The sequence below is a fragment of the Dryobates pubescens genome, chromosome 5 (genome assembly GCF_014839835.1).
Source record: "Dryobates pubescens isolate bDryPub1 chromosome 5, bDryPub1.pri, whole genome shotgun sequence".
NCBI lineage: Eukaryota > Metazoa > Chordata > Aves > Piciformes > Picidae > Dryobates > Dryobates pubescens.
The window spans coordinates 18,577,071-18,649,159 of NC_071616.1; the positions used below are offsets into that span (position 1 = coordinate 18,577,071).

At 40.7% G+C, this 72,089-nt stretch overlaps 1 protein-coding gene across 2 annotated transcripts; it reads left to right on the plus strand.

Annotated features, from left to right (window-relative positions):
- Nucleotides 1-2,542: 2,542 nt before the first annotated feature.
- Nucleotides 2,543-32,212, plus strand: PPM1A (protein phosphatase, Mg2+/Mn2+ dependent 1A). Of its 2 annotated transcripts, none has more exons than XM_054161719.1 (6): nucleotides 2,543-2,852; nucleotides 16,902-17,753; nucleotides 19,475-19,592; nucleotides 24,461-24,569; nucleotides 27,133-27,190; nucleotides 29,571-32,212. In XM_054161719.1, the coding sequence occupies exons 2-6, from the start codon at nucleotides 16,920-16,922 to the stop codon at nucleotides 29,598-29,600; spliced, it is 1,149 nt and encodes a 382-aa protein (XP_054017694.1). In that variant the 5' UTR covers nucleotides 2,543-2,852; nucleotides 16,902-16,919; the 3' UTR covers nucleotides 29,601-32,212. The 2 variants fall into 2 exon arrangements, with proteins under 2 accessions (XP_054017694.1, XP_054017695.1); XM_054161720.1 differs by lacking the exon at nucleotides 2,543-2,852 and adding an exon at nucleotides 16,161-16,465.
- Nucleotides 32,213-72,089: the final 39,877 nt, after the last annotated feature.

A 72,089-nucleotide genomic window follows, 5' to 3' on the forward strand; every position in this document is an offset into this window, starting at 1 on the left:
TGTTGTCAATAAAACAGGCCAGGCAAAACCAGTAAACTAAAGAAAAGTTACACTTTAAGAAAATACTGTGGTAATTTGACTCCATCCAATTTCCCAAGGAAAACATATAAATAGAAAATGACAGCAGCAAACTCTCTGCTGTCATTACATTCCTGCAGCTTAAAACTAGGGCATCACAGAAAAAAGCTGGGCCACGCTATCATTCACTTTTATTTTTTAAAAACTACACACATACAAACACAGCAATATGTAACAGAATCTAAGTAAAATTCACAGTTGTATTCAGCGTTAGATTTATTCCAGTGGAAAGGAGGGTGAAAATTAAAACTCAAGTGTACGTGTTAAAGAAGCATGGCCCGTGCCTGCAAGCACAATCCTGTATAACCACTATCTTGTCAGCACATTGTAGAAGTTTGGGGAAAAGAAGATTTTTTTCAAAGGTGTTTGTTTGTTTGTTTTAAAATCTGAACTGAATAAAAATTTTAGCCAATTGTCCTAGGGTGCAAAGAGGAAATTAAAAATCGTATTGATGAAGAAATTACTCCATGACCATCCGAAATCTTTCTTTCACTGTGTTCTGCTTCCTCACATCATTATTTTCCGAGCATTTTGTATTTAAATCTCTCTAAAGATTTGCTTCCACTAAGAAATTTCTCTCCATTTAACTACAAAGTCTGAAAGTTAACACACCGTTGAGCACTACTGAGCAGCGTTCAGTATCATGCTAACAAACGCGATTAGAGTGAATACAGACAGATCAAGTCAGAACTGACCATTCATCCACAGTCAGCAATGGAAACTGGAGATTTTGTAATCACTCTGAAATGCAGTCAGTTTATCACAGGAAAGCCCTTCAACGGGGAGGGTTTTATTGAATTTGTTACAGCTCTTTAAGCTATCTCCGGGTAAGACTTTGCTGGTCTTCTAGGTCTTATCTCTGCAACTGCCTTCAATTAACTGCCCCAGTCGCCGGCACACTCAGGGTGAAGCTGCTTGTTACCTACAAAAGCTAGGGCAACATAACCAGCAATTTGAGGACTTTCCGAGCTCTCACTTCAGGGAAACCTTACCATACGACAGCTTGTTCTGATCCCTGTTAAATGATGGAAACTATCTAAAGCAGACAACCACCCCGATTCTCTACGTATCCACTTCACCTTTCTCCAGCCCTCTTCAACATCTGTCCCCCTGTAGTCAATTGCTTCTTCAAAACTACTGTCCATCCCTAATCCTCCCCGTAAAAGCACTCCTGCACGCATCCAGCGGCGATTTAACCCTGGTTTGCTGAAATTAGCCGCACGCAGCCTTCACCCCTGTCCTACCTCTGCCTCCGAGCATCTTCTCCTCCAGCCCCGCCACATTCACCTCCCCCCTTACACAGAGTAAGAGGTTTGCCTCATACCTTGCCCTCTAAATTTGTTCCCTGCAGACTGGTGGAGGAGGAGAGTTGCTCCCTGAACATAGTCCCGTCATTTTAGTCAACAGGCCAGACTTCATCAAAGGGTATCTGAAAATCATTATGCATTCATTACTGGTAATCCGCTGCTGATTTTGCCAGCACTTGTGCTTTCAGCGGTGAAACCTGCGGGGCTCCGATTTAGGCGTGTAAGAGGATACCCCAGAGCGTCCTGCGGCTCTGGAGACGCGACACGAGCAGGGTAGCTTTTCCTCAGCTCATTCCCGCCGAGGGGCAAAAGCCGCTGCTACCCGCACTCGCCACCGCCGCCTCCCCCTCCTCATGTCGCTGCGGCTGATCCCGCTAGGGTCTCGGCTTGGGCCTCGCTGCTCTCTCTCTCTCAGCCTCAAGCGAGCAGAGAGCATGAGATGCTGCTGCCGTCACGGGACCGCCACCGAGATCGGCACAGGGACCCGTAACAGGCACCTCCAGCAGCAGACTCAGCCGCTCCCCTGAGGGAAAAGGGGCCGTACCGCTGACGCCTTCGCCCACCACCCCATCCGACTCGTGCCTCTCCCACGCGCCCCGCGCATGCTCGTTACGGCCGGGCCAGGGGACGGAGGGTGATGTAATACCGCTAACGGCCTCGCGCCGGGTGTCCTCCTGCCCTCCCCCCTCCTCGCTCTCTTCATCGCCTCTGCAGCTCTCCCAGTCCCAACATCCGGGTATCCCGCCCAGCTACGCCAGAGCCGGGTTTTTTCTCTGAAAAGCGGCTCCTGGTCGCGTTTCGGTGCTGTTTACTTTAATTTTTTTTCCTAAATATAACTTGGGCTTGGTTTCTGTTTTGTTGGCTTTGTTAATTCTTCTTTCAACAGCGGGGAAGAAGGGTGGCCGGCCGCTGCGCACCGACCACAGGAAAATGCCGGGGCGCGCCCGCGCGCGTACTCGCTCCCGCCTCTTTCCCCCCTCCCCCAGCTGCGCGCCTGCGCAGAAAGGCGGAGGAGGAGGAGGCGGCGCAGTGCGTGTGTGTGAGGGGCGGGGGAGGGGGGACTGACGGCGCTCCGCGGAGCTGCGCGAGTGGGCGCGTAGCTCGGGCAGGCGGGCGGGAGGAGACCGGGGAGGGGGGGGGGTGGGGGGGGCGGCGGCGGTAGCGGCGGCCGAGGCCGAGCAGCGGCGGCGGCCAGCGAGGAGCGGAGGCGAAATGAGCGCTGGGCTCCCCCTCGGCAGAGAGCCGCTCTCGACAGCCGCCGCCTGTGAATGAACTGAGGCGAGGCCGCCAGCCGGGTGTCCCCCTCCTCCTCCTTCTCCCCCTCCTTCCCCCTTCTCCCCCCGGCCCGCCCGCTGCCGGCCCCACTGCGGACGTCCCCGCCTGCCCCCGGCCTCCCTGCCCCCACGCACCTTCGGGAGCGCGGCCCTGCCCGCCACAACCGGCGCCGTCCGCCGCGGCCGGGGGGGGGTAAGTGGTGCTGCGCAGTGCGGGGGCCTCTGGCGGGCTGGGGTGAGGGGGTGGCGGCGGGGCCGAGCTACGCCGGGGCGCTGAAGGGCCGCGGCCGCCGCCTCAGCCCTAGGGCCTGTAAACACGCGGGGGTGGCCTGCGCGGGGGCTGCTCTCCCCCTTGGCTCTGCGGGATGGGAGAGGGGAGGGCTTGTGGCGTGGGAGGAAGAGGGGGTCGTTCCTGCTGTAGCCAGTGTAAGGAACGAGCCGCCATCCCCGGCGGCAGCAGCTGGTACCGGGTCGGGGCGGCGGGAGGGAGGAAAATGGGAAGGGGGGCGGCGCGGGCTTGGCTGCTTTGGGGTGGTGATGCCAGGGCCTCTCCCCCACCAGCCCCGAGGCTGACGGTGGCCTGGGCTTGGGGCATGGCTACGCAGTTTCTGCATTGCAGACGCCTTCGCGAAAGGGTAGGGGGTTGCACGGCAGCCCCTTGAAGCTGGGCAAGGGGAATGAAGAGGGTGAGCGAAGGGGTTTGGGCCTGGCTCAGGTAGCAGCTCCCGTCCCCCTCCCCCCAGCCCCCCGCCCCTTTCTTGGCCGATTCAGAGTTCATTTAATAATGGCTATAAACAGCCTCCTCTCCTATCGCCACCCAAACGCATAGGGCACGGCACTGGGGAAAAAAAGTATCTATTTATAAAGCACCCCGCCCTAGCGAGGGTCGGAGCATCAAGTACTCCCCAAATAGTGACATTATTATGCAGCGGGCGGTTTTCCCTTTGCCAACGCCTTTTAGGCGTTTAAAGTTTGAGAGCGATTTCGCTGCCTTTGAAAACAGTGTCGTAAGCAAAGGTTAGGCTGATGATCTGTAATCTGTCATAGAGTACTCCTCAAAAGTCGGTAGAAGAAAACGCTCTCCTCATTTAGAAAGTTGTCCAGTGATGGACTGGATAATTGGGCTTGCATGTTAAATGCCAGAGGTTCAGAGCATACGTCTAACTTGTCTTACGTCAGCTTGTATTGTAGCAGATAAGGTAGAGCTTCAAGATTGGCTGTAGGTTAATGGTTTCAGAAAAATTGATTTTGTAGACAGCTGATATGTTTGTATTTATGTGGTACAATCAAAATATTTCAGTGTTGCCGTGTATCACTAAATGTGCAAAACTGACGTTTAACTTGACAGCATACTTGAGAGGAACTTAATTTTTTTTAGTTGTGCCTTTTGTCAAATGAGAAAGTCCTGGTCATTCAGATGCCCTATGTGGTAGCCTTAATGTTTAAAGTCCTGTATGCATACAAGGGGTTTGCTGTTTTTTTTAAGCAGAAGGCAGATTTAGATCCTGAAAGGTTTGATGCTAGGTGATATGTTTTCCTTATATTGTGATTTTTACAGTCAGAGTAAGTAGAATCATTTTATAAAGTATAAATTCTAAACCTTGTAATTCTAGGAAATGTCTTTCCAAATACGAACCCATGTAACACTTTCCTGAGGTGTACATACGCTGTTTCAGTGGTTTGGTGGCTGAAACAGATCTGTGAAGCACTACTGAAATTAAAGCAAGACAGCTGCTGTTGCTCAGGACCCTTTGTGAATTGCCAAACGACCAAGGAATTGTGCAAGTTCTACCCGCATTTCTTCTCTGATAGCTTCCCTTCTGTTACTATTCATAGTTTCTCTATGAATAACATCAGAGACAGTGGATGGAAGGGAAAACTGGAGTTGAGGAAGTTTTACATTTTACCTATCCAATCAAAGTAGCAGTTAAAGGAAAGGTGTTGAAGAACAGCAGTTTTGGTAGGTATACCAGCACTTTTTCCCTGGGGTAGGGACAGCTGCTACTAAATTTTTCCCCTCTGGACCTTTCTGGGTCTACCTTTTGTATAAAAGACTGGGCTGAGACCAAAAGTCTTGCTGATGCATCATACCAGTTATTAATGTTTTCCTTAGAGACAGATATCTGATAAAACCTGGAAAATGTACCTTGTACTGGAGAGAGCTAGTCTGTACTCTCCTGTTTTTCTGGCATAACCATGTTTTTCTCATATGGCGACACAGCCTAGCTCTGGTTTATAGATTTAGTCCTTTGGTTGGTGGTTGTCTGGTAAACCTTTCTCCCCTTGAGGTACAGAAGAAAGCTATACCTGTTTTCCAAGTATTTACTTAACTGTCTGTAGGTGAGCTTGAGATACTTTCGTTGAAACAGAGGAGAGATGGAAATGCCAAATGACTGGTGAAGCTTGCAGGTCTAAACAAGCATGGCTTATTTAGTGCAGTTTGAATTAAAGCAAAACACAATTATTTTTTTTTTCTATAAAATCAAGCTAGTTACTTCTTATCTGGAGTGCAGCTTATGCAGTGAAGTTGAGTCATTCTTGCTGAGATAGCATTTTAAGAACTGTCATTAAAATGCTTAGATGTTTAACTCTGGCACAAGATAATTTGTAAACTCATGTAACTGGTATGTTTTTGAATGCAGCTGTCAATAAGAGATTTTATTTACACTGTTCCTTTATAGTGGAATATAAAGCAGCTGCTTTCACAAGAAGACCTAAATATAAGTTAATTATCAAAAATGTATTTCTTACTGAAATACTGACATTACTGTTGACTTTTTTTTTAACATGTTCAGGTCTGTTCTGATGTAAAAATACTTTTTCCTTTTTTTTAATGTAATTGGCCTCACGAAACTGCATTGCAATCAAGTGATGGAATAACTTAGGTTGTGCTATTAAATAAGCAGGTTTTGGAACAGGAAATACTGTAAAATAATTGTATTAATTGTCTTTGCAAACTTGCAACTCATTTTAAAGACTTGAATAGTAACAGTGTTTGAAGTCAATAGTGGATTAGCATAGCTAAACTTGAGATAATACTTATTCTTGTAATTTTTGCTCTTCTCATAAATTCTACCTCACTTTTATGCTTTTTTGAAACATTGCTGTATCATCCATAGCTATTTTTAAACAATGAAGCCCAAAGTTTCATTTGTCCTTTTGAAAATTAAGATCTTTTTGGATGCTACTTTGTTGCTGGAGTCTTACTGATCTCTATGGTTTTAATCACAAGATCCAAATTTCAGTTAAAAATAGTAGGATAAGTGATGAACTTCTTTGAAATTTAGACATACTTAACTACAATACTCTTCATTGAATGGCAAATTGCATAGGATGAAGTCCATATAATCAATATGTAATCTGTTTTTAAAATACTGATGTTCTTAGGATATTTAGAAGATCCAGGGAATTGTGATTTTTATGGCATTATGTGCATTCTATTAGCCAGTGCATAAAAATCTTGTTTAAGAAGGATTTATGTATTCGAGCCATGGCGTGATGTGGATCACAGTAGAAAAGACATTATCTCATAGAATCATGCAATGGTTTTGTTTTGGAAGGGATCTTTAAAGGTCGCCTAGTCCAAGCATCTCCTTGTAACTTCTTTACGTTGCTCCTGCTGCTGTCTGTGAAAGAACAATTCAGGATTTATTAAGATTTAATATTGGTTTAGTAAATCATTTACACCTTAAGAAAGTATGCTTAGACCAAGGAAATTGTAATTGGCGCAGGAGAAGAAAAGCAAGTGTGATTTCATGGGAATGAGTAAATTGCTTCTTGTTCCTGGATAGGGATAGTATCCAGCTGAGTGTTACTGGTATTAAACCAATGTTGTTAAGGTCTGCTTTCCAATATTTCTATCTGCTATAGGGTCTGCTTTTCTCTTAATTCCGCTAATCTCTGTTCTGTGTTCAACCACATACTAAGTTACAATGGTCTGTGAATTCTCTTTATTTCTGCTTGTGAATAAATGGAATAAACCTTTATTTTTAATTGGGAAGTTCAGTTGTTGTTTTCACCTAGTGGTAAACAGTTGCTCAGGTGCTTTTTTGATAACTCTTATAAGGAGTAGTTTGGAATAAAAATTTCTTTCATCTACAGGTAGTTCCTATGAACTTCTGATGTTTAGAGTGTAAACTCTGTAGCATTACACTAGCAAAAGAGCATCCAAGAGTGATACGATAGAAAAAAGGAAAAAAAAAAAAACCACAAACAAAACAAAAGTGGCTAATCAGGTTTCAATATTGAAATGTAGAGAGATGCTAAGAGTTTACACATAGCAGAAAGAAGTACATTAGCTGCTCTACTGCTGACATCTTAGTTCTCAGTTCAGGTAAGAATATTAAAATGGGTTAAAAAGGCCTCTGAAGTCTTCTAAGATAATAATTTACAAACTCAAGCTCAAGTGTAACATGACTTGTATTTTGATAGCTGCAGTTTAAATAAAGCAAAGCACTTAAATGTGCTTACACTGATACGCCATATGCAACTGAATTATGTGGGACTACTCAGATGTATGATGTTGCTCTCATGCTTAAATAAGCCTTGCTGGATTGTAACCTAGAGGATGAAATAATGCTTTCATGTTTGGGTCTTAGATGTAACTTGAAGGATTTTCTGTACCTATGCGTGCAATTCATTTTAACTGCCAACTGCACTTTTGATCTGAAATTGGAATTGTAGTTTGTGTTCTTCTTGTCCATATGTCATAGCTATTGGTTGTATTATTTACTTAGTAAAGACCCTAATATGCAGTAGCCATGAGAACTGTGTAACCTGTGCCCAAGCTCTTCGTGTTTGGAGACGAGTTTAAGGAATTCTATGGCTATCTGCTAAGTAAAATCCAATCTTTGGAAAGAGATGTAGAATGCAGAAAAATGTGGGCAAGTGAGTATTAAACTGTGGAAGCATTTCATACAGGAAGAATGCATTTTTATCGGTAAATTTTCTGTTTCCCCCAGTCAATTATAGTAAGTGCAGACCCTTCTTAAAAATCTAGTACTGCTGCTCTCCATAAAGAACTATTCTGAGGCTGTAGAGTGAAGCCCTGGCAGTTAGAAAATGCTGGCATTAGCACTATTAATTTTTTGAAGAATAGATGAATTTAACAATGCCTTTGTTTGGTGACCAGAATATTTAGAGCTGCAGTGAAGTTTGTCTCAGGACAGCACCTTACTGCCTTGTTCATCACAGACAAATCTCTTGGGCAAATCTGATCTATTACTGATACTGATAGAAGTGAACTTGATAATCAGTGTGGCCCTCAGAGGAAAACCTTCTGTCCTGACAGTTGTTTATATAAAGACTAAAATAATAAGAGATTTCCCCTCCTTTTTTCGTTTTTAAAATATTTGCATGTAGTTTTAGGACAAAAAAAAAAATCTGCTTTATTGCCGCAGATTTGTCATCATTTCTCCTTGTTCTTTTAATGAGACAGGAATGCTGGGGATGTGAGGGCAAAACAGCTTTGTAAATAAAAGCTCTGTGTGTGTGCAAATGAACAAACTTCAGCTTTTCCTAAGCTTTGAGGATTTGACTTCCAGGTCTTAATGTGCTTCTGGCACAGTTTTGATGTCATTTCCTTGCAAGCAAAGCCAGGTTACAGATGTACACTTCAGAAACATTTCCTATTTTATTCCCGTTTTGTTGCCATGTGTAGTCATCGGGTTTTACGTCTCCTCTATACAACTTTTCCTATATCCTTACCAAAACAGTGTGGTTTTGCTGATGTTAGAACCCTACAAATATTTTAAAGTAAAATGAAAGATCTGGAATATTGGTTATGTATCTTGACTTGTATCACAGTATTGAATACTTGGCTAAACAGGAAGTCTTTGGCCTTCATACAAACATAATCTTCTAATTGCTGAGTGCATGCTTAATGGTTGTTTTTTCTCTGAGTAATTTATTTTTCTTCTGCTTCTGAGCACTGTCTGTATAAACTTTATTTTCACTTGGATTTTATTCTTACATATTGATAAATAAATTACTTGTAAGACAGGTCTGAAAGAGGTGGCTGATAGTATTGAAATTATGGAGATCTGAAGTTTGAAAGCTTTAAATGATGATTTTTAGGTGGGTGTTTTTTTTTTTTTTTTTTAGTACAAGAGTTACAAGTTGGGGATGATAGTGTGATAATTCCTGATAATTCCATGTGTTTAAATTTCTTTAAGCTGTATAGGACTGTATTAACTTAAGACTTTAACACGTTTGTGGTGTGGTTATCAGCGGAATGGTATGATGGAAGGGTGGTGCGATCCTCTAAGAATTCATACACATTACTGTAGATGACAATACCAAATTACTTGAACTGTAAAAAAGTGGCAGTTTCCTGAACTTCACCACGGATGTGAGAGGCAGTAAGTGTCTTTTTTCTTCTTTATTTCAGGAATGGTCTAATTGATATACTTTGTGTGCTGTTGTTTTTCACGTTACTGTTATTCAAGCCTCCCTTTGGTTTTGGAGTCTCAGTAAATAATACCATTGGGACTGTTTTACACACAGCATCTTTTTTCTAGTTTATCCTAACACTTCAACTCAAACATCAACAGACAAATTGTCGGTAGCCACTGCAGTGGCTTTCGAAGAACCTGAACGGGCCTGGTCAGTTTAAGTTGTTCTTATCTAAAGACTTTTTATCCAACATTTTCTTCTTTTTGACAGTCTCAAGATGGGCTAGGAAAGAAAATATTCCTCTTTGAATCTTGAACTTTTTTTTTCTTTATGGCAGATACTGTTTTGATAATACTGGCAGTGAGTGAAGATGCTGAGGCTTCAAGTTTTAAATGAGAGATCAAAAAAGAAAGAAATTTAAAGAACAGGGGATTGTAGCTATTACTTGAATCATTAAGTATGTTCCAATCTGTTCAATTCATGGACTTCAGTTGCCAGTTAGGCTCGTGACGTCTAGGAGTGGGGTAATAATTGAGTTACGATAGTAGATGACAATAGCAGGATGCTCTTGCTATCAGAAATACTGCAAAATATTACAGTGCCTTTTTATGACTTGATGTATTCTTTTCTTGTTATTTTGTTTGATTTTTGCCCATGTTTTGTTTCTGGTGAAACTGCATTGCTGTGTGTAGGTCTGCTGGAGTAGCTGCATTGCACTGTATACTCTTTCTGACATGAGCATTTTGGTTGGAATTCATATTCTCACTTCTTTGCCTTGCTCTTTCAAAAAATGACTCTTACTGTATCTCATTGATTGATAAAATGAAGCAAGGCCTTTCTCCCTTCTTCTGTCTGTATAGACTGCAACTTCCTTGGATATACAGTTTATTTTTACAGTGCTTGCTTCAGTGAGGCTTTGAATTTTGGCTTGAGTCTGCAGGAGTTTGTGTACTGTTAACAAAGCAATTGTCAACTCTCTGGGTCTGAAATGAGTGTCTTTTGTTTATCTTCCAACACTTCTAAGTAAGAAATCTTTGGAAAAAGAAGTATAACCAGAAAGGTGCTGAACTAAAAGCCAGCATGGGCATGTTTTCTGCTTATTAATGCTTTCAAACAAAGATCCTGCCTTTTTCATTCTCCTACTATTCAGACAGCAGTGTATGAATTTATGCAGTTACCTCATGGATTTTCATAGTACTTGTTAATGCCATTTTGGCTGTCTGCACAGGTTTTCATAGTGATTGGGCTGCTCATACTTTGACACTGGTGCCCATTGCTGGTTTCTTGTTTCTTATGCTTTCCCACATCTAATGTGTAGTACACATATTTAGAAAGAAGCAAGAGTTCTGTCTGGACCAATAAATAGTAGTTTAATTGTGTTCTGAGGGTGCCAGTCATGTTAGAATCCTCATGAGTGACAGGTACTTGTGGATGCAGGTTGCATCTCCTCTCAAAATCAGTGTAGTGATTTTTCTATTCACAGCAGTGGTTCTAGTGTTTGTGGAAAGAAGTTATTTTCTTCAAGAACAAACCATACAGCAAAATGAAAACGACTCTATAAAGAAATTTTGACATTACCTTACTGTCTTTCACATTCATGCAGGAACAATTTTTTAGAGAGATGAATGATCTTTCCCAATGTCCAGGGGCTGGCTTTGTCAAAAATCAGATTACATATATCTGCTTTGGAGAGAATTTGAACCTCAGCCAGTATGTATTTATATTGAGAGCAGCAGCTCCTAGTTTAATCTTGCAGCAGGTTTAGTTGTCTGCAGGAAAGGTAGATGGGAGCAGAAAAATGTGTTTTACCAAAAATGAAATGTGGTTGTTGGAAGGATGTTAGAAATTAATTTAGACTTCCAGAAGACTTTTGGAGGCTTTAGCCATCCTCCCCTAAATCCTTCCTACCCCATCAAATACACTCATGAAAAAGAACTTGACACAAGAAAACAAGCAGGATAAAATATTTTGCCTTTATAGTATGGAGGAGGTATTCAGAAAGGCTGTCAGCTCCCAGCATGAAGAAATAATTTTAAGCAGAATTAGTGTTTTAAAACCAAAACAACTTGCAGAACAACCTAGTAGTGCCTGTGGACCAGCTATCAAGAGGTCAGAGTTCATAGGCATCTGTATTAGAGATGCAGTGATTTCATGCTCTCTGCTGTGAAACAAAGTTGTTAATTGTAACCACTGCTGCGTGTTAGTTACAGGGAGAAAGGAACGGCAAGTGGGGAAACATTGAAACAATGCATTCTTGCACACACAGAGTCACCAACTTGTTTACCTTTGGCTTGTTTTGTCCTGTCTCTCCTTTGTGTCCCTGTATAGATGTTCTTCCCTCTTAGAGCTTTGGTATTTCTCTGTACTTTCTTTAATGTTTCAGCTGTCTGCCTTTTCTTGTTCCATTTGTCTGCCAGGTGAAATAGCTCCTCCATTTGTCTTAAACAAACAAACAAAAAATAATGTTGTTACAATCTTACCTGTGTGGACAGTTTCTTTTTTCCTTCTGTCAATCCTCTTACTGAAATGCAACACAGATGACAGTTGCATCTCCAAGAGCAAGTATTCTGGTGGCTAAATTGTGTATTAGTCCTGCTTCATTAAACTAGACCTATTTCTGTATTTCTTTTACTTTTTCATGGACAGTTTGCATCTAGCTAGCCACATATTGCTGTTTCTGAAAGTCCACTTTCAGAAACATCAGCTGTAGTTTTCAGTACTTAAATGCTGCTGAACCATGTCAGAACTCAGTTGTATAGCCTCCAGTAGCTTTTAAATGGTTTCACTGGCAAAAAGCTTTTTCGTTACTTCATTCAGCCTATGACTGTGGTGTAATTATGTGTCCTCATCTGCATGTTTTTATTTTAGTCATTCTTCTGATCCCTGGGATGATCTCTGACATGTAGTTAATGTTAAATGATTTGTCAGTTTTTCACACAGTAAGCACTAACTTCTGATAATATTGCCACATTTGCACAATTAGATGCTGACTGGTTACTGCTTCCAGTCTGTTTAAAGCAATGGAAAAGTTCCACAAACCAGGCTCAAGCTGAAGTAATCAAATGCCTTTATTCAGTAACAGTCTGTGTAATTTGGTGGCTTGCTCTGTGTCCTGTAGTTCAAGTAAGGGTTGCAGTCTTTATGGTGCTTGTTACAACACACAGGGCATAATGTCATTTGGAGAATTGTTCTGGGGAAGTGGAGTACGAGGGATATTTCTCAGCTTAGTTCAAACAAGTGCCTGTGACTTCAGTGTGGTTCATATAAGCAGCTTATCCTAGTGGAAGGAGCACAACTTGGACATTGTTTAAAAAGGATTATCAAACTACATACTGTTAAAGTACAAGTTTCAGGTGGGGGTGGTTGGTTTTCTTGACAAGAAGATCAACTGCTTGTCTGAATTCCTTGGAAAAGTAAGTTCTTGTATTTTACAGGGGTGTACGGAGTTACAAGAACTGTCCTTTGTGAACAATTTAAGACTTGTCTTCACTTGAACCTTCAAGCAAATTAATTAGTACCTAGTAAAACAGTAGGATTTATCTTCATGTGTATCAGAAGGTGTTCTAGCTTTGCTGTCTGGATAGCACAGTTTGAGGGACAAATGAAGGGGCAAAGAGATTTCACACATTCCAGTGTTGTATCTGTGGTTGTCCGTGGTTCTCCATGGTCCAGTATACTAATTACCCTGCTTTTCTTTGCCCCTCTGTTCTCCAGTTGCGTTTATTTTCAAGGAGTTTAGCTACTGACTCTTTGGCATGCTCCATTCATTATTTCAGTTTTGTTTCTAATGCTGCAGTCCTTTGAATTTCAACACTCTTGTGTTTTATCCAAGATCTTTTTGCTTGTCTTGATTGTTTTGGTTTTTTTCCTCTGTAGATCCTGTACAGTGTCCTTGCTTTTCTGTCTGCAAACTGAAACTTTAGTTTTATGTGCGCTTGCTGTAGAGCCTGTCCTTCAGTTTGACCTCCATAAAATTAGTATTTCAGAAGTCACGGTTTAAATACACCCCAGAGATGCTTACTTGTGTCCCCTGCATATTTGAAACTAATGGAAGTCACTGAGACGGAGATGGTGAACCAAGAATCATCTTGGGTTAAAATTGAGTTTACTTAACTAATCATTGTGGCAGTTGCAATGTCAGATGATGTTTCAGAGTTACCATGTCTGAAGACAATGTTGCAATCCTAATCTTCTTACAGGGCACTGCTGCTATCAGACTGTTAAGAATAGTCCTTTAAGAAAAACATCAGTGAGTGGCGTACATTTGCCACTAGACTTCATGATGAAAGTTCGTTTTCTCTTAGTTTGGCTTGAATGGGAAGAATGTCTGTCTCCTTTAATATGTCTGTGCATTGTTCAAGCATCCTGAAAGTTGAGACTTCCAGAGTAGAGGACTGATGTGTTCTCCTGCTCTGAGACTGCAGTTTTCCAATATGACTGCAGAAATGTGTGGCAGGGTTAAGAAGGGCAAGGGGAATGTAGTAAAGTTATTTGGAGAATAAGGATCATAGGTTAAAGACTCCTGTTTTGGAAGATGAGAGCACACATGCAGACTGTTCTGGGTCGGACTTCTCTCTGTAGCATTATTACATAAAGTCATGCTGTAACTTGGGTGCCTGCACTGCTATAGGTTAATCTGATTTGTCTACAGAGTTATATGCTTAGCTAGAGGTGTCATTTCAACTTAATCAGGATGCTGCACAAACCACCTCATGAAAGAATGAAGAACATACTAGTGATTTAAGTAGACACTGATGTGTGAAAGATGTTTCCGTAGATATGGACTAAAAATGGGTCTAAAAGATATTTTAGTAGGAAGAAGGCATGGCTTTATTAATGTCAGCCTGTGTGTGTGTCTTTTCAAACTAAGACTTTTTTTAATAACTAAGGCTTTAAATTGTTGAGGTTTTAGCCACATGCAAGGAAGTGGGGGGGAGAAGTAGCAGGTAGGTTCTACTTCATAAGAATTCACAGACTGGTGATATTAGACTCAAATTTTTCTGAACGAGAATTGAAATCCTAGAAAAACTGAAGGCTTGGCATGTTTACCCTATCCACAAGTAATCTATGCTTTTGCTTCAGACACACAGGGGATTTTGAAAAGCTGGCTTGCTCTTCTGTGGGTTGAAATTGGTGTTCTTATGGAAGTATGGTTTAGCTGGAGCATTAGAAGGAAGGTAACAGCAGGCTGTAACTGCAGTTTCCAGAAAGCGAATACTTTATGCTGTGGGCTGTAAATAATTTCCTAAGTAGAAGTTACATGACCATGTTGTGGTTATCTTTCTGTCTGGTTGTATTCACATCTGTGGTGGGTAGTTAACATACCTGATGTGTCAGCATCTCACCTAAAGGGCTTAATTTAGACTAGCAACAGCTTTAAGGTTACCTTCTGGGAAGGGGCTTCAATGGGAAGTGGGCTTTTTTAAGTTTCAAAGTGTGCTGGCAGTTCTGTATGAGTTGCTAGAGCTGCACACGACCTGTCTATATATTTTTAAGTGTGGTTTACATGAGAAACTACTGAGAGACACAAACAGCTTACTAAGCACAGCTGTCTGGATATGGTATACCTGGTAATGTGAGAGATTAGAAGGAAAACTGCCTTTTTAATTCCAAATTTGACAGTGCCTTGTGGTCAGTTTAACCATATCCTGTTCTTAATGCTTTTCTGTTTTGGTTTGAACACAGTATTGATGTCAAAGACTTCACAAAAATTTGCCTGGGCAGTTTCTGCTTTCTGAGCTTTAAATTAAGGGGAAATAATTTAATATCTGCATTCTGTATCTATTTCTTCAACAGTAAGAATGTGTTAGGCATTAGTTTAAATTCCACTGCTATCATGGAATGAATAAAAAATCTGTAATTCCACAAAATACTTCCCCGTTTGATTTCACGTCAGTATCCTATAATTATTTTGATCACTCTGACTTCAGTAGAGTTGCATGTGAAGATAAAGTGTAAGTCGTATTTTTTTTTTCCTAGCAACTGCAGTAATGTGAACCTTGTGCATGTGCTTAGGATACAAGACCAGTGTACACTCTGTTTTGTTGGCTAGTTACCGTTTGTGTGGGCATCAATATTCTGTGTACACTTGAGAAGAGACAGAACTAAAGAGCAGGGGTTAGGGTGAGAGGAAGCAGAGGTGTACTGCTGCTGACATCTCTCCACACCCGAAGTATGTGTGTATTTTGGTTTTTGTTAACAACGCATGTGAGCTAAGGAGTGTATATCCATTCCCTGTGCCTCACATTTAAATCACTGTTGTGGTGAGATAAAACACAAACATTTCTTGACTGTTTATTCTAACACATATAAGTGTTTTAGAAAGGTCAATAGTGGCTGGAAGAGACAACATGGAAAGCTTTGTTGGATATATTGTGTCACCTACAGCTGGAGCTGTATTACAATAAAAACATGTTATCAAAAAGCTGTGTTATCACCTAGAAAACTGATCAAATGTATTCTACATAGAAGATAAAAACATTCTCAACCCTCTAGCATACATAGAAACTTTTCTGTCAGTGACGCTGCTTAGTTGGGGCCTCAGGTAAAATCTGTTCAGTCTCTTCTCACAATTTTTGTCCTGTCTTCAACACATAAAAGCTCATAGTCTTGTTCCGTTGCCTTGTATAACAGTGATTTGCACGCTCTTTGATGCTTCCCAGGGCAGAATTTGCAAGTATGTAGAATGTGTGACCTATTTTGTGTGTGTGGGTTGTTTGGGGCACTTTTACTACTCTTTTTTTTTTTTAAATAATGAGTGCACATATAAACTGATGTGGATTAGAAGGGTGGGTTAGATGGTTATGGCATGAGAGCCATGAAGATAAACCAGTCAGTTTATGCTGCCTAAAAATATAATTGTTTTACACTTAAGCATGAATATTTGCTGCATCACCTTCCAGTGATGGGAGGTAGAGGGAGGGGTAGGGTGTGCAGTGTATTGGTCTGGCTTGAATAAGGAAGCATGAATTTACAATATGTGTGATTTTATTTCCAAACAGATTTCTGTAGACTTGTCGGGGCAGTTGTCTTTCAGTGATGCATGAATACATTAAGGTTTGAAGTAAATCTGCAGCACAGACATCTGAGAAGCTTGCTGTGTAATTTAACTGAAAATCTAAGCATGAGCTTTCCCAAAATGGCTGAGCCAAACTAATGGCATGCTGCTGCCTAAAGGGACAGCTGCTCTGTTCCTTCTGAGGCCTGCTCCTAGTTACTCAGTGTTGCCTCTTCCTTTATACAGGCTCTGGTATCATCTTGATCATTCAGATCACTTTGTCTGTTAGAAACAAAAAACCAACCAAACAAAATCCCCCAAATTCCTTCTCCCAGAAAGAAAACCTAATCAATTCACTTTTGTTTACTCATCACCATTGGAAAAGCAGGGAGTGAGCAGGACTTCATGGCCACCAGGTAGGGATCTAGGGAATGCCACTGTCCTGGAAACACTGAGTTCTTTGATTGTCACAGTAGTCACAGGGAACCCAGCTATTCAGATATGTTCCAGTTAACAAGTCCTCTTTCAAACTAATTTCAGATGTATTTATACTAGAGGATTTTATCAGAACCATGAATGATAGTGGAATACAAGTTCTTCAACTAAAACAGCTGGAAATACTAAAAAAATAGGAGAAGTGCAGTTCAGCTTATAGCAGTGCCCTCATTTAAATTAGATGAAAGCAATGCGAATTTGACCAGAGACAAGACACAGAAAAATCAGCTTTATATCTGTGTCATCTTGTCATCTTAACATTACTTGAGCTATTATTCAGTAGCTTCCAGTAGCATGTTGAACAAGATGTATTTAAGAAATCTCTTAATAATTCTTTTTTTTTGTTGTTGTTTTTAGAACTGAAGGAAAGTCATCATGGGAGCATTTTTAGACAAGCCAAAGATGGAGAAGCATAATGCCCAGGGGCAAGGGAATGGGCTTCGTTATGGTCTGAGTAGCATGCAAGGTTGGCGAGTTGAAATGGAGGATGCACATACGGCTGTGATTGGTTTGCCAAATGGACTTGATGGATGGTCATTTTTTGCTGTATATGATGGGCACGCTGGATCACAGGTTGCCAAGTACTGCTGTGAGCATTTATTAGATCACATCACGAGCAACCAGGATTTTAAAGGGCCAGATGGGCCACCGTCTGTGGAAAGTGTAAAGAGCGGCATCAGAACAGGTTTTCTGCAAATTGATGAACACATGAGAGTCATCTCTGAGAAGAAACATGGTGCAGACAGAAGCGGGTCAACAGCTGTGGGTGTCATGATTTCTCCGCAGCATACATATTTCATCAACTGTGGAGACTCGAGAGGTTTACTTTGTAGAAACAGGAAGGTTCATTTCTTCACACAGGATCACAAACCAAGTAATCCACTGGAGAAGGAGCGTATACAGAATGCAGGTGGCTCTGTAATGATTCAGCGTGTGAATGGCTCTCTTGCTGTTTCAAGGGCACTTGGGGACTTCGATTACAAATGTGTCCATGGGAAAGGTCCTACAGAACAGCTAGTCTCACCTGAGCCTGAAGTTTATGAAATTGAGAGATCAGAAGAAGATGATCAGTTCATCATACTGGCTTGCGACGGTATTTGGGATGTTATGGGCAATGAAGAGCTGTGTGACTTTGTAAGATCCAGACTTGAAGTCACTGATGACCTTGAGAAAGTTTGCAATGAGATAGTTGACACCTGCTTGTACAAGGTAGCCAGACTTCAGAGAAGACGTTTACTGTGTTGCCACTATTATTAGAAATTTATGAACAAGTTAAGATTCCACTCTATAAGTACCCAATGGTTTGTGTTAATGTAACATTGACAGTAATTACCATGATTCCCACAGAAACAGTGGTAGAGGGGGAATGAACATAGGACAGAAGTATGGCTCTCTGAGTGGTTTTGGTTAATGAGGAGTTTAAAATCACATGAAGATATGCTGTGATCACTGGGAAGTTGATGGGAATTTATGAGCAAGCCAAGGACGATAGATGTCCTTTCCTGTTTGGCAACATACTTTACAAAACCTTAAGATTTAATCAGGCTAGAGACTATTGTTTACCTTACTATTCTTCCTCTGCTTATTTGGGTGTATATTAGTAACATTACTGTCATAATTACGTCAAAACCAATGCAGAATGAATGAACCGTAACTTCATATTTTGAAGTTTAATATTTCTTCTTGACTATATGAAGATCTGACTTGCTAAGTTTGTTTTCATTCTGGTTTAGTTTCTGTATTTCTTATTCAGTGTTGTGTGATACAGCTCTGAAACAAGCTCAAGCAGAAAAATGTGGGACTTTTGTTTAACAGATCTGTGTAATTTTGTCTACTTCTACTGTGTATATTAATAAGTTACAGGATGGTACAGAGATTGGAAGGAGTGGGTTTCATAGCTTGACAATTTTCCAAAGGTAAACTATAAGTCACAACGTAAAAAACCCCAACGTTGTTTTATATTGGAGAGGCAGGACAGAATCTCTGCTCTTACCACATGGCTAACAAAATCCTTTTTCCTTTTGGAAGAATGTAATTGCTTTCCAGCACTCTAGCAGATTGAGAAAACGTATTTTTGTTACCAAATTTTGGGGATCCTGAAAACAAATACTAGTAAAGAAACAGTGGCTTATGGATGCTGTAAGCTTTGTGGTAGCCAACTGTGAACACCTTCTCATACATCCATATACTCTTGTTTTAAACTCTGTCTTTGTGACGTCAGTGGATTTAATTTGTGTTAAGTGAAGCATATGGATGTACCTTCATAAGGGTATTGAAATTAAATTAGCCATCTAGTTTTTATGAGCAGAATGTGCTTGTATTTTAATGTACTCAAGAATTGGAGTTCAGTTTAGTTCAAAATGTTTCCATTTCAAAGGATGCTTTTGTGAAGGCTGGGCCTCTTCCATCTGCTCTTTTAACAGATCCTCTCACTTGTAATTTTTCTTGTTTTAAAATAAGTGGTGGTGGGGGAACCTAATAGCTGTGTCTGAATTCAGCACCTCCCTGCTTAGTGTTTGTAAGCAGTAATGTTTTTTTTGTACCCGTCTACTATTCAGCTCATTTCCCAAAATGATTGGATAATACTTAAAACAAGATAGAACACAACATTGTAATTAACATCACTCATTAGTTAATATCAGTTTTTAAAAGACAATGGGCTATCTGTAAGTGCCTCAGTGTAGTCTTCAGACCATAAAAGAGGAAAGAACATAGTGGCTTAAAAGATGTATTGAGTGAATGGGCAGACTTCTGGAGCTCTGTATGAGGGTGAGGGGAAATTATGATAAATGGTAATATTAATTCATGGCATTAGAATACAGTTTTATGACTTTGACTTGTGATTATTTTGTGTGTGTGTGTATGTAAGATTCTTTGTGTGTTTAGCCTGGCGTGTATGCATTCTCAAATAATTTTTTCTTTTCCACCAGGGAAGTCGAGACAACATGAGTGTGATACTGATCTGTTTTCCGAATGCACCAAAGGTATCACCAGAGGCGGTGAAAAGAGAGGCAGAGTTGGACAAGTACCTGGAAAGCAGAGTAGAAGGTGGATCATTTAAAAAAAAATAAGTAACTTTGTTTCTAAACAGACCCCTTGGCCCCTTCCCCTTACAACAACTAAACTCTTAACACATACAGGCTTTTTAATACACCTTCAAGTGCAATTGGCCATCTAGCGTACATCTCTGGAAAAAGGCACTCATAGAGTCCTGCTGTATGTCCTGAAAAAATTCTGCTGTGAAAGTGCCTGAAGATTATTCAGGATGGCAGGGAAATTATTTGTACTCAGTTGTCTTCATGAGTCCTTGACAGAGCTAACTTCTGACCAGTAAATCCTAGTTCCTGTTACACAGAGTTAAATTAAATAATCAGAATATCTTGCAAAGTGAAGGTGGCAATTTGAGTGTCATTTTTCCATATAGTTATCTACAAATTAGCCGTAATATTATCTTATTCAGTTACGGTAGGGTTACATCTTGATTGCTGTCATCTTTAAGGCATCTGCTAACATGTTCATTTATTTGAAACTACATCAGAAAACTGTCAAAGCTAATTTTTAAGCATTCATGATCAATAGTTGGGAGCTCATCTCACTGTGACAGGAACCTCAAAATTTTGCTTCTAATTTGTGTTTCCTACAAGGCAGTTTGGGTCATCTAACTAAAGATGATATTTGAAATCAATATGATTTACAAGATTTCTCATTAAAACTGGATTTATAGTGCCTTTTGGTATTTAAAAATGACCACAGATGGGAGTTTGTTTCTGGAACAGTAAGACATGCTGTATGCATTATTTGCGTAGGTTAAGTACATTTTTGAAGTGGACTGCTCTAAACCTGTATGTTACAAGTCTAGTTATGTGTACATACTCCCAAGAATCCTTAATAGCATACAGGGAGGTCTTTGCAACTATGGTATCAGGGATTAGTAACAGGAATATATTGTGCACTTTTCCCTCAAGTTGCATGAAGATAATGCACTGCAGCTTTAGAAAATGCAGAGAGAACTTGCCTATGTGGGAATTTGGGGTTCACACAAACTCAAGTGCAATTTTAAAGCACTCTGTAGGTGCTCCTTCAGGAAGTATCACTTGTTTCACAGGCCTCATTCAGAAGGCCTTGGCAATCTACATCTGTTCTGCCCCTGAACAAATGTCCAGACAGGCATTTATGTGTTCTTTCAATCTAACACTTGCCTAATAGGAGAAATTTGTACACAGTGAGCAATAGCGTGATCTTTTTGACAGCGTAGCAGGAATAGCCAAGTGCATGGCAGCGCTGCATGAGTTGAGTATCAGATGGCTTTCTCCTTTTCAAAGCAGTGAGTGGTTTTGCACCAGGCATTTGCAGAGCTTACTACGTATGCCCACTCACAGAACTGGTGAAGAAAAGGATGCTGTAAATTCACACGTTCACTTACAGCATGCTAACTCTCCTAATTTGGGCAAGTCTTACCCTCGTATCTTAGATATTTTGTCAGAGTTCAAACCCATGACCTAGAATAAGAAAATATGTTCAAGTTCAGGCTGCCTCTTCAGCTGGCCTCACTGTATCCCAGGGATGTTAGAATGAGGAAAGCTGACATTTCTGTAGAGACACTTCTTTTTGTAAACAAAGACTCTAAACACCGGAACTGCCTGTGATTATGGTACCTACAGTGAATTTGGCTACTGGTGCTTTGCATTGATACAAATGCAAAATTTCAGCCATGAGCAGTGTGATAGTTGTATAGGGGCAGAAGCATTCTATACATAGTTACAAAGCACTTTAATGGGATGATGTGTGAACAGCTTGAGGAAATACATTGTACTTCCCTTTAAGGGTCGTTGCTCTTGTAGAGTTGCCCTCAATATTTGTCTTATCATTGCACAAAGATACTATTTAAATAATATATAGTAAACACTATTAAACTCAGCAATGATTTTTATGAGCTGTGTGCAGTATCTGGCCTTTTAGATCTTACTCGTGAGGGAGGTTGAGAGGCTGAACTAAAAGCAGAATTTCAAGAACAGGAGTTAATTAACTGTTACACTTAATTCTTGTGCAGTTAAATTATTTTCTGGTGTAAATGGATAATTCAGTGTTGGCTAGGAAGGCAGGACTGCCACAGAATCTTAAAACTTGCAACACTACATTGGATAATCTTGATGTTATCCTAGGATACTTTAAAGAATGCCAGTGCTTAATTTAAGTCTAATCTTCATCTGAAGGAACTAGAAAATCTGAAGAGTGTTTTAGAGTAATCTTACTAATCTGTAATACCAATTCAAAGTTAAAATTCATTAAAATGGAAATTTGGTGAAAATGCATATTTTGTATTTTTATATACTTCAATACTCAGCATAGTCCAAGAAGTAATGTGATTTGATGCATACTAATGTGCATTTTTTTTTCTGGTTGTATTTTTACTCCCTCAACCCAGAATATATCTTTATACTGTTAAGAAGTAGTGGAAATTTTAAGACTGAATAGGGCTTACTACTGATCATCATCTTGAACACAGAGAGGCAATTCAGATTTTTAAACCCACAATGTTTTCTACTTACCATGATATCTAGGACTATCCTTTTACTAATTTTGATGTATTTGTGGTCTGGATTTGTAGCTGCAATAAAAGCAGAATCAGCAGCAAGTTTGGAGAAGCATATTTGTGCTGTTACTTGCAATAAATTAGTGTTACTCCTAAAATACCACATGAACTTCATGGTAGAAGTAATCATTTGTTCCAAAATGTATTATTTGCACTAATATGTGTAATTGTTGTGTTGGCTTTAAAAAGAAACTTGTCTAAGCCTTCTTTCTGTTCTTTTTTTTTAATCTAAAAACATTCCATAATAGGTAATCCTTGCGATATTTATATCTATAGAGAGATAAATGATTTTAAGTTAGCTGTTTGGTTTTTATATTTTCACAAAGTCAAAGCTCTGGCTTTTTCTTAAACTTTCTGTGGAATTCCTATTCAGAATACAAATGGGCAGATATGTTTTGAATCCTTTATTTTAGGATGGTTAAATACCTTTTCCCAGTACTCAATGCCATGAAAATGCATAGAAGGTTAAAAAGTAAAGGATGGGGGAGGGTTGTAAGATGTATTGAAAGAAGATAATTCAAATAAATTAAACAGCTAGCAGACCAACTCCATTTGTTGTCTTCAGTGTTCATTCAGTCTGTATTTATAGTTTTATCAAAATATAAATGTATTCATTTAGTGGAGACTGTATGTTACATGTACTGCAGTTACAGGTTGTGAAACTGTGTAGTATAGGTAAACTCTAAATTCCTTATTTTTGTACAGCAGAACTTTAGTACTAGCACAATGTAGAATATACTAGATGTTCAAAAATGCACAATAAAGGAACTTGGCAAACCAAATCTGAGATCTTTGCTTCTTATTCAGATTTAAGAGTGTTAGATTATTTAATAAATACTAGATGGTAACGTGAATTTTGGCTTTAGATTTTGAGGAAATGGCAAGTTTTTGAGGTGTCCATGGTGTGTGGTATCATATTCAAAATGTAGGATTTGAAGGCCTGAAGCTTTGTGTTGCAGAGTTTGATGCTGGTTGAGGACTAGTGTTTCCCCTGTACCTTGCAAATAATTTACACAGCCTGACTGCAAAATAGAGCTGGTGCCTTTCGTAAACACACATCACAAAAAGTAATTCACAATTGTGTTTGGGTTTTTTGGGGGTTTGCTTTAAACTAAAAAGGACTGAATACATGCTGGTTTTAATAGCTTATGATGTGCCTTATCTCACAAATTATAATATGCAAACTTGTTGTATGCTCTTCTGGAAGTAATGTTTAGGGCAAAAACTGTCTGATAGAGCTTTTTTCAAAAGTGATATTGATGAATTCCAACTGGTGTTCAAACTGTAAATGCTTTATTACATGAAGAATAGTCTGGGTACATATGTGCATGTATGTGCATATATATGCACGCATGTATGTCTTACTGTATGTGTGCTGCAGCATTTGTTTGAAGATCAACAGGCCCAGGTCTAAATAATTCATCTCTCTTATAATTTCTATGAACTCATCTTTACAGAGAAACTAATGAGATGCATTTTAAAAACATGCTTGTTCTTTAAATTTCCTAAAATTCCTGTTTAAAGAGCAACTCTTCAGAAGTGGTGTTGTCTGAAATCTCTTGAGTTCAAATAAAACTGTGTATTTATGACTTGGAAAAAACCTAACCCCCAAACCAGGCCTAAGACTAAAGTTAAGGAATTAATTTCTTAGCAAACGTGACTGTGGCTACAGTTACAGATCTTCTTCACCTGGAAACTGAAGCAGATCGGCTTTAAATAACTGCCCGATATTCACATATTACTTAAGTGAGCTGAGGATGGAACTGTCTGTTAGATGTGATGTCCCTGGCTTTTAATTTACATGTAATAGTTCTTAAAACATACATGTTACTGTAATGCTGGGAGGTACAAGTATTTGCTAATAGACATACAGCCACAAGAGTTATTTTTACTATGTCTACCCTTTTGTTTCTTGAAAATATGATGTGTTTTATGATGGCAATAATCTTTCATCTTCTGTTGCAGTGCTAAAGCTGACGTTAATATCTGCCTCATGCCCAGGGCATTTTGTTGGGAAGATATTACATCTTCTGTTATCTAATGTTTATCAGGAGATCCATTAAAGAATTTTTTTCTCACTTTCATTAGGTAGCTGTCTATTTTTAGAACCAGTGTGCATGCTAACAGCTAGCGGGATATCTGTCAAATCTGTTACAGGTTCTTTTTCTTACAGAAGCAAATTGCCATGTTAAATACGGTCTGTCATCTCTTTTTATAATGTATATTAACAGAAACTAAGCTGCCTTTTTATAAAACTGAGTGTTTCAATCTTTTTAAGTTAAATTTGGACTGCACTTACAAAAAAAGTACTTCTGATTCCCAGAGATCATAAAGAAGCAGGGTGAAGGAGTCCCAGACTTAGTCCACGTGATGCGTACGTTAGCAACTGAGAGCATCCCAAACCTCCCGCCGGGAGGTGAATTGGCAAGCAAGTGAGTTCATATCAGTGTGAATGTGGGTTTTTATTTAAATTGAAACTAAACTATAAGGCCACTCTTAAAAGTGGGGGGAGGGAAGAGGGATACAGGACGAAAGGTGATGATGTGTTCTGCAGTTTTATTACTCAGTTGTTGTGGTTGAAAAGGACCAAAAGGATTAAATGTCAAAGTGTAGTTTTGGGAAGGATTGAGGCTTTTTTAAGGGTGGCCTGAATATGTCTGGGGTTTTTTGGGGGGGGTGTTAATTGGGTTTTCTGGGTGGGAGGTTGCATACGAAGATGCAAAAATAATGTACTGACTTTAGTGCTTACTTGGATGTATAGTTCTGCACTTCAACAAATTAAATGCATATGATGTTTTGCTTGGCAGCTTTCTTTTCTCATCTGTAGCTAAAGCAATGTTGTTATTACTTAAAAGTTTGCTTTTGTATCTCTCTGCTTGTGACAAATCTGAAAACCAGGTAGAAGTCTTTGAAGAAAGAAAAGTGGAAAAGTTAAATTTGCGGCTTTATATAAGCTGGCTTTGTCCTTCAGTGTTGATGCTCTGTGGCTTTTCAAACTGATACTGAGCCTTTAAGGAGGCAATGTGCTTATCTTGTTTGCACGGCAACCCTTGTGCTTTTTTGGTTGAAAAGATTGTTCCTGAAGCTTTCCTGTGTTTAAAATGGATTGGGCACATATGGTACAGACTACATTTTTAGCCTTTGGAGTGTGGTATTTTTTTGCATCGTTACGCTAAAGCATGAAGACTCTAGCTATGTCATTGAGTAAATGGTAACAAACTGTAAAGATGATTTCTACAAAACAAAGTAGTTCTTTATGAATTGTTTGACTAGGAAAAGAGGAGCTAGCAATTTTCTATATAATAGCATCTATTTAGGATGTGTTGCTGTAGTTTGAAGTATCAGATGAGTCAGTTACTGAAATGAAATACATTATGAAATACAAACTGATTAAAAAACCCAAACAACCCAACCCTTTTTTTTTTCTCGGTCTCCTTTGGCTAGCAGTACCATCATGGTTGTGATGATTTGAGGAAATGAAGAGACTTCCTTGGGATTTTGTGACTTAGGGATGCTAGCTTGAGCTGGGTTTGATGAAAGTACGGATTTAATTGCATGTTAGCATAAATAGAAGTACCCCTACCAATTTAGAAGGAAAATAATGCCTTTCAAGAAACCTGCCTTCATTTGAAGACAAAGATACCTATTTCATGAAAGATAAGGGAAACTTCCCAGATCATGCATGCAATGTATTTAATTTGTAATTGGTTGTTTTTATTGCCTTAAATTCATCTGCCTCTTCCGTGCCCTATAACCATTCACTACAATGTTTATAGTGCTGCATGGTAGTTCCTGACTTTTCAGTACTAAGGGATGATTCTAGGCTGTCACCTGCTTTTTCCTCTAAGGCACTCCTTTGTGATTGCTCTGCATGCATTTGTGAGCAGTTAAAAGGTTGTTCTTTGAAGTTTGTTTTGTATCAAAGTTGTAGTCTGCTACTTCATTACACTTTGTTCTGCAGAAGGGAATCTGGAAGAAAATTGTTTTTAAAGGCCGATCTGTTAATTCCTCTATTTAATCCCCTCTTTCCTTCCTGCTTGTCCTCCAAAGTTTTTTCATTATGTGCTGGGTAAGACAAAGGCTTCCTCTTCCTTCAGCCTCACATTGAAGTTGTTGGGGGTTTTTTTTCAGTGTCAATTTTCAAGAAAACTTTTTTAACCTGGTGTAAAAAAAAAAAGAAATAAATTTAAAAATCATGTTGCTGCTTTAGGCTTTGTTTGCAATTTTTCTATTACTGTTTTATCAATGCATTCCCTACCAATATTTCTATCAATATGAGGAAAAACTGAGAATCCCAGGTACTGAAGTTAATTGCAAACTCTTAAATAGGCTAAGAAATTTTTTAAATTTTTTTTTTAAAGGGGGGAAACTGGCAAGGTGAATGAATTTTTAAATAGTTTTTACCAGAAAAAGTGCTTCTTAGTCAAAGGTATGGTATGTAGGAATGTGGTTTGCAGTTTACCTTTTCTCCAGGAGAAAATGGAAGGGAGTATTTGACATATTATTGTCAAAGAGTATTGCTTCTGAAATAATTTTTACATTTCAGACTAGTACAAATAAAAATGCACTTCAGAATGCCATTTTTGTGCATCCAGAAAATGACTGTGCTGTAATTGGTGAAGTATCCCTTCAGTGTTCATCAGACACACAAATGACCACAACATCCATTGTCCGTCAAGGTTTCTGTTGTCCATTTTCAGACCAAAGAGAGACTGCAACACCAAGCAGCATTGCAGCCTCATCTGAATGTCAGGTTGTCTGGTTTTGTGGTATTCACCCTTGTTTTTCTTGCAACTAAATATTTTAAAGGGTATGGTGTAGCAGTTCAATGTTTCATAACGCTTGGTGCTAACTTGCAGTAAACTTGATTCTGTAAATTTAAAACCGTTCACATTTGCTTTTAAAATTCAAGTTGTACGTATGGAATTTGACTTTATAAAAGACACAACCTTAAAATCTCATGGCTGGTTTTTGGTTTGGTTTTTTTTGCTCTAGGCGGAGTGTGATTGAAGCCGTTTATAACAGACTGAACCCTTACAGGAATGATGACACTGTAAGTATCCTCTCTTTTGTGTTATCTTTCCATCTATGCTAAGTATTTTACCTGTTTTGTAAAGAAACATATTGCTGGTTCTTGGTAAAAAACTCCTTTCCTCAAAGAAACAGCACCAAGAACCTGTTGTACTCTGGACTACGCTTTGTATTCACTTTATGCTGCCTTCTGTGGATCGTAGTCTTAAAACTCCACTATGGTTGATTTGTTTGTCCTTTGGAATTTCAGTGCCTGGGTTTCCAAATGTTTTTCTGCTAGGTGTTGCAAGGAGTTATCTATAGTCTTTTTTTCTCCTCTTATAGGAGACATTTTTTCCCCAGACACAAGAAGAAAAAGGCTATACTTGTAGTTAAACAGATAGGCAACTATAAGCTTTAAGGATATTTTAACTTTCAAAATGGACTGTGTGAGCACTTTTAAACATTCTTAAAGCAAGCATGCAGTTTAGATTCTTGTATGTCAGTCGTCAGTGACATGAATCCACTATCAGAGGAAAAAAACCCTAAACCTCTAAAATATGAACAGTGATTCAAATTGCTACATTACTGGAAACAGTGTTCTGTCCCAAAAGTACTTCATAAAGGAGTTAAATCAGTTTTTACCTATCAGTGAAAATTATGTATGTGCTTAGATGTGACACATGAAATGCATTCAGACAGGGAGAACTGTATGTTGTCTTTACAACTGGGTGCTGGTTTATTTGGTAGTACTCATTATATCTTTAAATTTCAAGAATAGTGGCTGAAAGAAGATGCTTTACCTTCAAAATACATTCTGTAGTGTGTTCCTATTCTACAAATGTACCATACACAACCTTCTTTGTTTTGTGATGATGTTGGCAACTTGGGTACAGCAATTTGCATACTGAATAGTTGGCATGCAGTTCCTGCATCTTTACTCACTACTGCTTTTATTTTTCATCCTTGCACTTGAAACAAATTCAGCCATTTTGGGCTTTGATAAAATTGTTCTCCTTTGCTGCTTCTGATCTTGAAACAAAAACTGGAGGTGGTACTTTTGCAAAGGGTAATTTTAGTGATTTTATTGTGTTGTTTTTTTTTTTACTACACCTCCGTGCCAACTGTTCTTTATGGTTTGTAATAAATTCTCTGTGCAAGTTTGAATGAAGGGTGCAGAACTTTAGTGCTAAGAAATTGTCATGCGTGGCATCGCTAGAGACTTAATTAGCCCCTTTTCACTCAAAGCAATCAGTAAGGCAATGCTTTTATACAAGAGTAATATTTCGACCTCTTGCAGTCATGGTAATGATAGGGAAGTGTAGCTGTGGAAGCACCAGCATGAATGTTGCTGATGCCCATTGTGGCCCTTAATTACTTATGGGAAGGTAGCAGGTAATGCTGAAACGGCCAAAGGTTGTTGTATGGAAGCAGTTTGCTCTCATGCCTGTGCTACTTGCTTAGCTGTTGCTTCTTCTACTGAGCTGTGGACCCACTTCTTGGTCATGGTGTTAACCTGCGTGCCCAGCTGATAAAGCAGTTCGGGAAGGCCGAATGTCGAACAATCTGAGCATGAGAAAAGGAAACAGACATGACACAGTGAAATAGATCAGAAACCACTGGAATTAAATGTTTGATTTGTACTAGGATTTTTTTATTTTTGTTTCTTTTAACTGATAGCAAGAACCAGCTAAACTTTCAGCAGCGTGGTAGTTCCACAAAATCCACTGTTGCCTGTGGGCTGAAGTGGACATTTTAGGTATACTCAGGTGTTGCTTGCCTGGTTCTAATGCCATGTAGTGTGGCCACACAGTTGTGATTTAGAGTACACTATGTCTCTGCTTCCAAATTTTTTCCTGCATACTTTTTTTTTTTTTTAAATTTTATCCTTGAGGTTTTATTACCATCCAAAGTTAGGGTTTCCTACAGTTGTCCAAACTACACTTTTCTAACCTTAAATTATAAGTGTTGAAATTCATCTGATTTATAATGGGTTGTCAGTTGATGACTGTATTTTCCTAAGCTGTGAGGGAGGGCCAAAAATAGAAAAGATGGTAGTGATGATAGTAACAAATGGCATGAGGCACATCCTGCTCTTCTAATGGGAGTGTATATGCCTTTTGTATTGCTTCTAACTGCTCTGGGAATGCTTCTGAATAATTCCCCTGGAATACTGTTTTGGGAATTGATCAGACTGTAACAAAACATTTGGTTGGGTTTTGAAATGTCTTGGGTACTAATGCTTCATTAATTAAGCATTTGTAGGTTTTTAGCTACTTTTCTTAAATGCTATTTATGAAAGGAGAGAGAAAACAGACTCCTAAAATGATTTAAGTCTCTACCCTTTTCAGTCTGGATTATCCAGAAACTGCTGTAACTGTGAGCTGTCCAGACTTTAAAGGGTTCCTTCTTTTTTCTTTAAGGATTCTGCCTCAACTGATGATATGTGGTAAAACTGCTCATCTAGCTGTGGAGTTCACGTTTCACCCTTCAAATGAGTGCAGCCCAACCTCAATGACCCTTCTTAACATCCATCCTGAACCTTAATTAAAGAAGGGAGTATGGTGTTGGTGAGAGTGACTACAGCAGTACGACGTCTAGCCCAGGAACTGATCTTTTTTGTAAAACAGACTTCTGTAAACGTGATTTCAAACCATAATTCATGTTGTAAATCAGACTCCAGCAATTTATGTTGTATGATTTTTGTTTTTGTAAAGTGCAATTGTCTTTGTACAAAATGCTCATATTTAATTATGAACTGCTTTAAATCACTATAAAGGTTAGAAGAAATGTTTGGCTTGTGTGATGCAACAATATATATCCCTTTAAATTCATGTTGTGGTTTTGGATTGCAAGGAGCAGCAGCCTAGCCAGCTAGGTGCTCAAGAGGTGCACAAACTGTAAAGATCATTTTTCTTTGTTTTATATGAAAGCTGAACTTGTGGGCGATTTACTAGAAATTAGTGTGTGAATTTGCTTGGCAATGGAAAAATAACTTGGGTAGTGCACATTCTTCAACAAACATGTATCATTTCCTTGGATGCACTCCTGCTCTCACATCAAGTTAGAGGGAGTTCTGATTTTTTACTTCAGTGGGAGTCATGCCCCATTAATAGTATCATGTTCATACATGTACCAACCTTGGGATTAGAATGCCTTGATTCTTTGCACCTCTTGTTGTTCTTTTCATTAACCCTTACCTGAAACTACTAATCACTGAGCATGAACAGGCAGCTTTCTACATACAGTAGGAGTCTGCAGCATTTTTTACAATCCTGATTGGCTGGGTCTGCTGCTGTTCCAAGTAAAATACTTTGAATTCCATTTTATCAATAAAGCTTGATTTAACAAACAAGAACTTTATCCATAAATGTGTAATTCCTTTTTTCCTGCCTTTGAAACTGTCAGTGCCATTGTAAAGGATATTTTACTTGTGGAAGACTATTTTTATTAATTGGTAGCCCATTTTTAAAATGGGAAGGATTTTGATTATTGCCCAAGACATAGCCATATGCTAGAGGGTGATGTGGGATTAATCTGTTACCCTATTTTTTACAAGTGTGGGTTTTTTCAGGCTTTTTGGTGGTTTTGTTTTTTCCTCCCCACTGAAGATGTGCATTGATTTGAATTTGCCTACTGTTTGATAAAAATACATTTGTCAAAGCCTGACAATCTTTAACATTTTCTGGTGTGTGTTTTTAATTGACCCACTTACTTAGAATGAGAGGCTAGTGGTTAAACAGTACTCGTGATTTGAGATATAGCATGTTGACAATATTTAACTGTTTGTTGTTTAAAATTCTAATTTAAAATTTTACAAGGTAATAAACTAATTTTAAGCTTAGCTTTCTCCCATTGAGCATATGGAAAATTAAGTTTGAGTCAGTCGTGTTTGCAAAACTGCTGTTTTGTGCACCTTGTATTGTCTTTTTGGTTGGGAATATTGTATTTAATATGTAGTTTACTCATTTAGTAGGCAGATTCCCCAAAAAGGAAAATCAGTACAACAAGTAGATTGTAACATTTACTGCAGTTAAACGGAATCAGAACTTGGTGTATAATTACTTTTTGATAGGAAAATGTAGTACAATGCATTTTGCTATATTTGTCTTTCCCTAACTTCGAAAATATACATATTTGTATATATAGCCTTAAAACTAATGCAGAGTTAGGGAACACTGAACAGTGGAAAAAGTAACTTATAGTGTCTTGGAACTAAGTATAGTATATACCAGCAAACTTTTCTTTTATCCCTCTTGTCGATGTGGGGTGCTTAAACGTAACTTCATTGTATTCAGTTTGTAATCTGTTCAAGCATGAATGAAGAAAACATAAGCACTATTTGTATTTATAAATTTATAGCAATTTTTGCTTAAAGAACCAGTTCCTTACCTGCCTATGAATAAATGCTTAAAATGTCTTAATTTTGTTGTAGAGTGCAAAACTATAATAATGTTAAGTTATAGCTTCACAGGCGCCTAATTAACAAGCATATTTAATATAAATACATGGCGTATTAGTGCAAAAACCTAAGACTAATTTAGGATTAGGCAGATAAAGTTCTGTCCTTTTTTTTCATAGAGACTCAAGTTTAGTTTTGGAAACTGCAAAACCTTGAACTGGACTGTGGAACCTTTGAGTTTTAAACTAACAATCGGAAGCAAAACTGTGGTGTGAAAAGCCATACTTCAAACCATAATCACTTAAACGGTCTCAGTTGAGAAATTATCTCTTTGAAGCCTCTTCTGGGGAGGTCTCCTAAAGGTTAGAAAGAAAATAATTCTCCTGGCGATGTAGCCAGGTTTGAGGGTAGGGGAAGAAAGGCCATTTCAGGCCTTTCTCTCTCCCGCCTACGTTCAGCGTTTTGGGGTCAGAGCACTGAATCTATTTGTATGCATACACTGCCATTTTAGATACAGATTTTGATTACAAAACACACAAATTAAGTATGTAAAGCATCCTAGAAAAAGAGGCAAGCTGTACTTTTCACTGCTCTGAAAAGGAAAAGGCACTTTTGCACCTTTGTGCATCTCCTTCTTGCACCAGAAACTTTTTTTTTTTTATTATTAAATGCTATAAACATTAGCACCTCAGGGGCAAGGCAGCAATTTTTTTAAATTTTTTTTTTTAGGTGTTGTTTGCTATTTATTTCCCTCTTGGAAAAAGATTCCTGTGTGACAAAAATGGAAATTGTGTGATGTTAAAAAGATGTATTTTTTAAATACATGTTAAAATAGGATGGTCCCAATTTGCTTGTTTTTAAAAGGCAATGACATTTGTAAAGCTACTTTGCTTCGTACGCTGTGCAACTTTGTTTTCCTTCTACGTTTGGCAGCTTCACTGGCTTCAGTTTCTGTGAGTTGTGTTACAGTCAGATTAAATGTTTTCACTGATCGTTCTGGAAGAATACCTGTACTGCTTTATAGACAACTGTTTCAACTAATTCTCACTAATTCAGCATTGAAATATAGTGTTCAAGACAGAGGCTTCTAAAATGTCTTTTGAAACCAATTTTGGATTAACCAAATGCAATTACATTAAGTCCTGGATTTGCAAGGCTTTGTGAAGCCATCATATTGATAGTCCCCATTTACACATGGTGGGGCAGAAATCTCCAGGTCCCATACAAGCTATGAAGCCAGGGCCTTTTAGCCGGCTGGCTATTACTTAGCCAGGAGGCAGCACTGCAAAGACCTTGATGTGTGGCCATCATTTGTTTTAATCTTCCAGTAGAAGTGAGAATCTGAGAGAGAAATTTCATCTGTTTGTGATTAAATGCTGCTGAATCGTTGAAATCCTAGGTTGTGTCATAGCAGCAAGGTGCCTGATGAATATTAAACAGCAGATGAGTAATGGTAGCACTTCCCCTGATCGTGCATGCAGGTGCCAAAGCTAATCATTTTAACATGTACTTATGACAAATTGACTTCAGCACCTATTAAATTGTTTGTTGCAGAGCTGCTACTGTCTTAGTGCTATACATTAAACTGAGCTGTTTTGCTCACACTCAAGTAGGTGATCCAACCAAAATTGGAGACCAGTTTTCACTTCAGTTGATTCCCTGAGAAGAATCCCATCTTAATTTGATACACTGGGATAGGGTAATTTAGTGATTTAGGAACGAAGGACATGGTTTCATGATTGACTGCTATTGGGACTCAGCTATTGCTATGAGTTTGTCATGGCTGCCCTTTTTGTGCCAGCACTCTTTTATGTGGCCATGCAATGGGACAAGGGAAAAAAAATCTGTGCTCATCAGCTGGGTAAATTGATAACCCAGCTATGGGATGCTGGCACAAGGGCAGGATACAGAGTGGGTAGGTGGGGAAAGAGCAAAGGAATGATTGCACCTCCCCTTCTGACACAGTTTGGGAAACCACACCCTAGGCACAGGTAAACAGTTGACCTGCATAGAGTATTGAAGCCTTTGCAAATCTTTCTTCACTTTTTACTGAAGACAAACATTCTGCTTACATAAACACTCTTTCTTAGAACTGGAATCAGGAGGCTTTGGTTTTGATGTCATCTTATGAGTTCCATGCTGACAAACTTCTGTTTGCTTTCTCTAAACATCTATAGCTCTGTCCTGTAGGATAGTCAGCATGGCTGCCACAATCAGGTTAGTGATACGGTTCTTGCAGCTTACCTTATTGCAGTGTACACCAGGATTTCATCACACTGAGAAGTTCACCCTTATTTCTACCTGCACCTTCTTGAATTGCTTTTATGCACAGATGATTTGGTATATTTAAATTTCTTGATGGTTGAACTTGTCTGTGTCTGAACCAGGCTAGCCTTTAGTAAAAGATTACCCTTCTGCTCATTTAGCAAATACAGTATTTTAATGCAAACCTGATGTACCTTGCAGAAGTTCAGAAAAATAAAACTCTGTAAAGCTGTAAAGCCATACCTGACATTTTTGTGTAGACAATGCAATTGTCAGTTCATGAGGTGTGACAATAACATCTAGATAACTAGGATAGTTCCTTGTTTGTACTGCTACATGTCTGAGATGAGCCTTTATATACCAATACAGTGAGTCTCCACTTGGCTGGATAGAGCTTTTGACTCTTCAAGTGGTAAAAAAAGAGGCTCTGCACATGAATTTCTAGGAGCATAAAATTCCTGCTATAAGCTCTAAAAATGGAACAACATTTTAAAGTAACAAACAGTCTGGGGTTTGACTGACCTTGTCTGTGAAATACCCATCAGATAATCCAGTCTTTTGCTGATGTTTTTCTGAGCTGTCTCTGCAGAGTGCTTGAACAATCTGCAGGTCTCTGCAGACCCAGGCTTGAGAAGCACTCTGGAGTCTTATTTTCCTTAATACCATTACTTTGTAAATGAGGTAGCAGTCACCTGGACGGTAGCATTTATTCACAGAAGTTCAGGAAGCTACAGGAGAACTTAAAGGTGATCTTTCCTCTCATGGACTGCTAAATACTTTCCAAATGGAAACAAAGAGCATACAATATGCTGGAGGATGTTTGCATTATTGCCTGCTGAAAACTTCTTTCCAGAAAAAATGACAAATGTTTTTCCTATTATTACATGAAAAAAAAAAAAGTGCCTGGGAAGTTAATCTCCTGGTTGTGCCAGAGTTGCTACCTATAGTGACCACAGTTCTGTGTGTTCCTTGCTTTATCTACATTTTTACCAAATGTTCCTTTTGAGTAGCAATAAACTAGATCTTACCACCACTGCATAGACACGCTTCTGAAGAAGTCTTTGCTTCTAAGCTAAGAGAACATGAGTATCGACTGTTTCAGGAAAGGGTTTGGGGGAAAGCTTGCTTTAAGTGCAGCAGCAGAACCAAAACTCTTAGCCTTTGCAACCACAAAATTTGGAGAAGTGGGCTTCACTTTGAAAATGCCTCTTACAGAATTTATGAAATAATTCTATTCTGAAACTGGAGAAACTTCAGTAGAGGGGGGATGAGAGGTCAGTTTCTAGACTATATATTGCTTTATGGCTAGCCAGATTCTTACACTTTTACTGATTCCCGCTCAAACGCTTTTTGAAGTATCACTAGATCTCTACTTTTTTTCCTGCCCACCACCCCCTCCCTCCACCCAAGGAAAGGAAGATAAAACCAATGGTCCTTGCTACTGTGTAACCAGCCATTTCTTTGCAAGGCTGAGAGCTGAGTCAGGCAGTAACATCTTCCTGTAAGAGCACTACATCTGCTCTTCTCAGCTCACTCAGTAACACCAAACCAAAGCTGAAATTCACTTTTGTTGGTGGGAGTGTGGCATTTTTACAGCCAAAGCAGGTGGAACTCTCTACATGTATTGTGAGTGAGACTCCAGACTTGAAGGAGGTGCCATTGTTGTTTCTTTTGAGAAATACCTTTGAGAAGGAAAATGGGAAAACTGAGACTGGTGGGCCATAAAGCATTACATACTTTAACTTCTGTCAATGCCTATAGACTAAGGTTCAGAGTTTAATTTCACTTGCATAACTGAATTCAACCCAGTCTGAGCAGTGGAAAGCCTGAGTAGCTGGTTTCATTTTCACTGCTGCAATTTCAGGCTGAAGTAGTCTTCATGCACAGACTATGGGAGGAAATGAAGACAGTCATAGGAAAATCAGGCACATACGTATCCTTACATTCTGCTGACTTTGATGGAATTTCATTCACAACATACAGTTGGCACATGTGTTGTTGGAACCTTAGCTGTCCCACTTCCCTTTGAATGAAAAATAAATGTAATCTTCATTCAATTTTTGTTTTGAAAAAAAAAGCTTTTCAAAGCCAAGGGGAAGAAGGTAGTAATGATAAAGCAAAATGTTAGATTAATTGGATAGCAATTTCATAATTCTTTAAACATGTCAGTCAGCATTTTTTTTCCCTTTCTTCTTCTAAAGCATCAGAAGGGCACAGTTTAAGAGGGTCAGCCTTTGATGTAGTGCTTTTAGCCATAAAGAACAAATAAAAAGGTGAAACCCAAAATGAGTTACCTACAAAGGATGGAAGAATAACGAGACTAAAAATCTAGGAATAAACGTGTTGAACTTGCATAGTGCAATTTCCATGTCCAGTGATGAACCTTCTGTGAGGATCTTTGTCACACTTTTTTTAGGGGAACTTCTTATTTTGCTGGGTGTTTGTTAGCAGACTGGTGAGTCTGCTGCAATGTGAAATTTCCAGGCTTAAATTAAGCTGGGCATTACACAAGAGAGACCCCAGTGCGTGAGATGCTGCAGTACCTGTTAGCACAGGTACAATTCTGTGGGTTAATGCCATGCAACTCTTTGATGCTGGAAGTTGAGATTTCCTAGCAAATGTTTGCCAATGGTGTGATTCACAGTGACCTTGAGTACCAAGAGTTAAGTTGTATTTATTAACTAGATCTAACTCTTTGGTGCCAGGAATCTAGTTTTTGGAGTAAGTGCTGAATTATGCTAATGTTCTTGGCAAATTGTGCCAGGGAGTTCGCTACCCAGACAACTAAATTACCAGTGATGAAGGGTTAATGAGAGGCAAAAGCCTAGATTCAAAAGCCTAGATTCTCCTAGCCAGGGAGTAATGGATATGTGCAACATGTGAGGTTTGATTTCCACAACTGACTGCTTTCTAATCTTTCAAAGCAGAGATTTTGGTTTCTAGTATCTGTCTTGTTACTAAGACCGTGTACAAACATGCTGAATTAGAGAGTTTTTACCTGTCTCCTCACAGAATTGACTCCACATCGTCTCATAAGAGTCTGGTTTGTAGTGACATGCTGTGCCTGTCTTTTTAGGAAATTCATGACCTCTTTATATCTATTTTGTGGAAAGTGTAACTTTTTTCATTGATGACTTGTATAAATGTGTGTTACGAATCGAGAGATTTAAGCTTGAAAAGCATGTTTGCAGATTACTCAGCTTCATTATGGAGTTTATAAATTTAACAGAGTAATATACCAGAGCATAACTATTTTCCTTAAGTAGAATGTATAACAATATATAATAAATTATTCTCCACGTAGTTCACCCGCTACTTACAGTTTTACACAATTCAAACTGTGTGTTTACAGAAAGTTCAATAAATGTCTATTTTGTACTATGTACAGATTCCTGGTCCCAAAGAAAATGTGTGAACTTAGTTTCTAACTTCACTTTAATTTTTGAGATGGTAATTATTTTCTCCCCGCCCCTGTCTCCCCCTGATGTTTTGTTTGGGGGCTTTTTGTGTTTGTTGGTTTTGCGGGGTGGGGGGGTTGGTCATTTGGTTTTGGTGGTGTGCTGGGTTTGGTTGGTTGGGGGTTTTATGGTTTAGAGTCAGTTGAAGAAACTGCATTATGCCTGTCGATGGTGGAGGCTTGCATTGGAGCAAATGGGAATTGGAACTATTTCTAATCTACACAAGTGATTCCACTAAATAAAACAGGCAATTGCATCGTGTGTGTGTGTATGAGTGGTTTGCTACAACCTGTTTTCAAAGCTTGTCAAATTGTCACTGATCTATGAACCTCTCTGGCCTCTGTCTGTTCTTCCATTCAGACTAGTTAAATTAAAATGGAAGATTGAGTGCTTCATTAATTTTTAGTCACAGTAATAAATAAAAAAAATCCCCCTTTTCACTGTTTTCCCCCTTGCATTTTGAGATTCCAAGATAAAGCAGCATGTGCTTGGCTCCAGCCACAGTGTTCCCTAGAGGCCACTTGCTCTGGAGTTTTCAAGAGAGCTCAGGATTGATGAGGATGCTAAACTTTGGGAAAACCAAGTCAACAGAAGCAAAATGTGTTTGTATCTTCTGCCCTGATACAGTACTGTGAAATACAGGATAGACTGTTGCTAAATTTCTGAGAATTTAAGGATGCTATAGGCTAAAATACCAGGGCCTTGTGTGTACAAGGGGTGATGTTTTCAAACTGAAAGAGGGAAGATTCCAACTAGATATAAGGAAGACATTTTGGACAGAAGGTGGTGAAACTCTGTCACAGATTGCCCAGAGAAGTAGTAGGTATATGACCCATCTCTGGAAATGTTCAAGGACAAGTTGGATGGGGCTGTGAACAATCTGCTCTAGTTAAGATGCCCCTGCTGACTGCAGGGGGCTGTACTACATGACCTTTAAAAGTTCCTTCCAACACAAAGTATTCTGTGATTCTATGAAATCTTTATGCTGGTTTTAGCCTCTATGAGTTGAAGGGAAAATGAGACCGTGTGCTATTGGTTCATGTTTACCTTCCCAGGAAATCTTTAGAGGTGGAGAGCTAGCAGGATTCTGTCATAAACTATACAAATTAAACCTGAGGAGGATAAAAGAGCTTAATTGTCACCTGTGACCTGGAGCAAAATTGTGTTTTCAAAAGGTTCAGCCCTATCCCTTTAAGGCTTAAAAACTGCAACTACTGAGTTGTCTGGCAAAATAAGGGAGTGAAAAATTTGAAGTTCACAATATGAGTGATTGGTAGCCTTAATTCACATTAATAGAGCAAACATGGGGCATGAAGTGTATCCCTTGGTTTTGTATCTTGAAGTTTATGAAAAGAATGTTTTAGCCTATCTAATTAGAAATTTACATTGTAGTATATTCTTTCTTGAAGGCAAAAAATAATATACCTCTGCTTAGCATTGTGTGTTAATTTAAATGTATGGAAGCTTTTAAATCTTGACATGTAATAATAAATTTGACTGTTGTTGGAGCTGCTCAGATAGAAATGTCAAGCTAATTTAAGATGCCCACTGTGACTGAATTTAATCAGACAGTATCTACATGGGCTAATTTAGAAGATGTGGAAGCCTGCAGCCCAGTTAAATCATTTAATTGATGTCAATTTTAGATTTCAGCATTTTTTAAAGTAATGTAGGAGTTTATTCTGATGTGCTATTCAGCAGGAATGAAGGTGAATTTGGCAAAGGGTAGCAAGAAGAATTGTTTACAGGTACTGACAGAAGTAGATCAGTTATCCCTTCGTACAGAGGAGAGGCTGCACGTTGAGAGCAGTAGGTGTGTGACTCTCATTTGTGAGTTTGCAGGACTAGAAGTTCATCTTCATACGTTTACTAAGCTGAGCTGTACTTACCAATTTTAGTGCAAAATTTCCAGTGTTTTTAGTGAAAGTGGGAGAGCTTAAAATGATCTGCAACCTTTCAATGTTCCTGTTTATGAGACACAACCGTAAGAAGGATTTTCTTTTTTCCATTAGCAGCTTTTTCTGGTGTTCATCTTCTACTTTAGGAAAATATTTGGTAGCCACATTTTTAATCCTTTTAAACAGGGTGGAAAACCTTTCTATGATCACTTAGACCTGTCTTTGATTAAAAGTTTGCTGAGTAGACATTTAGACCAGTGAGTTTATTTATACAATAGTATGAATATAAAGTGAATACAATTAGCTATATGTTTTCTTGTCTTTACCTCTACTCCTTAGTAGTAGAAGTGTGTGTGACCCTGTCCAGTCTCCTGCTGAAATCTCTATCATCTGAAGCTACATCATGGCTCTTTACTCTGACATAGTGTGTCAGAGTTTGCTGGTGGTTCGTGACTATCAAGTGTAACTTGATGAGAACAGTCATCTCCCTCTGAAACTTGAATCTTGTCCCATAAACTATAACAAGGAACAATTTATGTGTATAATTTACTTCACCAAAATAATTCAAGGTATGTTACCAGCATTAAAAAAAAAAAAAGGCATTTAAGGAAAGAAAAGCTTCTCTGATCTGCTTTTACAAATGCCTGTGGAGTCCCTAGACTTAAGTTCTAGACAGTAGCAATAAGATATTTGGACATGGCTGGCATCCAGGTCTTTGAGAGCTGAGCTTTTTTATACTGCATTTCCTAATTATCCAAATTACCTTTTCCAAAAAGCCAGAAGCCTTTCAGAAGTACTCCTCTAGAAGAGTAATTTGTTTGTTTTGAAGTGCTCACCCCTGTCATATATATATAGTGTGAATCTATTATCTGAAGAATATCAAATGACACAATCATTCTGAAGCCCAGTATATTTTACTTCATATTATAAGTACCCTGAAGTGTTCACTTGCTGTTATTGCCATATTTTGTTTATTTGGGAGATTTAAATGCTCACCTTTGGCTTTTTTGGTTATTGTTGACTCATAGTAATGAACTGGAGATTGGCAATATATCAGAATTAGGTTCAGGGGAGGAAAATAATTAAAGAAAAAAAGGCTGATTTTATAAGGTTTTTATTGAAAATAATAGCAATGAAATTTACATAATGGGTTGGAATAAGTATTTAATTACAAAAGTGTATTAACTTAATGCTTTTTTATGTTTAAAATTTGCAGGACTTTCAATATCAGAACTTTGTTGCTCTGTAAGAAACTTTCACAGGGAGCCAGCCTAATAGGACTTAGTCTTGCTTCAGTTTCAGATGTCAAGCTGAGGGTGAGGGTCTCAATTTACCTCATGGACATGAGTTCAAGTGCTAGCAGAATACTGCTCCAGGCCCCAGGCTGGCTGTTACTATACAATAGGTAACACAAAGGTTTCGTATTGCAATTTGATAAGAGCTGTACTTGCCTTATCACCTTGTTTCTAGGTAGACTGTAACCTTCAGCCTAATTTCTACATTCCCTGTATAAACAAATCAGTTGGGTCTTGTTCTTGCGGTTGGTTCTTGCTTTGCATGTAGTGAAGCACATTCCTTCTGCCACCTCGCATACACCCAGTCCCTTTGATTTCCCTTCCCTTCCTTCTCTTTTTGGTCTGAACCTGCCAGACTATCCTACAAAGTTCTGAAAACTCTCTGAGTGGTGTTAGAGTTCCTCTTCCATCTTCTGTGTGCATTTTCTATATTATCTTGTATTTGGAATAGTCCACATGAGATTTTTAGCCACATGGTCTAACAGGGTTTGAGGCTCTTAGTTGCACTGATAAAAGGCTAAATTCTTCACAGGACACTGACTCATGCTGTAGTGTGAGTGCCTTGTCTCAGCCTATGTGGCCATGCATAGACATTTAGTCCATTTCTCCTCAGTAAGTCCCACGTTGGCACAGCCCTGCAGCATGCAATGAACACTGGGTCCCAGCTGAAGCCAGTGAGCTTCTCTCATGCTTAAAAGTAAGCCCATTCATGTGTTTTTGTGGTGCTGGACCCACAGTTCATTTCCTTTATGGTTTCTATGGGTGCTTCTGAAAGAAGGAAAGAAAAGCAAAGGAAGACACAATTGTACAGTCTACATTAGCTAAGGCAAGGAAAACTAGTGGAGTGATTTTGAGCCCTTTGTTGTTTTCTTCTTTACTTAGTATTGCTTGACTTCAAAAGGTTTTTGCACCATTACTTGAAAAATGTGTTTAGTGAACAAGTGCTGGTGTATCATGTTCTCTATGCTTGAACATAGAAGATTTTGCCTCAACATGAGGAGAAACTTCTTTACAGTGAGGGTGACAAAGCACTGAAACAGGCTGCCCAGAGCGGTTGTGGAGTCTCCTTCTCTGGACACATTCAAAACCCATCTGGATGCATTCCTGGGCAGACTACCCTAGGTGATCCTCCTTTGGCAGTGGGGTGAGACCCAATAATCTCTGGAGGTCGCTTCCAACCTCTAATGTTCTGTGATTCTGTGAAGAGTGTGTTTTCAGGTGATGTAATAATCCCTGTGATCCAATTTAAAAGTGTTCTGGAAGTCATGGTCTCCAAACTTATTCCCAGTTCATTGAACCATAAGAGTCATTTAGGATGGAAAAGACCATTAAAATCATTGAGTCCAACCCAACACTATCAAGTCCACCACTAAACCGTGTCCCTCAGCACCACATCTACACATCATTCAAATACCTTCAGGGATGGTGACTCCACCACTTCCCTGGGCTGTCCATTCCAATGCTTAAAAAACATTAAAAAAAAAAAATTCCAAATACCCAACCTCTACCACCCCTGACACAACTTGAGGCCATTTGCCTTCATGCTATTGCTTGTTACTTGGGACAAGACTGCCCCCCACCTTGCTACAGCCTACTTTCGGGTAGTTAGAGTGAGAAGATCGCCAATGAGCCTCCTTTTCTCCACAATAAACAAGCCCAGTTCCCTGAGCCACTCTTCATAAGCCTTGTGTTCTAGACTCTTCACCATCTCCATTTCCCTTCTTTGGACACACTCCAGCATCTCAATGTCTTTCTTGTACTGAAGGGTCCAAAACTGGCTTCACCAGCACCAATTACAAGAGAACAATCGCTTCCCTAATGCTCTGGACATACTTTCTGTTACAATTCCTTCCTCTTCATCAGTTTAAAACAGTCCTTATATCATTAGCATAAATATCTTATGTGCTTTCAGCACTGATGGAGAGAGCAGACTCAACATGTGTCACAAAACCAAGAACTTTTCTCGTTCTCCTGCTGTAATGAAGATGATGGAAACAGCTATTGGAAGCAGAACTTCTCCCAAGCAGTAACATAATCAGATTCACTTTTTTGGTGTCTGCTGGAGCATCATAAGTTTTAATAGTGTCACTTGTTTGCTACCCAAATCACACTCAGTGATGCTTTCCTGTATTTGAACCTTCTGCTCACTGGGAGTGAAACCCTTCGTTCTCATGGGTGGTGCTGGCTCACACTGTCTAAGCAGAACAGTTTAACTGGGCAGTAATTACAAAACCTGAAGGGTGTGAGTGTAGAACAGGAGACTCTGGCAGTTGGATATACCAAATAAAACTCTCTCCACTTCACCAGTCCTAATTCTCCTGTACTTCTAGCTAGAGAAAACCTTAAGACAAAGACACTGGGCAGCTCAAGCCTCCAGGCCAGCTGTCTGTTTTGACATATATTTCATTAGGCAGTTGCAGTTCCTGCATTACTCACGTTCTTTGTCTATTACATCGTGACCCCTAGCACAGCTGGTGATGTTTTTTTGAAAGGGAGGAGGAAAAATGGGGTTGGTCTGGTTTGATCTTGTGGAAATCAAATCTTTATGAAAAGAAAACCAATGCTTTCCTCTCCTGGACTGAAGAACAGCTGGGAGGAGCTTTTTCCATAGGTCCCCTTTTGCTAGCCACCATGAGGATCTTGGGCCAGAAACCCTCATATGTATTGGCTAGGAGATGATGTAGCTGTTTATCTTTTGTCGTGCATAGAGAGGGTCATTGACTCCATTCAGCTGAAGGCCTTCTGTAATCAATTTTCAAAACAGTCTGAGGTCGTTGCATACTGTGCCCTACGGCAACCCAAGGATTTCTATATCGTGTGCTTTGACCTGATTCTTTTCCCCCCTCTCTCCCAGCATCCTGAGGTAGATCTGCCATGCTTTGTTGTTGCTTGCAAGTGTTCTGGGGGGGTTGGGGTGGTAGAGAGTTGATTTGATTTTTTAATTAATGTCTCAAAATCTACATGTAGCATCAGCTTTGGGCTCTCCACCTCCCAGCCTTTGGTGTCATTGCCCTGAATTACAGCCCTGATGGGCTTTTGCATGATGTGTTTCAACTGTGTTGGACCTATTCTGGCACCACATTCACAAAAATATTTACAAAGCCACAAGGCCAGACCACGGGTCTCTAAGATGTATAGAAAATAGACATTTTGAGTCATGCTCCTTGCTTCATTGCAAGAGACAGAAACGAAGGCATCACTTGGCATAAATCTCTGATCTAAGCCAGGTAACTGAGCATTGCACTCAGAGTATTCTGGTTTTGTTTGATACCTGCATGAGTTGAAACATTTATATGGATCCATCCATGCTTTGCAAATGAACAGAAACAGAAAATACAGAAAATGTTGTTGGAGTCCTCACAGCAGAGATTTATAAATGAAAGAAATTCACACAAATGAAGTGCAGGGGAAAAATACAGTGAAAAGAACCTTAGAATAGGGAAACATGATAAGTGTTATTTCCCCAGATCAAATGTATGTTATTTCTCTATATTAAAGTATGCAATAGGTGCAAATATTAATCTAACTATAAAAAAAGATTAATATTCACACCTATTTCATTCTTGTGGTTAATATTTGATAGAAGTGGAGGAAAAAAAAAGGATAAATACTTTTCTAAATATAGTTTGGCAAACCAGCTTATTCCTGTGTAAATGTCAAATATGGTCTGTGTTTAAATGAAGTCACCCTGCTATCAATAACAGACATAAAAAAGTCTCAAGACATTACTCAAGCAAACACATGCAGTATCATTTAGGAGCACAACATCTAATTGCAAAAGTGCTGTTGAAAACTGTATTAGGAATTTTCTCCAGTAGCAAATCAGCTCGATCCTTTGCAGCAGTGAACAATGGAGAACTGACCTAAATACACACAATTATGCAGGAAATTTTGCTTTGGGGCACAAAATGGAATAGTAGGCTGGGTATGAAAGTTAATTTGAATTTCAGACTAAGTCCCAACTGTTGCATAAAGGAGAGTCAAAGGAAACTATATTTGAGGGTTTTTTTCCAGCCAGCTGTGAACACTGAACCTTCCTGCAGTAATCTCTTTTTCATAAATGATACTTGTAAATGCTTGTAAAACTGGCTGTCACTGCTGAAGTTTTCTCACCCTCTTTTCTTCTGTGCTTCAAATAATTGTCTGCCAGTTCTCAGGGAGACCTCGCAGAATAGGATAGCCTCTTTCTCCTGGTTAGTGGTGAATGCTAGACCTGGGCTGTTGCCACTAAGTCTGGCTGCTGCAGAACTGAGCAGTAGAAAATGTTGGTATGAAGACAAGGTCCAGACATCTCAGCAGTAGAAATTTGGGCAAAAATCTGAGGGTCAATGTGCTGCACTCACCTTCCCTTTCTCTTTGCAGACAGGGTATGCTTTCCAGAATAAAAAGCAGGAAATAGAGAAACAAGTTAGTGAAAACCAAAACAATCCCATGTAATGGGATGAACTGCCTGTTCATCTCAACTGATTATAATGAAGAATGATGAAAAATAGCAGAGGAAGTGGAAGAGAAAACAAAAAATATAAACATTAATAGAAGGTTTCCAGAAAAATAAAATAGATTTAATAGAAAATTAATAGCAGCCCAAAAGCTGGTGGTCTCCTATTCATCTACAGCCTAAATCTATAGTCTGATAAAAAACATGCATTTGCCGTGTGCTCCAAAAATCAGGGTATTGCAACACGGTAAACCTGCACCTGAGGCCTGAAATGCTTCTTACTGAGCAAAAGCTTTCACCTTGACATGCCAAAGCCTTTCCAAGGGCAGAATGTCTCTAATTCTGCTTGTTGGCTGTAACACAGTGCTGCTGCTTTTTAGTCAAGCAGTGAGAGGTGGTGGGGTGGGACAGACAGATATGCTGTTGTCATGTCAGGGACCCAAATGAACTGAAAACTCTGACAATGCTGCGATGCAGCTTCTTACCCATTTCTGTGCTCTTCCTTTAGGTAGCTGAGGAAAAGCTCTAAAAACAGTTGTGAGGTGACCTCAGGAAAACACAGAGGAGGGGCAGATCTTCATTTGCTCCAGAGGAAAGGCAAAATTCTCTTGTATTGCAAGCTACCCCCTGGGGCTGTGCACGTGCCTTGCTCATAGCTTAATTTCTTTTTGAATAATTATGCTTGGCCCCATTTATGTCTTACAGTTCATACAGATGGAGGATATAATAAAGCAATGATGTAATGTCTCCATTTGAAACATCTGCCCACTTCCTCCTCCAGCCAGCAGGTCAGAGGAAGCCATGGAAAAAAGTAAAAATGCTCAAGGACATTCCTCCCTCCTCTTGTCTGATTTCTGCCCTGATAGGGCTTGGACCAATGTTGTTTCAATTAATTTATTTTCTTTTAAAAACACATGTTTGTGAGCATTTCAAAAGCTGGATTCCCCAATCTCTGGTAGATCAGCATGAGTCAGAAGCATCTGCAGGAAGAGCAGAAAGGTGCCTCCATAGCATATTTCAGAGCAATCCATGAGCACGCTCATGTCAGAAGGAGCAGTGCCCTGGCAGGGGTGGGCCAGACAGCAGAAGGGGCTTTAGCAGAAGGTTGTGCTGAGTTCAGCAAAGCTGCCTGCCTGAACAGATTTCTAAGTCTGTTGTAAGCTGCTACTTTAAGAAGATTCAGAGGAAACAACTTCTGTACTGCTGCCCTCTCCTGAATTGTCTTTGTAGATTTGGCAATAGATTAGAAAGAAAAGGAAAAAAGAAGCAGCGGGGGGGTGGGGGAGGGGGGGATGGCGCAAACTGTTACAAAATCATTTTTATGTGCGCAGGACCATCCTTCCTTTCCTTGCTGAGGACCTCTCCTACAGCACTGCCTGTAACCTCTGGCTGACTGGCCGTGCAGTGGGGAGTTCCCATGGCAGATATCAGCAGCGCTGAGGTTTTGTGGTGGTACTGAAAATCTTCAAGAATCAGTGTACTGGGTATAGCCACAGCGCCAAGAGCACTCTGCAGAGGTGGAGCCACCACTGCTGTAAAGATCCCAGTGAGCCTACCTGTGCAAGATAAATCTCCTCCTGATCCTACAGGGCTGTCATGGGTGGTACCTCTCTTGACCTGCTGACAATGCTCTGCCCAAGGCAGAGGCTGTTTGTCTTTTGTGCCATGAGGGCATGTGCCTCACCTATGGTCAACTTGGTGTCCAACAGGACCCACAGGTACTTCTACGCAAGGCTGCTTCCCAGCCAGTAGGTGCCCAGCCTGTGCTGATGTTGAAGACTTGTTCCTCCCCTGTGCAAGACTTCACATTTTGTTCTACTGAACTTCAGGAGATTGCTGTTAACCTGCTTCACCATCCTGTCAAGGTTCTCTCTGAACAGCAGCTCAACCCTCTGGTGTAACCACCAAGCCTCCAAGTTTTATGCCACTTGCAAACTTGCTGAGGGTACACTCTTTCCTGTCACCCAGGTCAGTAATAAAGAGGTTAAGCCATTTTGACCCCTATATTGATCCCTGGGGTACATCATTTACCCAAGCGCAACGTGTCAGTCGTGATGTAGTGACCTTTCCCCAGTGCATTTTCTGATTTGAGGCCAGAGCAGAGGCAGTGAACTGCCATTTTTAAGAGACCAAATTTGGAGAAGGACCACAGGAAAGCATGACCAGAGTGTACCACGTATTCATTGGGAACCAGAATTGCTTTTGAAAAGAAACAACTGGGAACTCCCACTGCCTTCACTCTAAGCATAGGTGAGACAGCAGAGGCTGGGGGGGTGTAGGCTGAAGTTGAACAAGCAGGAATTTCTCCCCAGAAGCTTATTGCTTCTGCTTTTCAGGGAAGAAAAGCAATGGAAGTCTTGGGAGAATCAGAGTTTATCTGGCATTATTTTCTCCATAATTTTATTCTCAGCTGTGTGATCTGTGATCTTGGGATTTTTCTGGGACTGAAATACAGGACACATCTTTGATTGAGATGGTTGAAAATGGACTGCTTTTGTAAGCAGCCATGCAGCAGCATGTGTGCTATGTAGCCAGGGATAAACAAAGACCATCCCAGTTCCCTTCATCCCCTTATTCATCCATACCTGGACTTGATACATCTAAACAAATCAAAGGACAGGAGCTGCAACCTAAAGTAATCCCACTCCTCACTTTCCCCTGATTACTGTTGTCACTGCTTGCTTTAGAGCAGAGCCCAGGGGCATATGTCATGGATCAGCCCTGGCCTGGGAGAGTTCCTGGATGCACACAAAAGGACAGGTCCTGCATGGCATGGATGCAACAGGCAAATTCCAGGAGGTTTAGTGAAACAAAGAGGCAGCGTCACGGGTGCCACGAGACCTGGGTTTTCAGGCATTGCTATAGCTGCACCTGATTCTGAATGCAGCCATCAACAAAGTTCCAGGCAACTCTGTGCACAAAAGTCCAGGCTGAATCCAGCAACAATGGGACAAGCTTCTGCTGGTAGTTGGGAAGGGAGGAGGTGAATGCTGCTTGAGTTGACTACCCTCCATCGGCACTGAGGACCCTGACAGCTAAAATCCATGTAACAGCACAAATCAGCGTGGCTGCACACAGCTGTGGGCTCCTGCAAGTGCAGCTGTCTGCCAGCACTGCTGCCCTGCTCAGGGGTTTGTGTGGCTGTTCTGATTTGAGTTAGAATAGAACTAATTCTGCTCAGTGATTTGACTTTCCAACTCAGTCTCTACTCAGTGATGGCAATCTCTGAAGTTAATAGTATGTTTTTGCAGGCAGTGTCTGTTTCTGGCAACAATAACGTTGGTTGTTTATAGTTAGTTCCAAGGACTGGGATACAGAAAGGCTCTTGCTTATACTTGCTTCTATGCAGATCATGGTTACTGCTAAATCTTGTGTCCCTTGTTGGGGTGCAGAGGCAAAGGTCACACCTGCAGGGAGGAGTCGACAGGACAGGTAAACTAAACTGACTAGCAAGGGATTCCACCCTGTAACACCTCATATTCAGTATGAAGCTGAGGGATCACGAAGGTCAAGCCTCTTCTTCAGTGACTGGCATCTGAGGAGCATTCTGTCCATTCTGCCTTCAATCCCAATCCATGAGTTCCTGAACTCAGTTCCTAAATCCAGGTCCTGCATCTATTTCCCATTTACCTCTGAATCCAGTCTGGGACTTGCCCAGTGTGTGCCGCACAGCATCAGGGGTGACAGTGATGTAACTGCCATCAGGAGAGTTGTGTTCAATATCAGCTATTGATAATTGGACATATATTTGTATCTATTTCATTTTACTGTTATTATTTTCATTAAAGCTTTTTCACTTTCTTTTCCAATGCATCTCTCTCCCTTATTCCCTTTCTCTTCCCCTTAGGGAGGGTAAGGACTAATAGAGACCATCTGTAATCCCTGTAGTGCCCAGCCCAGCCCTGACCCTTGACAATGACCCACACTGCCTGTCACCAGAGGACCTGTCCAGTCACCTGGGGTTAGAGGCAGGGAGCACTAATACCTTTTGTTCACTGGATAAATTCTATTTCCCTTCCCACTGTGCTAAGCCACTTGTCAATGTAACATTATACCCAGGGCACAGACTTGTACAAAGGGGCTGTAGTGGAGACTGGTAAATTTCAGTCCTTTCCTTGTGAATGGGGTGGTCACAAGAGATGGGCTGAAGCAATGCACCTGGTGTAAATAATTGCATGCTTGAAATGGGGTGAAAGGGCTGAAGGCAAGCTAGATGCCATATGATTGTCTTAGATAGCAAAGTAAGGACTTTACATGCAGGAAAAACAAATGCCCTGCTCAGGAGTATGCTGGTGAGGAAATTATTAATATTAATATTTTCACTTTTCTTCCTCATTCTTTCCTTGAGTTTTGGGGAGGTTAGTTCACCCCCTGCTATTGTTCCCTTTTGTTCTCATTCCCAAAGCAGGGGCTGCCTTGGGAAAGGAACCCCACGGTGGCTCATTCCGACCAAGATTGTATTTCAAATAACCTGGGTCTTTGTTTTTTTCAAGACTCTTTTGATCTACAAGTTACCTTTTAAATGATTGAAGCAAGAATCTGAACAATACAGTAACACTGTACTCTCTCTTTTGAGAAGAAAAAGAGGATGGAATTTGGGGGGCTGTCTGCATACACCCTGGTGCTCGGTAATGCATGTGCACACAGGAAAACATTCATCCAGTTCCACAGAATCAGAGAATCATTTAGGTCGGAAAAGACCTTCAAGAGTCTAACCCAGCACTGCTAAGTCCATTACTAAACGATGTCACTAAGTGCCAGATATACACATCATTTAAATACCTCCAGGGATGGTGCCTCCAACACTTGGAGGGAACTTCATTCCACCTGGGCAGTCCAGTGTTTGACATCCCTTTCTGTGAAGAAATTTTTTCCCAGTGTTCAACTTACGCCTCCTGTGGTGCATCTTGAGGCTGTTCCTCTTGTCCTATCACTTGTTGCCTGGGAGCAGAGACCAACCTCCACTTCTTTCTGGAAGCTGTATCCTTCCTCCACAGGTGAGAAGAAAGGTGTATCTGTACTCGGTGTTTCTCCTGTGCTGGGGGTTGTGCTGCAGTAAGCCACATGATTTCTTTCCAAAAGTTCAATTATACCAGTTGCCTTTGGACTGATACAGAAGCTTTTGATCCTTGGGCAACAAACCTCCATCTCCAGAAGAGATCATGAAGAGCTTTCATGATGCTTCCACGTCACTTTAGACACAGTAACACAGGGGAGGGCGCCCTGAGGACAAGCACACAAAGCTTTGGTCAACTTCCCAGTGGTGGATTAATAAAAGGGCTGGTTGATATGTGTCCCTGCTTGGGTTCTGGGAAATCTGCTGTGTGTTGCTGCTTTTCCAGGTGAATTTTTTTGACCCTTAAACGAAGAACAAGATAGAACAGGCATTATGGAGATAAGACTAATGATGGGAGGTAACTCAGCCTATTATGAAGGATTATTTATAACCCCTTAAACCAGAGAAATGGAAATTCTCATATAAAGCTTCTAATTTCTATCTTGTCTTCTTCTCTTCATGTGTCTTACTATTCCAATTTTAGTATAAAGCACCAGAATAACAGTGGTCATTGTACATTTTCCCACTGTATGATTTTCTATTAATCTATTTATCTAACAGAGTTCTTCCCTCCCCCTTCCCTATTTCCCTCTCCCCCAGTAATCATTGTAACTCAAGGGGAAAGAGTCAGAATTCTGGCAAAACCTGTTTCTAACTATACAAGTGAAATCCTGCCCTACTGACACCCCTGGCACATTTGCATTGCCTTTATTTGGGCCAGAGTCTCACCAAATGCAGACTTTAAATTGTATTTCTGTGTCTGATTCTTGGAATGAAGAAAAGAGAAAGAAAAATTCAGTTGCAAGGGACTTACTGTCTCAGAGCATGTTTTGGAGAACTGGCCCTTTTGAAACTGGAGTCAGCAGCACTAGAGCAGTTAAATGTTGGCAGATCAGCTGCTTTACCTCCTCAAATCTGAAGCCACTTGAGAGAGCCAAGGCAGATTTGTTTGATCCTTAACAGGAGCCGTGGCTGCCTTATTCATTGTGCAACATCTACCTTCACAAAGCACGCTTCAAAACAGAGTGGTTTCAGAAGACAAATAGACCCCTTTAAAAGTATTTTATTGCTTTTTTGTGTTTGAAAAGTTTGGGAAAGCAGAGAAGCTGGGGAAACCTGGATAATTCCCTCCCTCACAATGTTATTTAGCTCTTGTCATGCTCTGTTTATCCGTGTAGCCATTACGAGCGACTAATGCAACAACACAGCACTGAACGCAGCTCTCCCTGGGGCTGGGGATCTCATGTCAGGAGGGTAGGATCCAATTCACATGGAGATGGAGACATTAAATCTTTTTACTCAATGTCTTGTCAAGAAAAGCCAATCTGCCTGCTATCAAATGCACGGAGAGCCCCCCAGCCCATGAAAACAGTTTTCTGTGCTCGTTGATACAGAATAGATTGTCACTAAACCTTTCAGGCACTGTTGTCAAGGTCAATAATACTGAGCTATTTTAGCACAATAGGGGGGTAAAAAAGGAATTCTGTCAAGATGTGACCTTTAAAAGACCTCGTCTTTGGAGAATCAAAACAAAACAGTAGTGGAAAGGAGTTTTGGTGGTGTTTTTTTTACCTTTGTGCTTACCTAAACTGGGAGTAATTATACATATTAGCAAGGAAACAGCTCAAGAAACTTTTTGGTTAGCAGCAAGATCTTACCAACCAACATGGTAAACAGGGCACTAACAGGTGAGTTCATGCAAAAATGCTCAAAATTCATTTTCCCAGCTGTGATTTTTAGTAGGATTCAGCTAGTGGGACAAAGAGATTGCAATAGTATGTGCCCTTCCCTCACACTCCTGTCACCCTATGGTTCTTCTCTGCAGGTTTCAAACCAGACAGATGGTCTTCTCAGCAAGGACCACACCTGCCTCTGCATGGCCTTGGGTCTTGGATGGAGGCTTTGGGCACTGTGGTGCCATGAATCATTTCAGGGGGATCACACATATGTCTGCATATTGGACAAAATCTTCAGCCATGGAGAAGGCAAAGCATAGGCAGTGCAGGGGTCTTTACCAGCCTCACTGTTTGGTGAAAGCAGTTCAGCTGTTTTAATCTTTCTCAACTCACTACTGGGCCAGTTCCTGGTGATGGTACATACCTAAGAACTGAGCTCCTTTTCTTCTTTCATACAGCCCTTCTTAGATTGGACATTAGGGCAAATGCTTTTCTGTAGTTTTCTGATTAATGTAAGCAGACTTCATTGTCCTGTTTAGGAATTTGCCACTACTAAATACAGATCAGAACACAACCTTACAACCATTTTTTTAAGGTATGCAATTATTTCATCACTACTTTTATCAGAATGAGGATGGTGCTACATGTCAACCAGTGATTCCCTGCCAAGTTCTTTATCTCACACATTATGTTAGCCATCACCTACAGACATTATTGTGGTCAATAAAAAGATCTGATATGCAAAATCACCAGGCTAGTTAGCTGTGCTTGGGAAGCGAAATAGGTAGGAGAAGTAGTGTACAGAAGAAGCACTTTTTCCAGCCAGCAAAAATAAGTCATTGCCTACTTTGCTTCAGGGAGCTAATTTTTCATGTGCCACCAACACTGGGTCTTTTGCTTGACTTGCTCTGTATTGTGGCATATGCAGCAAGCCCTTCTTCCTTCCTCTGTGTAACATTTGTTTTAGGCTGGCATAAATACATCTCTGGAAGTCTGAAGAGAAGAGGGTTTAAAGGTTCATGCATTCTCCTAAAAAGATGTTTTTTCATGGTGTCCTCAGAGCTGCCATCCTGCAGCCTGAAAGCAAAATCCCACCTGCTCCTGAGATCTTGTGTTTACCTCAACAGTAGTTCATCATGCTTGCCTTGACCTTTCTCTTCAAGGTCTTATCCTCAGCAGTAGCAGTGGCAACCACAGATCTCATGTCTCTAGTACTGGACAGGACATTAAGGTGACTATTTCCTAAAGAGCTAACACATACTTTTCAACTCCTTTCAAGGTGAGAAGAGTTAGAGCTTCAGAAGTGCTGGCAGAATCCATTTAGCAAATGACAGAAGTTGCCTTCATCATCCCAGACAGGCAGTGCAGAGTTACTGGGAGCATTTCTATCTGCATGACATTTGCACACAAACCAAGCAGGTTTTGTCTGAACAGTTCCTCTTGTTCTGACTGTCCTGAGGCCTCCATCAAATCTAATGCTGCTGAGAGCTGACCACTCCCTTGGAGTATGAAAGTTAACCATGTGAAAAAGGAATTTTAACCATTAAATTTTAACTGTTACTTTTTTGTAACTTATCAATCTCTAGCAATTCCAACAGAGATCAGGGATTGCAGCTATGTGATTGTTGCTTGGATGAGAGGACTGTCAAGAGACAGATGACAGTGAGGATCTTCCTCATTCAGGGAGCAAAGTCATATTTTAACAGTTATCTGGAGTAGTGCAGAATTCCTTCCCATTTCCCTATCTTTCGGTATAAATGTGAGATGCTGGGTACTGAGGAGTCTATCAAAGGAATGTATGTTACAGCATTTGTCTTTTTGCACAGTTAGGCGATATTAGGATTAGAAGCTATCAGCAAGAAGCTGGCTCAGAGATCACCTGAACACCACCTTTGAAACTGAGACTGAAATGAATTTTCCATCCAAAGTCCTTCACTCTCGGCCACTTAATTTTCTCTGGGAGAAGCTAGACTCAAGTTAACAGTTACTGATGCTCATCAGCTTGGCCTTATCCCAGCAGCAAAATCCATAGCCCAGGATTGTCCCGTACCAGGTTCAGTTCCAGGCTGCATTGTAAAATTCCTCTCCCTTACTTTTTGGAGCAGGGCAATGACAGTGTTCAACTGGAAAGTATTTCTTGGGTCACTGAGCTAAACTTTCTGCCACAGGGAACCAAGTCCTGTAATCCTGTTGATAGACAAAGGCATACACAAGAAGTGAAGTGGCCGTTAGTCTTGTTGGATTATCTCCTAGCATATAAATAGACAGGCATATACAAGGGTGACTAACTCAGAGAAGTGAGTAAGCACAAGATAGCAACACTGCCGTAGCTTGGGAACATCCAGACTATGTGTGCTGTTCAGTGCCAGCTGAGACGAAAAATTACGGCTTTAGTAGGTCAGCTAAGATACACCCACACAGAACACAGCTTTTGATAAAACAAGAAAATACACACAGTGCTGCCTAACAGAAATATTCCATAAGCTCCACGCATTATACTTGCAAAGGAGAGGCCGTATGTACAATTACATGATAAAGTTTAACTGAATCTCTGAGCTCTGCCAGCGTCCTGAACCATGAAAGCTGCAGGTATTTATAAATGTCAGCAAGATCTCCAGTGGAACTGTAACATTGGTATTTACTTCAGGAGTTCATTACTATTTATTAATGTACAAGCTCATAGATTTGAAAGTGTAAATAGATGGAGGAATTTTCTGTGGACACTGAAAGCATGATTTGGAATACATAAGTCTGGGAGGCAAGTGGAGTATCTGATGCATAGGAAATGTTAAACAAAGGCTTTTTCTTGGAAATCTTTTTATATGCTCTAGTTCAGTTTATATTTCCAGGGCCCAAGCAAAGGCAAGGAGGAATTACATAACTTTTGATTATATTTCCATTATTTCAGTTGATGTATTTGGAAGAGCTTGATAAATTAATCTCAACTTGTGGTCCAGTTCACAAAACTTTGTTGTCCAGTTTACATTCCTGCATTTACAGAATTTACAGTGTGATGCACTTCAACTTGGCAAATGGTGTCTCCATTGAAACTCACCTGTGCCAAGCACTTCCTACCTTCTAACACCTGCTCACAGGCTGCTACAGACCAGGAACTCAGCGTCCACAGCTTGGTTCCCATAGCAAGAAGGGGACTGCATTAGGTTTATGCAAGATGAAAGATTTGCCTTGTCAGGGGTGAGTGGCTGACTGCTGTCTTCCTCCTCCCCCATATATGCTAAAAAAAACCCCAGGGTGAACAATGTGTCATTGAGAGAATTACACTTCAGATCTTGTCATGCATGAATACATTTGGTTGCACTGTTCTCTGTTTGTTTGCTTTTCAGCAGTGAGTTATCTTTAGCATATTTCCTTAAATAAAATAAAAAATTCTAATATGGTGGATTTTACATCCACAATTATTCTTTCCTCTTTTTGCCTCTGCTACTCACTACCCACAGGTTTTCCTTAGTTTCTCAGGATTTCTAGCTGACCCACTAGTTTATATTAGTTCTTCAGATCATCTGTCCCCAGAAGTAAACAAGGTTCAGCTTCAAAAAGTGCAAAAGAAGTTGTCATTTTCTCTCCAGGTTTCCAGCCACTTTAGCTCCTTCATATTATCTCCCTGACCTCACTGTCAGTTCTCATGTATTCTCCACGGCCCTACAAGCAGTAGCAGCTCATGACATCTCAGCGCAGTGTCACAGTTCTTGCTGACTTCAAAGCTTTCCCCACCCCCATGCCAGATGCTGCTGGCCATCCTGTTCCACAATCAACATTGCAGAAGGCTCCTTGCACAGCAGAAAAGCTGTGAGCAGCTGCAGGCTGCCACACCACAGGTTCATGTGTGGTCCTGCCCAGCTCTTTTCTGCATAGGGCATGCCAAGCTGTTAGCCCTCCTCCTCAGCTTCATGCTATGCTGTGAGGAACAGCACTGGCTCACAATTGCCTTCATCGCTAAAAAGGGGCAGCAAAATTGCATGCAAATCTCCTCTTAGTTTGCTGTGGTCAGTAGGTTGTAGCACCATGTTCTTCAGCATCATTTTCTGAAGCCAGGACTTTCCAGTTTACAGGCACCAGAGACAACCCTGGGCCATCAAATTCCTGTAGACCAACCAAATCCATAATTACACTGGAGGATTTTAGGAAATCTCTGGACCTGTAGGGAAGATGTTAAGTATGTATACAGAAATACTCCGCTAGCAGCAGCTCTCTGGAGCTCCTGATATGTTAAATGGAGAGCACCAGGCAAAACAAAGGCAAATGATTAAGGAGCAGATGCTGCCTTCACAGGCAAATCAGTGTCTGAGGAGCAGGGAGACAATACAAGAGGGGCTTTAAGAACAACACAGTACACACAGCTCTGATCATCAGGGTCCCTAAGTAAAATAGGGAGAAAGATTTAGCTGTAAAATCTCTCAGCCAAGGCAAATATCAACTAAATAAACAAATAATCACTGGCCCAGCTATTTCAGAAAGTTGTGGATTGCGTGGATTTAGTTGTGTTGTTCACAAAAAGCCATTTTGCCTTTAAGAAAATCAAATATTTCACTTTTTGTGAGAATTTTTCATTTCAAGTTTGGTGGTTTTTGGTTGTTTTTTAAAAAAATATTTTATTTCAAGAGAAATCATGTCAAGGAGTTTTGAAGAAAACCAATAAAGAAACCATTGCTCTTTTTATAAATGAAAGTTGAAATCTCAGTGGATGCAGTGAATGGGAAGAGGGTCAGGTCCTTAGGGTCTGATTTTCCCCTGGCCAAGACCAGTGAGTCAGGGGGCTGAGCAGGAGCAGCCACATCTTCCTGCAAAGCTATCTGCCCCATAAGTTACTCCATATAGATGACAAAACCAACAGTGTCTGAGAAGGCAGACAGAGATATACTGGGAGGGAGTGGACAGCCACAGACTGAATGATGGGCAGTCTAATCTGGATGTAGAAGTAAGGGATGGATTCTGAAAGATGACTGAAGAACAAAGTGCTGAGAAGGTCAAGGGAACAGCAGACTATAATCATGAGTGGTGCATGTTAGCATCACATCCATCAGCCATTTTTATTACAGATTATGCTTGGCTCAGTTGAGTAGAACATGTCTGTTCAACCAGGGCCTGGGCTGCGGCACAAAGTCATGCACACAGCATGGGTTACTTTGCTCTGCAGCTATTAATAGGTGATTTTATTAATGTTTGCTTGGTGTTTTTGTTATGAATGGATGATAAAGCATGTCTATTGCTCTAATGACTACAGAAAAAAGTGTTAGCCTTTTTCTGAGACCAGTAGCATTTCTGCAAGTGACAGATGACTTTGTGCCGACCTTGGGCTTGGAGCAAACATTTCATTTCAAAGGATGCATCCCAGAGGTAAACAATGGGAGTGTTGATGCAAAGCCTGTTCTCAGCTGTCAAGCTTCCACCAAGGGAGGAAGTTTCTATGTATGCTTTTTAAATTTTTAAAATTAAAATAAATGGAAAAATGCTGTAATCTGGGTGTGTTGGCTTGTCTCAAGTTGTATTGAGTGCAAATATCTTCCATATAGAGCTGTAAATAGGGCCATGACACACAGTAAAGAGGCTGTGGAGTGTTTAACACGCTCCTTTATTCAAATCAGCAAGTCCCATTTACAGTACATTACCGTAATGTCTTCTGGCAGAGTCTTCCTCCTGTGCTTTGTTAGCTCACTGCATCCTTCAGTCACTGCTGTTTGCATGAGGTGTGAGGAACTCTCTCTCAGTGAACAGCACTATCAGCAACCATTATTTCCATTTCAGCTGTGCCGTGGTGAGAGCCAGCAGCTGCACATTGTTGTTCAGTCTCTGATGAGCTCTGCAACCCAGGGAGAGCTGACATACCTGTAAGTTATCTTTTCCAGTGGCTGTTGCTGAGGTCTTGAATCACAAAACATCATTCTGTCTGTAGGTGTTACATTTAACCACAAGCAGAGGAAATGCATCACTTGCTGAAGATGCTTTTCTGTCAGATTATAATCATGAGCTTCAACATATGGTGAGAACCAGGCAGCAAAATGCAGTAAGATCAAACATGACCTTCACCTGTACTGAACATATCAGTATTGCCAACCAAATGTAGACAGATATTTTTAGTGTGATTAATGCTTTTAGGCTTTTTTTTTTTTCCAAGACAGCAACTGGAAGCATCTTTAAAAGTCTTGGATTTTGAGACAGTGTTTCAGTAGTTCATACAAACCCACTTTCCTTTGTTGTCTTACAAGCTGGGAGCTTGGGAAGATCTAGTTTCTGCAGAGAATCTTGGTCCACAGCTTAGCTTCTCTCATGCAGGAAACACATGGTCTTAGGTAATACATGATCTTGGGTTGGATATAAAGACAGGGGAGGTGGAAGCACACAATGAAAGCAGTGGAAGGCATGGCAGTTGCATCTAATTTCTTGCTAGTGAGTACATTGTCTGGAAAAATCTTTGGCCTCAGGCTACCAAGTGTATCGTTGGTTGTACAGAGGACTCAACTCATGCTGATAACATGAGGTTCTTTTCCCTCATGTTAAAAACCCTCTTTAGAACCTCCTTCCTTCATGGGGCTTCTGAGGACTGACTTTCACAAGGAGTGTGTCTCTGAAAGGCCATGTACAGTGTGATGGTTTTCCACAGATCATGTGTCAGAGCTAAGGAGTGAGCAGTAGCGAACAAGGGACTTGTCATCTCACAAGTCCGTGAAATGCCATATCAACAACAATAGTTACAATAGTACTAGTAACTTATAAAAAGTTGGCCTTAAGAGGCATCATATAGAATTAAGATCCCTGCTGAGAAGCTGTTGGAAACCTGTACACAGGACTTAAGAGTAACAGTTTTTGGGGGGGTGTCTTAAATGAGTCTGAAAGAAAAAGAGTAGAAACAATTTTCAGCGAAGTTGAATAGATTATTTTATAACAACTTTCATCGGAAGAGGGTTAAAAACAAATAAAAATCCTTCCCCACATACAAATCTAAGGCAAATATAACCCTATTTTTTCCCCAGCTGTTAAAAGGTGACATCATTGTGTTGCATATATGTTTCTCAAGTTAAACCACTGGTACTTGAAGTGGTTTCAACATCAGCTTTCTGTGTCAAATTGATGTTACTCAAAGAGGCAGAAAAGGTATAATTTATGAATGAAATGAATGAAAAATAACATAAAATTTACATCAGTATCAAATAATCCCAGCAATTAAGATGCTGCCTTTTTAAAAGTGCTTGTGCTGTTCTACCATGGCCATATCCTGAAAGATCTCAGGTTTAGGGAAACTCCAAGTTTCCCCTCCATGGAAACCAGTCATCTTGTACAGCTTTGTAGCAGGTGTGAACAGGGATTGATTATTCCACACAGTTTTGAAATTCAAGTGAAATTGAAAATCCTGTAGTCATCACTCTGGGGAGTGATGGGCTGTGGATTGAGGCTCCAGGGAGACCTTGCAGCAACATTCCAGTACTTAAAGGGGGCCTACAGGAAAGATGGGGAGCAGTTTTCTACAAGGGCATGTAGTGATAGGACAAGGGATAGTGGCTTTAAACTGCAAGGGGGGAAATTTACATTAGATACTATTATAGAATTGTAGAATTATTTGCATTTGAAAGGACCTTTAAGATCATCTAGTCCTAGCTCCCCTGCCATGGGCAGGGACACCTTCCACCAGACCAGGCTGCTCAAGGCCTCATCCAACTTGGCCTCAAATGTTTCCAGGGATGGGGCACATATGACATCCCTGGGAAACATCTTCCAGTGTCTCACCATCCTTACTGTAAAGGATTTCTTTCTAATATCCAGTCTAAATCTGCCCTCCTCAAGCTTCAATCCATTCCCTCTTATCCTCTTTCAACAAGCCCTTGTAAAAAGTCCCTTCCTGTCCTTCTTGTGGGCTCACTGCTGTGTGGATGGTGAGGCACTGGAATGGGTTGCCCAGAAGGGTACCTGCCTGGAGGTGATTAATGCCAGGTTGGATGGGGGCTTGAGCAACCTGATCTAGTGGAAGGTGTCCCTGGCCATGGCAGGGGGGTGTGGGGTGTGTAGAAATAGATGATCCCTTCAACCAACAGATGGTCCCTTCCAACCCAAACCATTCTATGATTCTGTGATGATTTATTAAAATATGTTTCCTACATAGATGGCATATATTAACTAAACACCAACAATTTAAAAGCCACCTTTTCAGTAGCTGAGACTGCAGAGATGAGAGCTGAGATCTCAGAGCTGGTTTTACATTGTAAGATATTTTTAATTTATGTTTTTATACTTAAGCATGTGGCTTTGGAAGCTGAAAGCTATTCTGGAGTATCAGTGTGTATAATGTTGCTATTAAAGCACAGAGAAGTGGTGCAGATGGGTTCCTATTAATAGCATCGAACAGTCAAACTGGCATGGTTTTACCGAGTTCTGAGGGGATTGTTGCAAGCTTCCAATCTCAACACAAGAGGGCTCCAGTTCCATTTGTCAGGAAAGAAAAAAATCACAGCTGATGAAAAGAGCACAGCAAGGCTGAGAGGAGCAGTTCCCCCATGGTGTAGTGTTGGAGCATGGTGACAAAGAGCTGCTCAGAGCTGCTGGCAGAGATTGTCTTGTCTGTGCCTGGCTCACTGTTCCCCAGGGGATGGAAACAGAAAAACCTGGATTAATCACAGCACGAATGGATCCGTAAAAATGAATGAAAACGTGTGGTGCATGACAGCCGAAGGTTTTGTACTCAAACACTGACAGATTAGAGACAGGTCAAGAGAAGTTCACCCTGACTGCTGCAGCTCTTGCAGTCTGCAACCTGACTCAACCTTCATCTCGTCCTCAGACACCATCTCTGAACCAGGCAGACCAGTGGTGAGCTGGATGGTGGTTCAGGCTGGATGCCCTGCCCCTGATGCCACCACACAAGCCACACCTGTGGTGTCCCAAAAGGGTCTAGCCCAGTGGGTGGGCACAGGAAGGCAGGCATTTCATCCCATAATACACTGCTCCCTTATAAGGCATCAGCAGGGGCTCTTGCATTTCCTTCTTCTTCCCTTACCGCTGCCTGGTAATGGGGTGAGGCCATCTCACAGCATCCTCTGTGATCTGAGGGAAGATTGTCTCAAAAGGTTGTGCTGCCATAGTGTTTTTCTCAAGCCATCCTGCAGCTGCATACTCACCACCTCCTTTTAATTTTTTTTTTCCCTTTCTTTTTCTTTTTTTTTTTTTTTTTTTCTCCTCACAAGAACTGCTTTCATAGGCTGGGCTGTACCAAGGTGGATGAGAAAACTTGTCAAACAAGGACTTAAATCAGAGGTACCCCAAATCTGAGTATCAGGGTTGCTATGATATAGGCTTGACTTTCCATCAGGTGATGGGGTTGCAAGAGCAGATGAGAGGTTGAGGAGAAGTAGTAGTGTGGTCCAAGGGCTGGAACCACAACTGGGGAACTTAACTGCTCTTGGTTGTATGATGACTGCCTACATGACTGATCGTTGCTGCCTGTGAAAAGCAGACAGCGGTGCTTTGAGATCTGCTGGTAAGAAGAACACTATATTAAGAGGAGTATTGTTAGCTCACATAGAAACTGCTGATGGAGAATCTTCTGTGAAGAGCTGACCATGGTGGAGCATACCCCAGCAGACTCTATGGGGCTTATCCTTTTTCTCAGGCTACTTTGAGAAGGCTGCTCCAACGCTGGCTCCACTGCCATCTTCATATGCACAGGAATTAGCTGGTCTCCAGGGTACGTGCACTTGCTGATAGTGAAAAAGGAAGAAGGAACTGCGTATTTGCTAGAAAAGAAGTTGACTTCAGAGGAATGAAGTAGGAAAGACATTGTCAATCATGTCTGAAAATAGCCCACAACAGAAGGAAGGAAACGGATGTTGGTCATTTCTGCTGCTCATCTCTCATTTCCACTTTGGAAAATTTGATGGCAGTATCATTACAAGGCAGATCTGCTTTTTGGAGAGGACATTCAGACCCTGCCACCGCTTTTCTGTGCTACAAAACATGTGAACTAAATGATTTAATTGATACTAGTAACTAATCTCCCTAGTAATGGGTTTCTTGCTTCAGTGTCCAAGGTAATACACATCCCATGGAAGTACTGCATTCCAGGCAGGCAACTGGCTGCAGCCAGGAGGGATGAAGGCAAAAAATCCCCACACTTCTCTTTGCAGTTGTTGGTAGCTGGCAAGTTTCAGCAAAAGCTTTCACTGGGCTGAAAGCTGTAGTGAACCGGAATGAAACCATGCAGTACTTTATGTATGGACCATGAGAGTATGATCAGGCCGGATGTAAGTAATGAGGTTACTAATAATAATGAGGCTAATAACAATGAGACTAATACCAGTTAATAGAATTAAGTATTAATTCTTAATTTGAAGCACCACATGAAATACAGCCATGATTCTCAGAAGGACTCATAGCTGGACTTCACCAAAGCTGACAGTTGCATTCTGATGACTTAAAGACTTTACTGATTAAAAGACTTGCTAAAAGTTCTCAACCCTAGACTGGTAGCATGAGGAGGAAAGCCCCGCCCCCACTTGTATTTGAATGAGCTCTCAAAGTCAGTTTAGTTATCACTTATCTCTGTTTGGTGGTTTGATTCATTAAGGTCTCTATTCTGTACATCCTCAGCTATAGAGCCCATCTCTGGAAAGTGAATACTCTGCTACCTTCTGCTGTCTCTGCTGCAGGAATTTTCTGCAGTTAACAGAGCTTTTCAAACTTCTCCCAGCTGCTCTGACCCTCTAGTACACTTACAAACACAGACAAGTGGTGGGAAGGGCTCTTGCTGAAGTAAGGGTATTTTACCCAAGATGTATACCCCCTTACATGGTTCAATGTACAAATGATTGTTGGCACAAGGCTGTGTATTTTCTCAGGACTTTAACATGCTTTTTACAAGGAGGTAACTCTCGTGTCTCTGAGGGGAGGGATTATGTGCACTTAGCAAGTTGCTGGTGTTATGACATGGATGTGCACATGAAGCAATTGCAGAGCCACTTCATCATCAGACCTGCTAGCACTTTGTTCCTTAGGAGCTTAATCTTGCAATCCATCCTACTGCTAGTAGCCCTTACTCATATGCATAAGCAGATCTTCCCCTTCAGTCCTTGTAGCCTGTAAGCTGCTCCCTGTTCCTAGAAAATCCTCAGTGCTGGGAAGCTTTTCAGCCTTAGTGTTGTTGCTGCCATGTTCTTTATAACCATGATATTTATTCACCAAAAGCTACCTCTTTCACCCTGACCTGGCTTTTGAATGAGACGGTGGCAAAGAGCCTGATGGCTTCAGTTTGACAGGCTCAGAGCCCTTATCTGGGGAGCAGCATCCTGTAAAGTGCTGAGCACCGTCATGGGGCCAAAGTTCAGACAAACTGACTTCACTGGCACTCCCTGAAAATTGCTCCCATGCTGAATTCCTGCAGAGAGCTCAACACTGCCCAGAGTTTAATTCTGATAGTCAATAATCTGCACAGTCTCATAGCACAGGTCATTAACCATTCCAATTTAGTGCAGCCCCAGTCCCTCATATATCACCTTTGTATAAACCACACACTGACCCTCTGAAAATATAGATTCTTAACGAAATTCAGCTTTAGATAATGCAGGTGTTGCAGCACCTGCTTGGACTTGGGCAAAGCATCAATGCAATTAGCTTCCCAAAGCCGTACTGTATGGGGAGAAACGTGCAGGAGAGCTCAAGCATCGCTGCAAGCAACAAGTATCTCTTTTCTTTCTGGTGTCAGAATTAGGAGACAAAAAGTTTCATGGGTGGTCTACAGTGATGGGAGAAATCTTTTCCTGTCCTTTTCTTTTTCCTCCTCCCCAAAGGAGAGGAAAGAATACGTGGCTTTCAGTGGGCAGAATGCCCCTATCGCTTTTAATTGCACCTTTCAGCAAATTTTCTAACTGCTCCTTTGACATTTGTTAGCCAGAGGCCACAGTGTGAAAGGTGATTATCTGAAGTGTGCTCTTGGAAGGATGAACTTCTTGTGTGTTTGGCAATATCCAACCCTGGGGCTTGTTTGGCCACCTTTAAGCCCAGTCTAAGAGGTATATTTTTGCCTTGCAATAAAAATAAAGCCAGAAAGCTACAGGCAATTTCATTCTCTTTGTTCTTAGAGAAAGCAGCTGCCTGCATTTGGTCACAATTGAAGTGAATTGCATGTTTTGTGTCACCTATATTAAATGGCCACAGGTTTCACAGAGCTTTGTGTTTAATGCCTTCCCATCCATATGCCTGGATGCCATATCTCCAGGCACGTATCACTGATGTTATCCAGATCACACCAGACTAATTTCCCGTGCATCTCTTTAGCTGTCCCCTGGGATGGGATCCCCATTTAAGCACACTGCCTTACAACCTGGTGGCCGTGGGAAAAGACTTCTTCACACTGTGACATTTGAGAGTGTTCCCAGGAACAGTGAATGTCTGTGTCCAAGCCCAGGCAGATTTTCATTCTACGTGAGGAGAGGGGCAGCTGGCCCAGTGGTCAACCAGAGACGTTGTATGGTTGGCACAGATGTGGTTTGCAAACAGAGATGGAGTTTCAGGAAGCTGGCTCACTCCTTGCCTTTGCTACTGGCTCCCTTTGGGGTTTTGCCCATGGCACATAGATACCTCCACTGTCTTTGAGCACCAGCACTCTGGGCTTTCTCAAGGACATGTTGTCTAATCACTTCTTGTAGAATCAGATGTGGGCAGATGGGAGAGGTTCCTGCTTCCCCTTCTTGACCTGCTTGGATGTTGATCCCATCACAGCAGCCACAGAGAGGAATCAGCTCCATCTCACAATTAAGCAGCAGAAGCAGAACCAGAGCCCCATGGCTTGTTCTGTGTTTGGGACAGTATAATGCCCTGGATAGCCACCATGCTTACCTTGCTCATAGCTTTCAGAGGACGAAGACTCTGCCATACTCAGAGCTGTTACAGGCATGATGTTTGACCCTATAATTCCACCCCATGGAAGCAGAAGGCACTCGTAGGGGTAGCTCAGGTCCAAAGTCTTTGTACATGTGATGCAAGTTGCCATTAACCTTGTATGAATTTTGAAGGGGGATTTACTGTTTTCTGGAGTATTGGATTAGCAACATCTTCAGGACTTGCACTCCCAGTTTGAATATGACTTGGACCACACCTAAAAAGAGTTATTCAAGAAAACAGAAAAAGCCTTGACAAGTTGAAGTGACTTCTTTTACAGCCAGATCAGACAGCTGTAAGCAGTGAGATTGTTTTCAGATGGGTATTTCTTCCTGGTGAAGTGGAGCATGTACAAGTGTGACTTCAGCATAGCAGGTCAGAGATCCAAGATAGGTTCAGTGCTGAGCAACAGCTTCAAGGGGACTACACAACTCCTGTTGATATTACAGCTCTGGGACCGAGAGAGTCACCTCTGAGAGCATATCTCTGAGAACAACCTGTGACACATGACAAAGTCAAGGGATAATCTGGCAGTCCACCCTCCTTTTGGAGCATCAATAGCCCTATCTGAGAGAGAATGGAGTGAGCTGCTTAAAAATGCTTCCCTGTCTTTTTTTCCCACACTCCTCCAATGTTAGAAAACACAGTTTCCCTGATCAGATTTTTGTATATGCTGCAATTCAATTTAAAAAATGGTGACATTTTTATATTTATAAACATGTGCTTATATTTGAGATGTAGACATTGCTAGTGTTTTTGTGCCATTCTTTCCAATTTCATCTGTCCTGGAAGTGTTCAAATGTGTCATTTCATCCCAGGGACTGTAATTTTTGCCCTGTGGGCAAAGGAACCTCAGAAGAATAAGGGTTTTTTAGGCAAAATATCCAGGACACAATATCTGCTTCCATAAAGCTCTGGACATGCTGTTTGCCATTTCCTAATCTCATTCATGGGTTGTTGGGGTCTTTTTTTTGGTGGTGGTTTTTGTTTGTTTATTTTAGTGCTGCTGCAGACTAACTTCTGGTGGCAAAGTCCTTGTACAGAAAAAAGTGAGTATTTTTACCAATAGCCTGAAATCACACATTCTTTCATTGAAAACAGTTAATTAGGAATTGAGCTCCGAAGTTAATTTCACCAAGGTCATTCACTGTTCTATTGGGTCCAGTGACCCTGTCTTAAGTAATCATGGCATTAACGTACAAGGTTATAGCTTTCTTTTCAGTTGATGACATAATCTCTTTAATTGGTGTCAGGAGGCCTGCTTATGAAAGAACCATGGAAAACACCTATAGACTATAATTTTACTTTCCCCATTCACAGAGCAAATGAAACAAGCCTTAAGAATGTACTAGAGGCTCATTACATCTCCTAGTCTGTCAACACAAAGCCCCTCCATTTCAGCCGAAGCATTAAGAATGATCAATTCTGTTTACTTCTAACTTCAGCCTGTGAACTATTAACCTTTTCAGCAAAACTGGTGAATAGTAAATGTCAGATAATCCTCTCTGAGAAAGTTAAGAGGCCAGATAATGCATTTTAATTGATTAAAACTTGCACAAACAAAAGTTTAAAATATCAACAGGAGAATCCCTCGCGATTCCTATTTTTGTTGGGATGTGATCCAACTATTCTGCCTTGACCCCAGTGTCCACTTTAATTTTATCTTTTCTGAGATAAAACTTTTTCTAAAAGCTATACCTGAAAATGAATACCCTCCCTCACAGAATTCTGTTTTCAGCATCCTGCTTTAAGCCCTTTCTGCAGCTGCTGCACTCTGGCTCAGCAGGAGAGGAGCTGCATAGCGTTAAGCTGTAGCAGTACTTACACAGGTTGTTGTAGGTAGAGTTACATAAGTGCCCCTGCTGACCATATTTACAAACTCCAAAAAGGAGTGTAAATACTTTAATGTGTTCTTGTCATTAGATAACACCAGGAGTTCTTGCTTGGCTTTTTTGTTTGTTTGTTTGGGGGGGGGGGTGGGTTGTTTGGGGTTTTTTTTGGGGGGGGGAGGGTTGGTTTTGGGTTTTTTTTGGGGTCAGCGATTTGGACCCTTGCACATTTTCTATGACTGATCCAACTGCTTCACAGGGAATTTCTCTGTAACTCCTATGAAATCTGTCAGCACTCTGAATGACAGAGAGTCTTCACTTCTATAGTAAACATCACTACCCTGTTTCTGGAGACACCAAGATGTATTCACCAGCACCACATATTTACATATTCTGTTTCCATTTTTCCCCTCCCAATGCATTCCTCTAAACCTTCTGCTATTTCAGGTTTTTAGCATCTCTTTGGAGGGTTCACATAACCCAGTTTTCTACTCTTGCATATTATCTTCCAGTCATTCCCAGACTTATGAAGCTCTCCCTTAGGTCTTTATTTATCAGCTGAAATAATCTTCACAATTTTGGTACAACTTTTATTTTCCCATTGAAAATAGGTTTGGGGTGAGTTTGAAATGGGGAAGGAAATTTTTGAAAATGATTGTTTTTAAAGGAACAATCTCTTTTAAGAAAGACATCTTTAAAAAAAAAACCACAACCCCAAAAGTTTGTTTTTTTCTTGGTTGTGGGTGCACAACAGATTCACAGCAGTCCTTCCAAATCCCTTTTTTAACAGGCTGAGCTATATTCACATTAGAGTGAATGTTGCTTACATCAACCCTCCTCATCTTCAAACCCATGATTATTAAAATAAAGGAAAGAAAGTACCCAGCTTGTTATTCAATACACAAAACAAGACTGGCAAAACCATTGATATGGAAGAGAAATTGTTAAGCATGTTTCAGTAAGCCAGAGAATAAACTCACCACTACCCATATCTTATTGGCAAAGCATTATTCCACCATTATCCTTATTCTGTGATACGGTTCCAAGGGAAATCCTGCACAAATTGCCCCAGCTCTGCTGTGCCAAGCACAGAATCCCAAGATCCAGATGTAAGCTATCAGCTGAGATATGTTCACTGGGAATTTTTAACCCCAGCTTCTAGGGCTCAGGTCAGCCCAGTACAACAAGCTGGGCTTTTCAGATGACATCCGTGCAGGCACAGATGGTCAGCTATGGCAAGGAAATCATAGAATCATAAAGGTTGGAAAAGTCCTCTAAGATCATCAAGTCCAATCTTCTACCCAACTCCACCATGACCTTCAGACCATGTTCTGAAATGTCACATCTGCTCATTTTTTGAACACCTGAGGAAAGTGAGAACCAGAGAGCTGTGGCCATATCTCTTGCCTTTCACAAGCCACAGTGGTGGCAACATGTCCAGTGAGTGCTTGATGGTGCACAGCCCCTGCAGAGGGAAGGAGGTGTTAGGGCAGGAACTGGTATCTAGGGGTTACGGGTAAAAGAGGGGAATGTGGGTTATCACCCCTGGAAATACCCACTGGGCCTTTCAGCCATCCTCTCTCTAGGAGAGCAGAGGGTGGAAACAGCTGAGCAAAATCCAAGTGGGTCTGTTTTGATAGGATGAAGTATTGGAACCATCAGCCTTATTCTGGCCTGTTACAGCCCCTGAGTAGCACTATACTGTGAGCATCAGATTGTAAATGACACTGTCACCTCTCCCATCTTCTCTTCATAGGGGCACCAAGGTGTTTTTTCAGACTTTTGTGTAGCTTTTTGGAGGAGAAATCTCCTCCAAAAATTGCCTTGTGTGCAGGCACATGAGTGGATTTTTACACTGTGGAGCATGAAGATAAGGCACTTCTGATGTTCAGGGAGGAAAATGTTCTACCTGCCCTGACAGTGCTTTAGGCAGTGAAGTGATAATTCTTTTTGTCTGTACAGCTAGCAGCCAATTTTGTTCTGTTGTTTGTTGGGGTTTCATGATGTTCCTTACCTGTGCAGTGCTTGGGGACTCAGTGGGATCAGTCCCCTCTCCTCTACAGTCTCAGTTTTGGATGTAAAGATGTACTTCACACTGATGTGCCTGACTAGTCTTATTCCACAAGGAAATGCTGATAATTTTGTGCATTTCCACTGCTTTATCTGGAATTGCACAGCTGCAGTCAACTGGTTGATACATATGGAAAAGCTTGTCTCGTGTCATTGCCATCACCTGCACCTGTGGAACTCCCAGGATGCTGATCCTTCACTGCCTTAGGTGCTCTACAACCAGAACAAACAAACGGTTTCCATCTCAAAGAGCTGAGTGTGTCAACTGGGTTAAAAATCCTCTTCAGTGGGCTTGTTTTCTTCTGCTGAGTTTGCTGTGACCATCCATGTGAGTTGGACTGGGCTGGAGTTTCTCTTCCATTACCTTGTTCTCTTCTTCTACTAACTTCTGGACTCAGGATGGGATATCCCAAAAAGTAATAATGGCCGTGGTGGTGTTGAGTCAATGGCTGGAACTGATGATCTTAGAGGTCTTTTCCAACCAAAATAATTCTATGTTTCTATGATTCTAAGTCTCTCAGCTCTCCTGGTGGTGGCAGCAATGACACTGCTCTGTGAGGAGCACTGTCCCAAACTTCTGCTATGGACAGTAGGGTCCACTATGTCAAGGCAGGCCTTTTAAACTCATGAACTTGTTTATTTATTGCATTTGGATAATCTCTATCTCAAAGCACAGTTCTGACTTCAGTGAGGAGACAGAGAAGCAGGTACACAGGTCATACATGGGTTTGCTTATAACATTGTATGGATTCAGAATTACTCTTCTCAGACAGTGGCATTTCTTAGTTAGCCATAAAATATATTCTACCCTCCACATCCTAGAAGGAAGGCAGCTTCCCTCCAACACAGAACACACCACAATTTTCTTATTTGTCTTCTCTTTTTTCCAACTTGTTTAAGTCTTTAGGAGCTGGTCTTGCCCATTTAGCCACGAAATGCATGTGCGTGCGTGCGTGCATGTGTGTGCTTCCAGTGAAAAGAAGGGAAAAAACCCACAGGTTTCAGTTTGTACAATGTTTGCCCCTTTTCCCAGCAGGGATGGGTTTTGAGAGCCAGGAGACAAAAAGCATGGCCTCAACAAGCTGAATTTAAAAAAGAACATCATTTTCATTATGTAGTCAATCTCAATTACAAGCAAATGTTTTCTCTGTTGAGACTTTTCTCTTTTCAGAGCATTATGCAAGCCTCTTTTGTGGGTTGAGAGAAAGGATCAGTGGTCAATAGGGAGCAGAGTGTTGTGTACAGTGGATTTTTGTATCCTTTAGTCTACTACATAATGTGTTTTGTCAGGAGAACAGCCCAACATCCTGAGCAGATTTGCTGAATTAAAGAGCACAGCAGGGATAGGAAACTTGTTGCTAGGTGACTGACAACTGCTGCATGTCCGTATCTCTGTGCCGGAGGTTACTCTTCCCTTTTCTTCCACCATTCGGTCTTGCCTTTTAATCTGCATCTATAATTAACTCTCTTAATACCATGCAGCCATTTCTTTCCCTTTTGCTTCAGATGGCTCTCTTGCCATTATTTAATCTTGAACAGAAAGGAAAAAACTATTTAATTTTTGTGCTTCGCTTGGCGGGACGAAGTCGGGAGTTTCATGCGGCGCAATGTCTCATGTCTGCGCTGGGATGAGATGGTCTTAACAGGCATCTCCAAAGATATATGCTCTTTGTTCATCTTAATGCTCAGTGAAACATTTCTGTGTTTACCATTCTTTCTAAAGCCTGTTTGTTTCAGTTCAATTTCATTGAAAGGGGATTGCTTTTAACTGTTTAGGTTTGGTGACCTTCCAAGCTCTTTCACTTGTGTATTTTGCAAAATAGATTTTCTTTGTATGAGGCTCTTTCTTCAATGACTGGAAAGCCAGGGCTGCATCTGGCCTAGATTTGTAGTAGCAGAATTCAGTTAAACAGCAGTGTTTACCCTTATTTTTACTCTTTATTTTTCCTGTCCGCATCAACTCTTAGTCACAGCGGTGAACCTCTGTGGTGTTCTGAGGATGGTTCTGCCTTCAGGAGTTACATCCCTGGTTTACACCCATCAGTCGCTTCAGAAATGGGCTTGTTTTAACTTTAGTTTTTATTCCAACAGCTGACCCAAAATACATGGCATTTAGTGAATGTCCTCATTGTGGGAATGCGACTCTTTGCTTGTCGCATTTTGTTGTTGTTGTTCTGTTGGTTTGCGTTGGTTTTTTTTAATTAGAAAATTACAAGAAAATGTATGGAAACCTTTATCCTAGGTCCTCTTCTGTGCTTTTTTCCCCCCCCTGCAATTGTATGTGCATGTGTTTTGGAGAAGCTGAATTCAGAAATTCAAAGTAATTAAAACGACAATGAAAGCTCTTATTTTCCCTTGCAGGTTTGTGATAAAGCTGCAGTTGTGGAAAGTGTGTACCTTAACCACTCTTTATACTGGGAATTAGGCAGCAATTTATGAAGAATAGCCAAGTAGATGTGAGATGTGCTCCTGGTGAAAATAGGTGGCTGTCATTGCTTCTGTGGGACTGGCCTCTGTTTGCTCAGTAGAGTGCTGAACTTGAGGAATCTAAAGAGAAAAAAGATAAACATTCCAAAGACTGTAAAGTAGCTGTTCCTAAGCGGGAACTCTTTCCTCACCAGTGCAGAATGTTTGAATAGCACTGGGAGCTGCAAAATTTATCACCAGGCAGAGCTGGTCACCAGGAGTAGGTAGCATAATGAGCATGATCTTTTCAATATCCATCATCTCCAACTTCAAGTTTGTAGCCTAGGAATGCGAGTGGAGGGACTTTCACCCACAACCAACAAAGTGTCTCCTTCCCTTTAACCAAGGGCAAAATCCTCCCTGGAGAAACCTAGTTTCACACTGGAGGAGGAAAGGAAATACTTGCCGTTTGGAGGAGCAGCACACGCAGTAATCAGAAAGGCCAGGAGAGGGCAAGCAGTGAGAAGACACCAGCATGAGGTTGTGCTGGTATCCAAGACTTGAAATGAAGGGTATGAGAAAACCTGCAGGGGCTGATTAAGAAGCATCCATAAATTATCAACCTGTTCAATGGAGAATTTCCAACCCAAATAAGGTACAACCCTAGTGACACTCTTATTAACTTCTTGTGAACCACAAAATGAGATAAAGACATTTTCATGTAAGGCAGAAGAACTGCATCAACTTCATCCTTTTTTGTGTGCTAGGAAGCCAGCACCAGTGCTCAATAAAGCAGCTTTGTCTCACACTCTTCTGTCTGCTCTGAGACTGGATTTTGCCCTTCAGCCTTTTTATACAACCTTCAAGTGTGCTGGGACAGGCATAGAGATCTGGGGCAGGCATTGTAGTAACATGGTTTTGTCAGAGTTGTGTTCAGCCTGTCCTAATTTCCTCACAGTGGTGTCACCCATATTTGTGCTGACAACTTTTGCAGTGAATTTTGGGCAAGTAGATCAAAGAGTGATCCTTTTGTGTGATGTTCTGTTCCCTTTACTCAGGTAAATAATCTTTTTTGAAGCCACCTGCAGTAGTTCATAGGATCATAGGATGTTAGGGATTGGAAGGGACCTTTGAAGATCATCAAGTCCAACCTCCCTGCCAGAGCAGGACCATAGAATCTAGCATAGGTCTCTCAGGAACACATCCAGATGGGTCCTGAAAGTCTCCAGAGAAGGAGACTCCACAACCTTTCTGGGGAGCCTGTTCCAGT

Excerpts from the sequence above, each read along its gene's own strand:
- PPM1A (XM_054161719.1), top strand. The coding sequence starts at position 16,920 with ATGGGAGCATTTTTAGACAAGCCAAAGATGGAGAAGCATAATGCCCAG. Across the intron at positions 17,754-19,474 it reads TTGACACCTGCTTGTACAAG|GGAAGTCGAGACAACATGAG; the intron begins GTAGCCAGACTT and ends CTTTTCCACCAG. Across the intron at positions 27,191-29,570 it reads CTTACAGGAATGATGACACT|GATTCTGCCTCAACTGATGA; the intron begins GTAAGTATCCTC and ends TTTTTCTTTAAG.